The sequence below is a fragment of the Mus musculus genome, chromosome Y (genome assembly GCF_000001635.26).
Source record: "Mus musculus strain C57BL/6J chromosome Y, GRCm38.p6 C57BL/6J".
Classification (NCBI taxonomy): Eukaryota; Metazoa; Chordata; class Mammalia; order Rodentia; family Muridae; genus Mus; species Mus musculus.
The window spans coordinates 43,230,327-43,302,415 of record NC_000087.7 but is presented as its reverse complement, the minus strand read 5'-3'; positions in this window follow the sequence as shown (position 1 = coordinate 43,302,415).

Genomic DNA, 72,089 nt, shown 5'->3' with positions numbered 1-72,089 from the left:
ACTTCCCTTTTTAGGTCTAGTATGGTTTTGTTCATTTCCATCACCTGTTTGGATGTGTTTTCCTGTTTTTCTATAAGGACTTCTACCTGTTTGGTTGTGTTTTCCTGTTTTTCTTTAAGGACTTGTAACTCTTTAGCAGTGTTTTCCTTTTTTTCTTTAAGGACTTGTAACTCTTTAGCAGTGTTCTCCTGTATTTCTTTAAGTGAGTTGTTGAATTCCTTCTTTATGTCCTCTACCATCATCATGAGATATGCTTTTAAATCCAGGTCTACCTTTTCAGGTGTGTTAGGGTGTCCTGGATTGGGCGAAGTGGGCGTTCTGGGTTCTGATGATGGTGAGTGGTCCTGGCTTCTGTTAGTAGGATTCTTACGTTTACCTTTCGCCATCTGGCAATCTCTGGAGTTAGTTGTTATAGTTGTCTTTGTTAAAAGATTGTTCCTCTGTTGATTTTGTTACCCTCTATCAGCAGGCGTGGGAGACAAGCTCTCTTCTCTGAGTTTCAGTGGTCAGAGCAGTCTCTGTAGGCAAGCTCTCCTCTCTCAGGGAAGGTGTACAGTTATCTTGTGTTTGGACCTCCTCCTGGCTGAAGGTGAAGGCCCAAAACAGGATCTTTCCCAGAAGCTGTGTTGCTTTGGCCAGGAAGGTGGCCAGTTGTCTGGAGTCGAAGATGTCGCAGCCTCAGAAGCTCTGTGGCTCTTGCCGGGAAGGTGGCTGGTTGTCTGGAGCTGAGGATGGTGCCGCCCCAGAATCTCTGCGACTCTCTCGCCCGTCCCAGAAACGGCTGGCACTCTGTATTCCACACGGTCACCCATGCAGCCTGCCCTCCGCGGAGTCCCGGAGCCAAGAAGGCTCCCGCCGGCGCCTGTGCCACAAACCTCTCAGGCCAGGCAGACCCCCGTGCTCTCACCAGGAAGGTGTCCGGCTGTCTGGAGCTGAAGATGGCGCCGCCCAGAAGCTCTGCGACTCTCTCGCCCGTCCCAGAAACAGCTGGCACTCTGTATTCCACACGGTCACCCGTGCAGCCTGCCCTCCGAGGAGTCCCGGAGCCAAGAAGGCTCCCGCCGGCGCCTGTGCCACAAACCTCTCAGGCCAGGCAGACCCCGTGCTCTCACCAGGAAGGTGGCCGGCTCAGTCTATATCTTTTTATTGGGGAGTTGAGACCATTGAAATTAAAAGATATTAAGGAAAAGTAATTGTTGGTTCCTCTTATTTTTGTTGTTAAAGTTGGCATTCTGTTTTTGTGGCTGTCTTCTTTTAGGTTTGTTTAGGGATTACCTTCTTGTTTTTTCTAGGGAAAGTTTCCCATTCTTGTATTTTTTTTTCTGTTATTATCCTTTGAAGGGCTGGATTTGTGGAAAGGTAAAATGTGAATTTGGTTTTGTCACAGAATACTTTTTTTTCTCCATCTATGGTAATGGAGAGTTTGGCTGGGTATAGTAGCCGTGGCAGGAATTTGTGTTCTCTTAGTGTCTGTATAACATCTGTCCAGGCTTTCTGGCTTTCATTGTTTCTGGTGAAAAATCTGGTGTAATTCTGATTGACTTGCCTTTATAAGTTACTTGACCTTTTTCCCTTACTGCTTTTAGTATTCTCTCTTTAGTTAGTGCATTTGTTGTTCTGATTATTATGTGTCGGGAGGAATTTTTTTTCTGATCCAGTCTACTTGGAGTTCTGTATGCTTCTTGTATGTTCATGGGCATCTCTTTCTTTAGATTTGGGAAGTTTTCTTCAATAATTTTGTTGAAGATATTTGCTGGTCCTTTGAGTTGAAAATCTTCATTCTGATCCACCCCTATTATCCGTATGTTTGGTCTTCTCATTGTGTCCACGATTTCCTGGATATTTAGAGTTAGGATCTTTTTAGATTTTCCATTTTCTTTGATTGTTGTGTCGATGTTCTCTATGGGACCTTTTGCACCTGAGATTCTCTCTTCCATCTCTTGTATTCTGTTGCTGATGCTCAAATCTATGGTTCCTGTTTTCTTTCCTAGGGTTCTATCTCCAGTGTTGCCTCACTTTGAGTTTTCTTTATTGTGTCTACTTCCCTTTTTAGGTCAAGTATGGTTTTGTTCATTTCCATCACCTGTTTGGATGTGTTTTCCTCTTTTTCTGTAAGGACTTCTACCTGTTTGATTGCGATTTCCTGTTTTTCTTTAAGGACTTGTAACTCTTTAGCAGTGTTCTCCTGTATTTCTTTATGTGAGTTCTTAAAGTCCTTCTTGATGTCCTCTACCATCATCAAAAGATATGCCTGTAAATCTGGGTCTAGGATTTCAGGTGTGTTGGGGTGCCCTGGACTAGGCGAAGTGGGAGTGCTGGGTTCTGATGATGTTGAGTGGTCTTGGTTCCTGTTAGTAAGATTCCTACGTTTACCTTTCACCATTTGGTAATCTCTGGAGTTAGTTGTTATAGTTGACTCTGTTTAGAGATTGTTCTTCTGGTGATTCTGTTACCGTCTATCAGCAGACCTGGGAGACAGACTCTCTCCTCTGAGTTTCAGTGCTCAGAGCTCTCTCTGCTGGCAAGCTCTCCTCTTACGGGAAGGTGCACAGAATATCTTGTGTTTGGACTTCCTCCTGGCTTAAGAAGTGGTCCCAAAACAGGACCTTTTCCAGAAGCTGTGTTGCTTGGCAGGTCCCAGAAGCTGTCAGCTTCTGTGGTGCACAGTCTCACCTGTGCAGACTAAGTTCCTATGTTCGGCGGCGTCCCAGAACCAAGGTGGCACCCGCTGCTCCTGAGGCTGAGGCCTTCCGAACCAGGCAGATACCTGTCCTCTGGTTGGGAGGGTGGCTGGCTGTCTGCGGCCCGAAAAGGGTGCTGCCTCAGCGGTTCTGTGGCTCCGCCTGTCCCAGAAGCTCTCCAGTTCTGTGTTGCACCCTCTCACCTGTTCAGATTAATTTCCTAAGTTCGGCATAGTCCCTGAACCCCCGCTATTATAATTAAGGGTGCTGTAAAACTGAAGGTTTACTTATGGTATGGTAGAGATTTTTGGGATATATGCCCAGAAGTTGTATATATGAATATTCAGATAGACTTATTTCCAATTTTGTGAAGAAATGCCATAATATTTTCCAGATTTTGGAATCTGGAAAACACTTTTCAATCCCACTAGCAAAGATAAAGTTTTCTTTTTATCGACATTTGCTCTAGCAGCTATTTTCCCCTTACATTTTGGTCTCAACCATTCTCATTGGTTTAGGATGGAATCTCAGCGTGGTTTTGATTTGTGTTTCACTATAAATAAGGATGTTGAACATTTCTTTAGGTGCTTCTCAGGCTTTTGAGATTCCTAAATTGAGAATTTTGTTTAGCTCTAGAGCTCATTTTTTCGTTAGGGTGTTTGTTTTTCTGGAGTTTAGCTTCTTGAATTCTTTGTATATTTTGAAAATTAGCCCTCGATCAGATGTAGGGTTAGTAATGATCTTTTCTCCATTACTAGGTTGCCATTTTGTCCTATTGACAGTGTCCTTTGCCTTACAGAACCTTTTCAGTTTCAGCAGGTCCATTGTTAATTGACCAAGATATGCTTTCAGACAGGAACATGACATGACTGTCCTAAAAGAGGCTATGCTAGCAACTGACTGAGACAGATGCAGATATTACAGCCAACAATTGGTCTAATCCCAGGAACCCCTATGGAAGAGTTTGAGCAAAGACTGAAGGAACTGTGTGTGTGTGTGTGTGTGTGTGTGTGTGTGTGTGTGTGTGTTTGTTTGTAGAGGGATTTATACACTGTGGTTCAGCCCAGGTATTTAAAAATAGATGTCTATGGTCAGAAAGTCAAGGAATCTAATAGATCTCCTGTCCACAAGACTGAATTTCCCAGATGTTCTTCAGTGTATGTTGGACTCTCAAAGAAATATACTCTAAAACCTTCAAAAGAACAAGCATACCTGTGAGAATGAAGACAAGCAGGCAAAAACCAAAGGGGTCTTCTATGTGCTTTACATAGGCTAGCACAAGAATATGTGGCCCAGAGTTAGGATAGGTTTTTAGACCTCAAATGAGGCAATGAGCCAGAAATCACTTATATCCAGTGCTTTTCACTTTTAGTTAATTCAATATTCAATAAAGTTAACAACTAAGATTAGCAATCACAAAGGTAGAAGTCATAGAAGTAATATGCCTGGCAATCTATCTCCTATATAACAACCAAATAGACAAGTAATAAAATTCAGACATATAAGCTTTATTCAATAATAAAATATTGTGAAGACAAACAAGAGAATAGGTGTTGCAAAGTCTGTCTTACAGTTTAAACACAGTGTACACGTTTAAACAGGAGGTGGTATATTTATGCCCACCACTGACATGTTAACTCAGTGCCTGTTTTATGGTCAAAGTTGTCCATTTAGTGTGAAAATTTTACTCAGAAGTAATTACGCCTCTAGCTGTCACCATAGCTTCAGTCTTACTATGATTTCAATATATAATATTTTTAGTAGGCTAATATATTTAAACAGTTGGTCTTCAGCTAGAGACAGTGTTTGGGAAGGTTATGGAACAATTAGGAATGTTTTTTTTAACGAACATTTCACATATTGTTCTATAATGAATATTAGCAAAAAATCCAATATATCTAGAAAAGAAAGAAAAAGAAGCTCAAGTCTAAGTGGATCAAGGAACTCCATATAAAACCAGAGACACTGAAACTTATAGAGAAGAAAGTGGATTAAAACCATTAAGATATGGGCACAGGGAGAAAATTCTTGAACAGAAGAGCAATGGCTTGTGCTGTAAGATCAAGAATCCACAAACCGGACCTCAGAAAATTGCAAAGCTTCTGTAAGGCAAAAGATACCGCCAATAAGACAAAAAGACCACCAATAGATTGGGAAAGGATCTTTACCCATCCTAAATCATATATGAGCCTAATATCCAATATATATAAAGAACTCGGGAAGATGAATTCCAAAAAATCAAATAACCCTATTAAAAATGGGGTACAGACCTAAACAAATAATTCTCAACTGAGGAATACAGAATGTACGAGAAGCAAAAAGATGTTCAAAATCCTTAATCATCAGAGAGATACAAATCAAACAACCTTGAGATTCCATCCACCTCACACCAGTCAGAATGGCTAAGATCGAAAATTCAGGTGACAGAAGATGCTGGCGGGGATGTGGAGAAAGAGGAACACTCCTCCATTATTGGTGAGATTGCAAGCTGGTACAACCACTCTGGAAATCAGAGTGGTGGTTCCACAGAAAATTGAACACAGTAATACAGGAAGATCCAGTAATACCTCTCCTGGGCATATACCCAGAAGATGTTCCAACCTTTAATAAGGACACATGCTCCACTATGTTCATAGCAGCCTAATTTATAATAGCCAGAAGCTGGAATCTCTCACCTCCCAGGTCTCTGGTGCATTCTAGGGCATCCTTGAAACATCCTATTTCCTGAGTTTGCCTATTTCCACTATTTCTGCTGGTCCTCAAGACTTCAGTCTTTTTCCCTTATCCAATACCAGATCAGAATCCATCCCCCACTCTACCACTTTCCACTTTCCCTCCCATGTTCTTCTTTCCCTCCCAACTTGTGGTTGCTTTCTTCTCCCTCCCAATTAGGACTGAGGCGTCTTCACTTGGGTATTTCAGCTTGTTGAGCTCTTTGAGTTCTGTGGACTGTATCCTGTGTATTCTGTTTTTTTTTTTTTTGGTTTTTTTTTTTTTTTTTGATGTTTGTTTGGTTTGGTTTGGTTTGGGTTCGGGTTTTTGGCTAATATCCATTTGTTAGTGAATACATAACATGAATGTTCTTAAGTGTCTGAGTTACCTCACTAACCATGGTATTTTCTAGTTCCATATGTTTGCCTATTAATCTCAGGATATTCTCATTTTGTTTGTTTGTTTGTTTGTTTTTGTTGTTGTTGTTGTTGTTGTTGGTTTTGGTTTTTCTTTCTTTTCTTTTTATGTCCTCATTCTTAATAGCTAAGTATGATATGCTCTGGGTCCACAGGAAACCCAGATGAGCCCAAAAATTACAAACTCTACTGAAACTCACCAAAAAGTCTTATTTTCAAGTTCAACCTTGGTTCGCCCAACTACCATTCACTTCATGAATGCTGGCAAGTGACCCTGAATCCAAAAAACATTGGGTTTATATACAGTATAGGAATTGTGTAAATATTTACAGAAAAGGTGACTAGAAGGTGTAATAGTACTGAAGTGGGAGAGGGGTAATGAGTGTCTGTTCAAGGACTAACTTTATGGCCAGTTTTATCTGTCTGTGACCTGAAATCTGCTTACCTTTTACTTTTTCCATGGTGTCCCTTGAGCTTGCTTTTTCTCTAAGGTCTCAAGGATAGGTACTTGGAGTGCTTTCTAGCAGGAGTTTTGGTTTTTGCAGACACAGAGGCAGAGAGAATGTGTTCTCATTATGGGCCCTGTCATTGTAACTCTAGGGGAGTGAAAGACAGCCCAGTCTGCTGCAGGAGGATTCAGCACAGAAACCACCTGTTTGCTATTTGTACAGCCGCAGGGGAAGGGGGAAGGGGAATAGAAGGATGGGAGCCTCTGACTGTACAACACTGAAGTCTCTCTAGTACCTGTAATCTGAGGTTTTCAACATTCTCCCCTCTTTTTGGTGATGCTAGATGCCAATCTTGGACTCTTTATAGGCCTAAATCGTCTGTGCTAACTGGTTTGTACTGGGACCTTTTACTGGCTAGTTTTGTGTCAACTTGACACAGCTGGAGTTATCACAGAGAAAGGAGCTTCAGTTGAGGAAATGCCTCCATGAGATCCAACTGTAAGGCATTTTCTCAATTAGTGATCAAGGGGGAAAGGTCCCTTGTGGGTGGGACCATCTCAGGGCTGGTAGTCTTGGTTCTATGAGAAAGCAGGCTGAGCAAGCCAGGTGAGGCAAGCCAGTAAAGAACATCCCTCCATGGACTCTGCATCAGTTCCAGCTTCCTGACCTGCTTGAGTTCCAGTCCTGACTTCCTTGGTGATGAACAGCTGTATGGAAGTGCAAGCCAAATAAACCCATTCCTCCCCAACTTGCTTCTTGGTCATGATGTTTGTGCAGGAATAGAGACCCTGACTAAGACAGACCTCATCACCATCAGTTGAATAGTCCCTAATCTCTGCTTTATATACTGCAAAAGCTTTTGAATTATGCCTGGCCCAAATGTGAGCAGCAACAAAAAAACTTATAAGGGACCCTGTAATTGTGGAAATGAGAGTAGTTAACCATGGGGAATTATCAATTAGGGAATGATGCCAGCTTTTGGAGTTTTCTTGTTCTCTTTGGCACCTCTCTATGCTTTCTCTAACCTTAGCTAATGATTCTTTGATGCCAGAGTGATTTACATAAAACCAACATTCTTTGAATACATCAACACACAAGCCTCCCTGATGCAGGAACACAAAGTCTAACCCTTGTCTGTTCTGTTCAACTACCTCATCCAGGGAATCTACATTTTACTCTAGGTGTGCAATGGATTTTTCTAAGATTGTCTGTCCTGATCTGTATCTAATTTAAGGCTGTATAGTTATTCTCTTACAATGTTAGGGCTGCTATCCCAGTGCCTGCACCAGGTAGCTCTGCTCTCAAAATTATAGCCAACGTTAGGGAAATAGTTTCTCTCTTCTGTCTTTTGAGGTCTCCCCCAACATGCCCTATTAGATTCTTCAGCACTATTTTCTCTGAATAATAGGTTATGCATGGCACCAATGGGACTAGAATAGAGAACTCATTTGCAGTAGGGGAATTAAGAACCTCTCCATGCACACACAGAGTCAACCCTGTTGAACAGGCCCACCATGCCTGTTCGGGGGAAATAACCCATTTGGAATCCACCATGGGGGTATTTTGGTTACAAATATGTTGATGTGACAAGGGAACTTTTCCCAGGCAGGTCCCCTGTCCTGATATGGTCTGTATGGTTAAGGTTCTGCCTTCTTGGGACCATATGCATGCAGTGTCTCTCTCAGACTCATTATATTTAGACATAAATCCAACACCTTCATAAAAAGGGTGTCTGGCATAATGACACAGCCAGCATAAGATGGTCAGCTCTGGTTGGGAACTGGCCAAATTCTGAAAGGTTTTTAGCATCATTGACCAGAGCAGATCTACAGGGTCAGGGAGCCTGCTGGGGAAGGACTGGGAGGTCAACAAACACTGGTTTGAGAACAGACTTTGGCATAGGATTGTCAGGGCAAGACCTCTTGGTATAGGTTTAGTGTTTGCCAGAATTCGGTTTGGTCCTACAGTCACATTCAGGGGGTTTACTATTGGTTTTATCAGGAGCCTAATTGTGAAAATGAGTTTGAGGTTTTTCCCCCCAATAATATAAAATCGGAGGCCCCAAGGTTTCCCAGTATCCCAGCCCTTTTCCTGCTTTCCTAGGCTGGTGAACTTCAGTTGATCTTCAGATTCCTTCCCCTGTCAGGTGACTGTGATAAGATCTTCCTTTAATACCTTCCATCCCAATGTTTCACAACCCCAAAAGCATAATAGAATTGTTCTGGGTCCCCATATGTCACAGTTCTCTTTTCCCCAGACATATAAAAAAGTCTCCCTAAGTCTACATAGTGTATGAATGTTGTAAAGTCTGTTGGGTGTCAGGCCATGAGTTATCAGCCAGCCGGCACATATCAAACGTTAAATATGGAAACCATGACATCCCAAGTGGCTTTTCTTTATTAGCCAGTTGGGCCCAGTTACCCATTTCAGGATTCTCAATTGTCCTAGTCAAGTCATAAGGCTTCTGCGGGTTTTTGATCTCTGAATGGAGACATGGATTGGGAACAGCAGCACATGCAGTCAGTAAAAACAGCAATCTTAGGACCTAGTTAATTTTAACATGGAGGGATGAATAGAACTCCAGCTCTTTTAATATTATGAAAAGTGATCATTGCATAAAACAAGGATGAACCAGTTTTGTGATACCTAAGTTCTAGGATTGTCATAGACTTAATAAAAATGAAAATTTAGAACCAAATATGTGGAAACTAATGAGGGCAGGGGAAGGAGGGTTAAGGAGGATAGCCCACAACTGGCCAGAGTTCCTCCTATGCTCTGGGCAGCTGGACTTGGGAGGGCTGCTACCTCTCATGGCTTCTCTCCTGCCTTCCCATACCTGAATGTGTTCATTTTTTTCCTCCCCCTCCCATTTCCCACCCAGTTTTCTCTCTCTCTCTCTCTCTCTCTCTCTCTCTCTCTCTCTCTCTCTCTCTCTCTCTCTCTCTCTCTCTCTCTCTCTCTCTCTCTCTCTTTCTCTTTCTCTCCCTCTCTCTCTGCCTTGTGTGATTTCTTTCTTCTCCCTTGCAAGTGTGATTGAAGCATTCTCACTTGGACCCTTCTTGTTGTTAAGTTTCTTGAGTTCTGTGGATTGTATATTAGGAATTCTGTACTTCTTTGGCTAATATCTTCTTATTACAGTTCATTTTACTTTGAGATTTTATTTGTATAAAAATTGATAAAATGTTGAATAGATTCACAAAAAGAAATCTTAGTAATTTACTGTTTATTTACTATGTCATGGACGTTTTAATTATTATCATAGAGTATAAAATAAAATGTGAATGTGAGAAAGAAATTTAGAGAACGAATTGGAAGGTGAGGATGGAAGGTGTCAAAATTTGGGTTTTGTTGTTATGAAGAGACACTATGACCACAGTAATTCCTATAAAGCAAAAAACTTTGCTGGGGCTGACTTACAGTTTCAGAGGTTAATTTCATTATTGTCTTGCCAAGAAGTATGGTAGTTTTCAGGAAGATCTTTTGTTAGAGCCGGAGATGAAGCCAAGGGCTCCTAATCTTCATCCACAGGCAGCAAAAAGAGGCTGTCTACACACTGGCCAGACATGAGCATATATGATCTCAAAACCTGCCTCTAGTGACAGCCTTCCTTGATTGAGCAGCAGAGTAGAGCTGGCCCTAGATTTGGGGCTTTCTGATCAGCTGCCTGGTAGGCATGGGCATGGGAAACTTAGTCCTGCCTCTTGTTTGCTGTGCAGTGGTTTGGACAAAGGAGAGATCCCTTCCCTCCCTTTTACCCTCACCACCCTTGGCAGGAGAGCTGTCCCTGATGGGGTCATGAGCCCAGGAATAATGTCCCAATCACCTCTTGCAGCAGTTGGGAGAGTAGGCCATGCATCTCATCTGAGCAGCAGGGAGGGAGTTGGCCCTGGTTTGGGGGGTTAATGGTGAGCATGCTCAGAAGGAGTGAGAACTAGAGACCTGGCTCCATTCACAACATTTTGAAGCTTGAGGACCATTAGTACTGACTTCTCTAAAGCATGCCTGTCACTATGAGCTGGAGGAATAATCCCCTTTATTCAATCAGGCAAACGCAGAAAAATCAAAACACTACCCAATAGTTATGAAAGTTAAACATCTGTTGTACCACAGTCTATAAGCAGGGCATGCTGGCATCTTAGACAAATGAGATCAAAATGAAAATCACTGTGACCAAATGAGAAGCAGAGGAGAATAACCAGTACCCTAGTGGTGACATAAGTGGGTATTAGCCCAGACACTTAGAATACTCAAGATACAAGATACAATCTTCAAAACATATGACACTTAAGGAGATTGAAGACCAAAATGCTGACACTGTGCCCCTTCTTAGAATTGGGAACAAAACACCCATGGAAAGAGTTACAGAGACAACCTTTGGAGCTGAGACAAAAGGATGGACCATCTAGAGACTGCCATTCCTAGTGATCCATCCCATAATCAGCCTCCAAACACTGACACCATTGCATACACTGGCAAGATTTTGCTGGAAGGACCCAGATTTAGCTGTCTCTTGTGAGGCTATGCCATGGCCTAGCAAACACAGAAGTGGATGCTCACAGTCAGCTATTGGATGAATCACAGGGACCGAAATGGAGGAGGTAGAGAAGGTACCCAAGGAGCTTAAGGGGTCTGCAATCCCATAAGTGGAACAACAATATGAACTAAAGAAACCCCCCAGAGCTCATTTTTCTAGCAACTTATCAGAGCTCATGTTTCTAGCTGCAGTTGTATCAGAAGATGGACTAGTTGGCCATCATTGGAAAGAGAGGCCCATCAGTCTTGCAAACATTATATGCCTTAGTTCAGGGGTATGCCAGGGACAAGATATGGTGGTGTTGGGGTATGGTTGAGCTGGGTATTGGGGGACTTTTGGGATAGTATTGGAAATGTAAATGAAAAAATACCTAATTAAAAAAAAAAAAAGAGGAAACCATTGTCAGAACCACCAGTAAGAATTTTAAATAACTGCCCTAAAGTCTGGATTTAGGATTCCTTGAGAATCTTCCAAAACAAAAGGCAATGCAGAATCTTGCTGAAGTAATTGGAGAAACAAGAGAAAAGCAAAGGAGAATTCATCACATAAAAACAGACAGAAGAAGTAGGAATTAAAGACATATTTGGGCAAGATGAATAGTGAAGTAGAGATTAGAGCAAGCAGAAGGGACTGAGGAGAGAGCTCACTGCTTAGGCCCACTGATTGCTTTTGCACAGGACCAGGGTTCAATTTCTAACATCCACATGGTTGTTCACAACCACCTGCAATTCTATTTCTAGACGATCTGATGACGTCTTTGGACAACACACACACACACACAGACATATCATACATATACACTCACCCCCCTCTACCCCCCACACACACATCACACACATACACTCACCCACAGAGGAAAAAAATCTTTTAGAAAACAATTATACAAACAAAAAGGAGTCAAGTATAGTTTTACTCCCCTTTAATACCAGCACTCAGAAGCAGGCTAAACTCTGTAAGTTGAATGACTGCCCATCTGGTAGGTGTGTTTTCAGAATTTTATTTTTCTCTTCTTTTTCTTTTTCTTTTTTTTGTTTTTTGTTTTTTGTTTTTTGTTTTTTGTTTTTGTTTTTTTTTTTTTTTTTGGACTTTTGGACTATTTCAGTATTTGTTTAAAGAATCTAGAGTATTTTTTTCAGATTTATTTTTTCTAATGTTTTAGACTTCTTTTCGGGCTTTTTAGTATTTTAGAGTTTTCAGGTTTTTTTTTTTTCTTTTTTTGGGGGGGGGTGAGGGAGAAGAGTGAAGCCCTTTGGGTTATTTAGAGTTTTAGGGTTTTAATGGTTTTAAATTTGGGAGATTGTTTTGTCCTTACAGGTTTTTTTTCGTTTGTTTGTTTTGTTTTGTTTTGTTTTGGGGTAGGGGTGCGGTTTATTTTTATTTTATTTTATTTTATGTATTTATTTATGTGTTTATGTATTTATTTATGCATTTATTTATTTATTTATTTATTTATTTATTTATTTATTTATTTATTTAGGTTCTTGATTTTTCCTAGAAATTTAAGGTATTTTAGGGTTTTATGGCTTTTTAGGGTTTATAAATTATTTTAGGATAATTGTAGTTTTTTTTTTGTTGTTGTTGTTCTTGTTGTTTTGTTTTGTTTTGTTTTTGTTTTTGTTTTTTTTTTATACTTTTAGTGTTTTATAGGGTTTTAGGATTTTTTAAAGAGTTTAGTTTTTTGTGTCCTTGTGTGTGTGTGTGTGTGTGTGTGTGTGTTTTTTTTTTTTAAGGGTTTATGATTATTTTTATATCTCAGGATTTTAGTTAATGTTTCAGGGTTTTGTAGGTATTATCTTTTTTCTGGGGGGGGGTGGTTAGGATTCTTTTGAATGTCTCAGGATTTTAGTTAGGGTTTCAGGGTATTGTAGGGTTTTTTTTGTTGTTGCTTGTTTGTTTGTTTGTTTTAGTTTGTTTTGTATTTTTAAGCGGGTTTTCAAGGTTTTTTTTGGAGTTTCAGAGTTTTGTTGTGAGAGTTTTGATGTGATTTTAGAACTTTTTAAAGGAACATTTTTAGGGTTTTAGAGTTCTTTTGGGTCCTTTTACTGTTGTTGAGATTGTTTTAGAATTTTAGGGTATTTCTTTATTTTTCAGTTTTTTTTTTTAAGTTTAATTAAGGAATTTTTAAAAATTGTTTTAAGTTTTTTTTTTTTTAAGGTTTGTAAAATGATTTTCTTTTCCAGTGTTTTTGGCGATTTTTTAAGGCAGTAGATTTTGTAGTTGTTGGGGTGGTGGTTTTGTACCTTTTAATTTTCTTTTTTTTTTTTTATTGTCTCATTAACGATCTAGACTTGTAGAATTTTTGGATTTTTTTTAGGGTTTTATAATTTTTTTAGGGTCTTTTTAGTGTTCTTGTGTTTTCTTATATATAGAATTTTAAGGTTTTAAATAATGTTTATTAAGAATTAAAAAATAGCTTTTTTGGGTCATTTAGTGTTTGTTTAATAATTTTAGGGTGTTTTAGGGTTTTAGGTTTTGCTTTATTGTATTAGGTTTGTTTTTATTTTTATTTTTTTAATTATTTTACGGTTTTTAAATGATTTAAGGATTGTTCTCAGTGTATTTGGCGAGTTTATTTTATTATTATTATTATTATTATTATTATTATTATTATTATTATTTATGCCTTAGTGTGATTGTTGTTGTTCTTTGCTTGTTTGTTTGTTAGTTTGTTGTAATGATTTTATGTTTTTCTGGGTCTTTGTAGAGATCTTGAATTTTTTTTTTTGATTTTTTTTTGTTTGTTTTGTTTTTTTTTTTTTTCTTTTTCTTTAGGGTTTCAGGTTCTTTTAGTTTTATTTTTTACAAAAATTTTATTTATTTTTTCTTTTTTTAGGGTATTTGTTGTTTATTTAAAGCTTCAAGTTTATTTTCTTTTCTTTTCTCTTCTTTTTTATTTTTTTATTTTTTAGAGTTTTTAGGGTCTTTAAGGTTCTGTCTCTAAGAACATAGAAACTGAACCTATTGCTTTTAGATTATTCATAAATTGTATTCCATTCTGAAAACAAGAAACACTATAAAGTCATGTTTGTTCATTTGCGTGTATGTCCCCAGGAGCTATAGATTATTTGTGCCTAATGCAGAGCTCTAGAATATGTCCTGATCATACAGATTTAATTGTCACATCATGAAAGTTCAAGACATATACTATAAATCTATATCCATCTATCATAATTTATTCATCTTTCAAACAAACATAGTAGAAATGTCACAGAGGGCAGAATTTATTGATCATGATTTCGAAAAAGGACCTTCAAAAGTCATTAAATTAAGTATCTTATACTAGCCAAACTCTACCCATCTATCCAGTTCACTCTTGTAAGAACAATTACACCTGTGTTTTGGTTAAATCTTATTAAATTCTCCAGTAAAAAAAGGCATTTATTAGCCCCCTTCCAGCTTAGTGAAAAACTCCATTCACTCTCCTTCTAAAAGCAAAAGCATTTTTCTTTCACAGACTATGTTAATTTTACAACATTTGCCCCTGGATGGTTTCCATTTACACAGTTGTGTTTGCCATGATTCAATATTTCATCTCTATTCAGACAACTCCTCTCATATACCACAGGTTAATACACAAAGGCTCATTTGAGAGTCATGCCAAGAAAGCGGAATGAACTTGGGGGATACAGAAGAGGGAAAGACACAAGAGCAACAGAAGTATCATTAAGCTGGATACTACTCTAGAATACTGCATGCTATTCATGTATCCTAGGGATCCAGTAATTCATCTAGACTGGACCCTAGTTATCCATTGGAAGGATGTAGTCTGAAGCATAGCCTATTAACTGGCAGCTCCCATAGCTTTGAACCGATCCAATGATTTTTATTTTCCACACACCACCCAGTAGTATCCAAGCTACATTCCCTGTCACAGGCAAAAGCCCAGAAAAAGAAAAGAAAGCACTGTACTGTGTGCTAGGGTAGTGCTCATAGAAGGTATTGGCAATCTGCACTGAATCTATTGTCACAACTGCAAAGGTATGTTGCACAGGCAATCCAAGGATCACCATGCTTCCCATTTTATCTCTCCAGTCTATATATCCACTCCCAACACTACACACTATGCTCCTAATCCTAGGGATCATTTAGAGGTCTCATAAATACCACCATGTATACCCCCAAAGATGAGAGAAGTTTGAAGCACATCGATAGATTTTAAGTCTGACAATTGTTGATGTCATCAAAACAATTTTCTGAGCTGTGTTGTGCTTTTGTCAAACGATGGGGCTAGAATGGCCCTGCCAAGATCTAAAGCAGAAATAATAGTTTTTTATTTGTTTGTTTGTTTGTTTTTCTATTATTATATTGGAACATGTCATCATCAATTGCACTTCCTCAGTCTAAAATTACAAGTGATACTTATAGTTATTTGCTGCCATCTCTAAAGTCTGGGCAAGGCAACTCCTGTGATTCTCCAAGCCTTGCTTCTTACCAGTTCTGAGCTATATGCTGTCAGGATAATGTTCTAAACAGGGAACTCTATGGATATCCAGATTTCAATAGTTTTCCCTTCAAAAATATAGTAAAAAAAATTCCAAATGTACATTTATTTTCGTATTTCTGGTCAACATTTTCCTACTGAACTGACAAAAATATGTACTATTTTTATATCTTTATGCTAACATTATATTTTTGATTGATTCGTAGGGGACAGGTTTATTTGAAACAGTCCTACATTACTCATGCTGACCTCAAACTCACTATGTAGCTATGGACAGTCAAAGGCCATGATCCTCCTGCCTTCAACTGTCCATTGCTGGGATTACAGATTACAGTACCATAGCTATTAAAAGATTTTCTATGACTGATAAAAGAGGTGAGGATTTGACTTTAGGATTTGGGTATTTTTCTAATTGTAGTCATAGATTACATTGAATAGAGTCATTAGGTGGAAAGGTAACAGAGATTCTGGTCTTTCAGATTTCTACTCATTTGTAGATCAGTTAATACATTTAAATATCTGCTAAAAATGTCATGGCATACAGGAGAACAGTAGTTTAAGATCTTGCCTAGGGAGGTTTTTGATTTTTATAAGATTCAATAAATAGGAGTAGATTTATGAGTTTAACATGAATGACCATGTCTTATCTAATTTGCCAATGTTATACATAATAACACAAAACATGAATTTAAGTTTTTTAGAATTATTTTCCTTAAAACATATATATTTATGGCCAAATGAGCTAGAATTACTCATAACAAATATTTAATATTATAAAAAGCCTAAATTTTTGTTGAAAGAAAATGAAACTTATTCTGTTGAATTTATTGTAGTCTGTTATTTTGATAAGTGTTTCTGAGGTTTTTAGAGATTTAAAAACAAAATATTCAGTGTATTTTTTATGATAATTTCCAAGTAAGTTAGTATACTGAGAATAGGCTGCTAAGCCTAATCCCCACACTACAAAGAGGTTCTAGCTTTTGGACTGTAATTGACTACAGTGTTTTTTTGCCATGCTATGAAAGATTTAAAAAATGCCTTCATTTGGAGTATTTATTTATTTTTTTATCTGTAGTCCCTATCTCTTTCCTGAACTGACTCATAATAGCAGCTCCCTCCATGTTGTTCGCAGGCAGGAAATGATCTCCTCTTCTTTTCAAATTGAATACCCCAAACAATTAACCAACCAAATTAAAAAAAAAATGGTTAATATGATAATTGCCTCAGATCTTACTTGGAAACCATGTGATGACTACAATGATTGTTACATTAATGGGGAGATGATCTAAAATAGTTTGGTGATATTCTTCCACAGGAATATTCTGCCATGGTTGTTAGGAAATTTGTTTCCATACACTTTTTTTTTTTTTTTTTTTTTTTTTTTTTTACTAAATAGGGACTAAATTTAGGAATGTAAAAAATAATTTGCTGGTTTGAGTTGGTTTTCTAAAATTAACGACAGAGTCCAGATGACAACAGTAAGTAATCTTTCTCTATCTTTCAACTAGACCTGAGGCTGACATATTGTAAAAACTGGTAATCCTCTCTTCATCTCTCAGCAAATGTCTGCCTCTTGGAAATTTATGATCTGGTCTCCATTAAAATTCTTAGTGGTTTTCATTGGTATAGTATGTAACCATATCTCTCTGATTTAAATTCAGTAGGACTAGAAAAGAACCAAGGATAGTTAGATAATGAGACTTAATTTAGTTTCATGTGTCGAACACAAGGCTAGTTTCTCCATTCCTAATTGATACATAGGTATACGAGGTTAATTATAAAGTTATTTATTATACCAACCACTGGTTTTTCTTTTTCTTTATTGAATTTCTGTACACCCACATACAACTTCTGAAACATATTTTTATACTGCTCATATAATTTGTTGTTGATCATGTCCCTGTAAAGCAAAGTAATGAAAGCAGTCAAATTTATACAAATAGAAAAAGAATGCTCAAAATAAAAATTAAATTGTTCTTTTCATACTATAGAAAAAAAATAGCAGTACAAAATCATCTAATGGATAATAATTACAGATTTTTTTCCTAAGAGATTATCAGAGAAGTTTTATTTTATGTTTTAGATTTTCAAAATTAAAGTTTACAGACAGACAGACAGACAGACCGACAGACAGACAGACAGACAGACAGACAGACAGACAGACAGACAGACAGATAGATAGATAGATAGATAGATAGATAGATAGATAGATAGATAGATAGATAGATAGATAGATAGATAGATAATCTTGTTTAGAAATTTAATTGTATTTCAAAGTAGGGTTTTATTCTGTTCTACCAAATAGAAGGTCTAATTTTTTTTCCTATATTGACTCAGTTAAGACTTAGTGTAAAACATAATTCACTTAAAATATACAAATTGCCTGCATATGTAACTGATTCTTTTCCATAGTGTTAATCATAATAAACCATAAAGTACATTTCTAAAACTTTGTGCAAAACTTCTGTATTTCCACAACAAATGTATATCAAATTTTACAATCTCATTAACGTTTACTTAAAGTAGAAAATACCTTTATGTTACTCGCACCAAGCAAGTGAAAGATCTGTGTGACAAGAACTTCAAGTCTCTGAAGAAAGAAATTGAAAATCTCAGAAGATGGAAAGACCTCCCATTCTCATAGATTGGCACGATTAATTCAGTTAAAATGGTCATCTTGCCAAAAGCAATCTATAGATTCAGTGAAATCACAATCAAAATTAAAACTCAATTATTCATAAAGATAGAAAGAACAATTTACAAAATCATCTGGAATAAAAAAAAAAAAATCCAGGATACGGAAAAACTATTCTCAACAATAAAAGAACTTCAGGGGGAATCATCCTCGACCTCAAGCTGTAGAATAGAGCAATAGAGATAAAATTATATGCTAATGATACAAAGACAATGACTTCATTAAATACACAGGCAAATGGAAGGATATAATATATATCATCCTGTGTGGGGTAACACAATCCCAAAACTACAAACATGGTACACACTCATTGATAAATGGATATTATTCTAAAAATTCAGAATATCCAAAATGTAATTCACAGACCACATGAAGTCAAGCAGAAGGAAGATGAGAGTGTGTGTGTTTCAATCCCTCTTAGAGTGGGGAACAAAATACTCCTTGGAAAAAATATGGTGACAAAGTGCAGAGCCGAGACTGAAGGAATAACTATCCATTGTCTGCCCAACCTGTGGATCATCCCATATACAGACAACAAACCCAGTCACTATTGTGGATACCAACATGTGCTTGCTGACAGGAGCCAAATATGGCTATCCCCTGAGAAGCTCAGCCATTTCTTGGCAAGAAAAGAGGCTGATGCTCACAGACAACTATCAGACTGATCATGGCGTCCCCAGTAGACAAGTTACAGGAAGAACTGAAGGAGCTGAATGGGTTTGCAACCTTATAGGAAGAACAACAATATGAACCAACCAGGCTGTCCAGAGCACCCAGGGACTAAGCACCAACCCATGGTTCCAGCTGCTTATATAGCAGAGTATGACCTTGTCAGACATCAGTGGGAGGAGAGGTTCTTGGTCCTGTGAAGGCTTGATTCCCCAGTGTAGGCATGTACCAGGGTGGGGAGGGTAAAATGGGTGGATGGAGGAAGACCCTCGTAGAAACACAGAGAGGGAAAATGGAATAGGGTTTATCTGTGGCGAAACAAAGAAAGGACTAATATTTGAAATGTTAAGAAAGATAATATCTAGTAAAAATAAATAAATAAGTAGATACATAAATAAAAATAAAAATAGTTACAAAATACTACATATAAAAAGAATAATTCACTATGATGTCATACAATGTATTAACTAATATTTCCTAATATAGAAATTATGCTAATACTATATAGTTTAAAAAAATTATATATCCAAAAATGTACCTTCAAATTTTCCCAGAAGATTTTGTACTTAGAAATCTATAAAGAAATTAAAGTTTTAAAAAGTAAGAATGCAGATGTTAGAGTTTGATGGCTCAGCTTTTGACCTACAGACATGACAATGAGAGTTTGACCCACACCACTATACCCTCCAAGAAAACCATTACAATTAAAGATTAATCATACAGAATTATTGTTTGGAATATACATCATATGCAAAATATTAAGGCAGATTACTTGCTATACAATCAATTATACTTTCATTGAAATACTTACACTAAGAAGGAAATAATAAGTTTGAACATATTACAGCGTATCTCCAATTACTTCTTCAGAATTTGCATTCTAATTATCATTAGTTACTGGAGATTCTGTTCTTGGTTGGTAATACAACAAGATATATAAACATTTTTTTTTTTTGCAAATACTTTTCGCCTGACTGGACTTATATTTTAATGCTACACAAAGAAGCTCTGAATTCAATCTTCAACAATAAAAAAATAAATAAATAAAAAATAAAATTTAAATATAAAAAATATAGAAGACATGTTTCCTTAGGCCCCAGTAAATTTGTAAGGCTGAGTACATCATTTTCAAGGCCAGTCCAATCTGCACATGTGCTTTTAGATAATACTGAGATATATAGTTAGAGCTTACCTTCCTATACCAAAACAACACATACATAAACACAGCCTTCCCTGAATTATGTCTGAAGTACCAGCTCTTCTGAGGTTGAGAGGAGCCCCTGGATTTGGAATCAATTTGGGGCCTATATATGCAAATTTTGAAAATCTGGCCTTTCAAAACCAGGTAAAGGAAAATGAAGACTGGTCTTCAGTTTGTTTTTAATGAATTCCTGGTGGGCAGCAGCAGTACAGAAAAGGATCTAGTCTGATTCCACCACTAACTGACCCCCAGTTTACTCACAACTCACATCCCCAGGCCCCAAGAATACTTTTAGGGTCTCCAATTCCCTAGCCTTCCTGCTTTCTGCTAGGTGATAATCTGTTCAATCTCCTGCCCATAGCGAAAAAGTTCTCTGTTTTTCTTGGGTAAAGTGGATTGTGAACCCAGAAGCATTAACGGCAGGAGTCCAATGAGGGTCACATGCTCTCCTTTCTCTTTTAGTAACACCTCCATTCCTCCACCATCATCCCACTGGGACCCCCAGCTGAACCAGGATTAACCATCTTTCAACATTTCACTGACTCCCTCCACAGAGACTTCTCCCTACCATGCTTCCTCAAGAACTTTACTTCCTCAGGAACTCAGCTTCCTGGCCACCACAAAGCATACTGAGTAACAGGGTTTGGACAGCAGGAAAACAATCTTAGCCAAGCCCATTGCAGATTGGCCCTGTTTACACATTCCTACAAAGGGTGAGAGAGGATTTATCAGTCATCTGTCATCACAGTAGCAAAAAGGAGGTAGTATTATAGCTTCCACTACTACTAAGAGTTTTTCCATTTTTCAAATTTGCAGTGCTAACTTGAAAGTAAGAAAAAAAAATCAAAGAAGTCTCTCCTACTTTGTTTTAGTTGAAGGGACTGTCGTGTGTAATTCTAAATTGTTTTATTTATTACCTAACGTGTTTTTGCACATTTGTATTTTTACAACATTCATGTCTGGTGTTTATACAACATGCATGTCTGGTGCTCTTAGAAACTAGAATAGGATGGCAAAATCCCCTGGATCTTGAATTAAACATTGTTGTGAGCCATTATGTGTGTCCTAGGAACTAAACCTTGGTTCTGTCCAAGAGCAACAAGTGCTCTTAATGTCTAAGTCATCTTTCATTCCCTGCCCTGTGTGTGTGTTTTAAAGTATGTTGGATCATTTCTCTTGATAGATGTTTAATTTTACTATACAGTGGAGATAATAAAAATATGACACTTTTTAAATATTTTCTATTTCCAGAAAATAAATAAAAACACCATAATTTGAATAGATTGTGTAAATCGTAAAAGGAGTTTCAGCAAAAAACGATGTGTATACATTTCAGTATATGTGTGCATAAGGAGGTCAGAAATAGACAACTGTTTTATCCTTAATTAAATTCCCACTATTTTTTTTTTTTAACGAGACAGGGTTTCTCTGTATAGATCTGTTTGTCCTGGAACTCACCCTTTATACCAGGGTGGCCACAAACTCAGAGATTTCCCTGCTTTTTCCTCAAAACTGCAGTTATTAAGGCATGTGCCACCACTGTCTGACACAACTTAAAAGTTGAGACAGGATATCTCTGAATCTGCAGCTCAAACGCCACTAGCCTGGCTAGCCAGCCATCTGTATCCACCTACTCAGCACTGGCCTACAGAACGTACTTTTAACGTGGATTCTAGACCCCATCTTAATTCCATATAATTTCAAGGAAAGCAATTTACCAAAATAACCATCTCTGTAGACCCCTTGTGAGATTTGTTCTGCTGTAGTCACTACCATTATTATTTTATTTTTCTATTGCTCTAATCATGCCTAAGTTTAGGCTTCTAAATTGTTTAATGCTGGTTTTGCTTGTTTCCTTACAATAGAAAATTGGTTTTCTTGCTCAGTTTACATTATACAGTTAATTGGGTAAACAAACTTGTCAGACTCATATTTCATTTGTGAGACTTGTTGCTGTGTTTTTTTTGCTTGTTAGTTTTTTTTTTTTTTAATTTGTTGGTTTGGTTGAATTTTTTTGTTTGCTTGATTATTTGGTTGCTTTTTTTTAATTATGTTTTTTTTTGTTTTATTATTTGTTTTGTTTTGGTTTCATTTTTCCACAACTGAAGATGAAACTCATAACTGTTACTTGGTGATTTACCACTGACCTACATCTCCAGGTAAACATTAGTTCTAAATGTTGGGTGAAAAGTCATCTGTATGTGTTTTAAGGAAAACTATGATTTCTGTGAAACCTAAAATTATTCCCCTTTGCTATAGGGTCTATAGAGATGTAATGCCCTCTTCTGGCCTCTTCAAAAAAGTCAAATATCTCCAAAAACACAAGAGGTTTTATTATCAGCAAGCTGAGGATGAAGTCCCTCCACCATGCAGGGCAGGGGAGTTTGACCCTGAGCAGTGACAGTAGAGGGCTTTTAACACCTAGGTGAGGAATTGGGAGGAGTTGGGAGGAGAGTTGGGAGAAGTTGGGAAGAGTTGGGAGGTGTTAGGAGGAGAGTTCTTTTCTTCTGGGTGTCCTTGCTGAAATTTACAGGGCAGGAGTGGGGAGTGAGATTTTTCTGAATTTTTATCTTATTGTCCTTGGCACAGGAAGGGAGGCATCTCTGGTTGTAAAGTATAGAAACAAAAAGCCTTTTTGCTGGCTATAGAGAAAAAGAGGTTCTTTCTGGCTGTATTTTCAGAGATCAGGGAAAACAAGCTTCGGGAACATCTAGAGGCTTTACCTTCCTGGGAGAAACACTTTAAGTTGGGGTCACACATTCCCCACTCCTTCTAGTATAGAGTTCTTATCTTAGAAGTGGGAAAATTAAACCTCTGGCCCAGTTGTCAATAAGGCCAACATGAGTTTGCATCTTTAGGATTTGTAACATTGAGAGCCTCAGAAGCCTCTCAAATGAGACTAGAAAAACTCTAGTCAGTGGTAGCAGGGAGGGAGGAGGTTCCTCTGCAGTGTCTTCAGAGTGTGAGCAGGGCCAGGCTAGTGGACCTCGGTGTGGTCAGGATGGGTAACCAGGCACATGCTGGAGGAGCAGCTGGACTTGTATCTGGGATCAAGGTTCCTGGAACAATAGTGCCAGACCAGGACAGGATCCCCTACTTGACTTTTATGTGGCACTGTGGTCAGTTCCTGGTTCGTTCCTTTTTTTTTTTTTTTTTTTCAGCAATTTCAAGGTGTCCTTTCCAAACCAGTTCTAAGACCTTCAAGCGAGCTAGAAAGGGTTGGGAAAAAAGGAACATCAGGGTCACACATTCCCCCTGCTTTTGTTTAGGGGGGCAGTCCCCCAAGGTGAATTTCAAAGGGTGTAATTTTAAATTTTCCTGGGGTGTTCTGTACTTGGAACAAAGTAAAGGGAAGGAGAGTTGTCCAATCTTTTCTACAGTCTCGAAAGCCAATTTATTCAAGGTTTCTTTTAATGTTCTATTCATCTGCTCTTCCTGTCCTGAACTCTGGGTTCTATAAACACAATGTAACTTCTGATTGATCCCCAATTGTCTGGCTAACTCTTGACTTACTTGGGTAAAGAAGGAGGGGCCATTTTCTGAGGAAAGTACCTTAGGGATGCTGAATCTTGGAAAAATTTCCTCTAATATCTTCTTTGCCATGATATTGGACGTCTCTTTCTTAGTGGGGAAGGCATTTTCAACCTGAAAAAGTGTCTATAAAAACTGATAGATATTTATTACTGTACTTGGCTGATTTAACTTCAGTAAAATCTAATTTTCAGAATGCCTCTGGACAGTTACAGCTTAGCCACCTTCCAGGGGTGTTCTTGTTGTGTCCGGTATTGATGAGGACACAGGATTGGCATTTATTTGCACTATCTTGAGCAATGTCAGACATTTTTATAACATAGTAGTTTGAGCTCTTAACAGTTTCTTTGAGCTTCTTATTTCCCAAATGTGTGAGCCTGTGCAGACTGGCTACATATTGTTGCTCTTTTCTGGTGGGCAGGTAATAGCAACCATCCTGGGTCTTATCTACTTCCTGAGGAGTGTACCCACATATATCAGGTATTTTGCCAATTAGTTCCTGATCTTCTGAGTTTATTCAAAGCCTGTGTCTTTGAGTTTATAATGGTATTTAAGGTCTTTATTTTTCTCTTGAGCCACCTGTTTTTCAGCCAGGTAAGCCATCTGATTTCCTTTCCCTCTGGCATCAAGTCCTTTCTGGTGACCAGGACAATGTATGGTGGCTAGTTTTTTTTTCGTTTTTGTTGTTGTTGTTTTGTTTTGTTTGTTTTGTATTTGTTTTTTGTTGTTGTTTAGTTTTGTTTTATTTTGTTTTTTGTTTTTGTTTTGTTTTGTTTTGTGGTTTTTTTTCTTATTTATTTTCAAGTTTTGGCTTCTAATAAGCTCAAATTTTTTTTTTTTATTAATAACATCTTTCCCAGCAGAAGTGAGTAGCCCCGTTGCCTATAGATTGTACCACATATGTGAGTGGTGGTGAAAACTTACCTGCTGTCTGTGTAGATATTGTTGTTTTTCTCTTTTACCAGCTGCAAAGCTTGTGTGAGTGCAATTAGCTCTGCTCTCTGGGTTATTGTCCATTCAGGCAAGGTGCTGGTGCAGATCGTTTGTTTTCCATTGCCCAGTGCTGCCCCTGCCTTTTACTTACCTTTAACCAAAAACCTGCTATCATTCTTGCACCAGTTGGGGCTGTCTGGCCATGGCTGATCAGTGAGTTCTTTCTTAGTTCCTGTTTCTTCTGCCAGGATGCCCATACACTGGTGCTCTGGTAAAGATTTGTAAGCTTCTGACAGCAAGGTGGCAGAATTCAGGATAGCAGGGGGTACAAACTGCACTCTCTCAGTCAGTAAGAGTTTCTGATAATGGGTCATGTGAGACTTAGTCATCCAGTGATCAGGCGGTGGTCTACTGATGCTTTCTAAGGAACGGATCTACGACTATCATTCCTTGACCTAGAGCCAGTTTATCAGCATCTTTGAGAAGTAGGGCCAAAGCATCGATAGCTTTTAAGCAAAATGGCCATCCACTGGATACTGGGTCTAGTTTTTTTGTTTGTTTGTTTTTTTGTTTTTTGTTTTTTGTTTTTTTGTTTTTTGTTTTTTGTTTTTTGTTGTATGTTTTTTTGGTTTTTTTTGACCAGTATTCCACAGGTTGTTTTTATGGCCCCAGAGCTTATATCAGAACCCCACTTTCTTTTCCTGCTCATTCCTCTATATAGAGTGACAGACTTAGTCAGTTCTTACAGGGCTAGGGCTGGTGCACTAAGCAAGGCCTTTTTTTAATCTCTTTATAGGCCTACTGGTGTATTGGGGTCCATGAGATAGTCCCAGTCTCTTTAGTAAAGGGGTAGAGTGTGGCTGCCAGAGTGGCTTGGAATTTAGAGTCTACAAAACCCAGGCATTCCCACAAATTCTCTCACCTGCTTTAAGGTTATTGGGATGGGGATTTGAGTTACAGTCTTTTTCCAAGCTTCTGTCAGCCACCATTTCCTTTCCCTGAGACTATAACCCAAATAGGTTACTTCTGTCTGGCAATTCTGGGCTTTCTTAGCAGATGCCTTGTATCCCAACTCGCTCAATTCTGCCAGTAATTTTCAGTTCCCAGTCTGCACCATTTTTCGGTGGTGGCAGCAAGAAGCAGTTCATAAACATAATGAAGAAGAAAAACTTGGGGGATTTCTGACCTGAACAGTGCCAAGTCTGAGTGGAAGGCTTTAAAAAAGAGAGTAGGAGAGTTCTTGAATTTTTGAGGTAAATGTCTCAAAGTTAGTTTGTCCAGCCTATCCCTAAAATGGGTCTCTCCACTTGAAAGCAAAGATTAGCTGACTCATGGGATGTAGTTTTAGGCAGAAGAATTTGTCCTTCAGATGCAGGACTCTATAACAATGTCTGTCAGGGTTGAGAGAACTAAGTAGATTGTAGGAGTTAGGGACAGTAGGATGAATATCTTTCATTTACTTTTATTAAGTCTTGTACTGGAGATAAACATTAGTGCCTGGATTTTAACTGGTAGTAATGGAGTATTCCAGGTAGATTGACAAGGGACCAAAACACCTAGATATATGAGCCTTTGAATGTGAGGTCTGATGCCCTCTTGGGCTTCTCTGCTCATGGGGTATTGTTGTACCCCAATAGAAGTCACACCAGTTTTCAGCTTCACAATGATGTGGGGCACAATGTTTGCCTCTCCCATACCTTCCAACTCTGCCCAGGCGTGAAGAAAATCTCTCTAACAAGGTCATTGTAGAACTTTTCTTGATGTGGCTTGAGGCTCATATAATCTATTTACTTCTTCTAATTTTGAAACTAAAATTATATAGAGAGGGGCTTATCAAGAGATTGAAGTTCCTTCCAAAGAGAAGCTTATTTGGGATTTTAATGTGATAGTAAGTCTCTACCCAACAATGGCGTTGACATTCAAGAATGTTGAGGAAGGAATGAGTTACTTGGCTTCTTCTTAAATTAACTTTCTTATCAGTGGTCCAAGACTATGGTTTCTGATCAGTAGCCACAATTACTACGTTTTTTGTTTTTTTTTTTTTTTTTTTTGGTGGTTTTTTGTTGTTGTTGTTTTTGTTGTTATCCTTCAATTTCTCCAGTGGTTCTTTCAAGACTGAAATCTCTGCTCTAGTATCAATAATGAAATCTGTGGGTGTCCCCTCCACAGTTAGGATTGCCCCAGGCTTGGGGAGAGGTCTGAGCCCTGACTACTAGTCATCATCTTTTAGGGGAAAAACCTTGAGCTGTCTGGTATTTGTTTCTTTTTTGGGGCAGTCTCTTGCCCAGTGTTCCTTTTCTTTATAGTATGCACATTGGTCCTTATCTAGAGGTCGTGGAGGTCCTCTGGATTTCTGAGGTCTTCTTGGCCCTGTGTTACCCAGGTAGTCTGTCTGCCTACTTTGTTTACCTTTTCTATAAACTTCTTTATCACCTGTGAATACAGCCACAAACCTAGTTACATTTTAACAAGGCTTCTATCTCGTATATTTTCTCTTTACTCAGCCTCTCTCTTTTTTCTTTGTCTTTTTTCTTCTTCAGTATCAATCTCTTTTTAATATATTTTATTAGGTATTTTCCTCATTTACATTTCCATCACTATCCCAAAAGTCCCCCATACCCTCCCCCTCCACCACACCCCTACCCACTCATTACCACTTTTTGACCCTGGCGTTCCCCTGTACTGGGGCATAATTAGTGTGCATGCCCAATTGGGCTCTTTCCAGTGATGGCCTACTAGACAATCTTTTGATACATATGCAGCTACAGTCAAGAGCTTTGGGGTACTGGTTAGTTCATAATGTTGTTCCACCAATAGCATTGCAGATCCCTTTAGCTGCTTGGAAATTTTCTCTAGCTCCTCCATTGGGGGATCTGTGATCCACCCAATAGCTTACTGTGAGCATCCACTTCTTTGTTTGCTAGGCCCTGGCATAATCTCACAAGAGACAGCTATATCAGCGTCAATTCAGCGAAACCTTGCAAGTGTATGGAGTGGTGTCAGTGTTTGGAGACTGATTAGGTGATGGAACCATGCATATAGCAATCTCTAGATGGTCCATTCTTTTGTCTAAGCTCCAAACTTTGTCTCTGTAACTCCTTTCATGAATGTTTTGTTTCCAATTCTAAGAAGGGGCAAAGTGTCCGCACTTTGGTCTTCGTTCTTCTTGACTTTCGTGTGTTTGACAAATTGTATCTTATATCTTGGAGGTATTCTAGGTTTCAGGGCTAATATCCACTTATTAATGAGTACATATCATTAGCATTCTTTTGTGATTGAGTTACCTCACTCAGGATGATGCTCTCCAGGCCCAACCACTTGCCTATAAATTTCATAAACTTATTCTTTTTAATAGCTTTACTATTAGTAGTAGAACTCCATTGTGTAAATGTACCACAATTTTGTAACCATTTTCTATTGAGGGCATCTGGGTTCTTTCCAGCTTCTGGCTACTATAAATAAGGCTTCTATGAACATAGTGGAGCATGAGACTTACTAGTTGGAACAGCTTCTGGATATATGCCCAGAATTGTATTGTGGGATCCTCTGGTAGTACAATGTCCAATTTTCTGAAGAATCGCCAGACTGGTTTCCAGAGTTGATTTAAAGGCTTGCAATTCCACCAACAATGGAGGAGTTTTCTGCTTTCTCCACATCCTTGCCAGCATCTGCTGTCATCTGAATATTTGATCTTAGCCATTCTTACTGGTGTGAGATGGAATTTCAGGGTTGTTTTGATTTACATTTCACTGCTGATTAATGATGGTGAACATTGTTTCAGTTGCTTCTTAGCCATTCGGTATTCCTCAGGTGAGAATTCTTTCTTTAGCTCTGAGCCCCGGTTTTTAATGGGGTTATTTGATTTTCTGGAGTCCTCCTTCTTGAGTTCTTTATATATATTTGATATTAGTCCCCTATCTGCTTTAGGATAGTGAAAGATCCTTTCACAATCTGTTGGTGGCCTTTTTGTCTTATTGAAGGTGTCTTTGCCTTACAAAAGATTTGCAGCTTTTTGAGGTCCCATTTGTCAATTCTAAATCTTAAAATACAAGCCATTTGTCTTCTATTCAGGAATTTTCCCCTGTTCTCATATCTTTGAGGCTTTTCCCCACTTTCTCCTCTACAAGTTTCAGTGTCTCTGATTTTATGTGGAGCTCCTTGATCCACTTACATTTGACCTTAGTACAAGGAGATAGGAATGGATTGATTCACATTCTTCTACATGATAACCACCAATTGTGCCAGCACCTTTTGTTGAAAATGCAGTCTTTTTTTCCACTGGATGCTTTTAGCTTCCTTGTAGAATATCAGTGGACAATAGGTGTGTTGGTTCATTTCTGGGTCTTCAATTCTATTTCATTGTTCTACTTCTCTGTCACTATATCAGTACCATGCAGTTTTTTTCACAATTGCTCTGTAGTACAGATTTGGGTCAGGCATGGTGATTGCACCAGAGGTTCTTTTATCCATGAGAAGAGTTTTTCTATCCTAGGTTTTGTTTATTCCCAAAGTATTTGCAGATTGCCCTTTCTAATTCATTGAAGAATTGAGTTGGAATTTTAATGAGGATTTTATTGAATCTTTAGATTTCTTTTGGCAAGATGGCCATTTTTACAATGTTGATACTGACAATCCATGATAATGGACGTAATTTCCATCTTCTGAGATCTTCTTTAATTTCTTTATTCAGAGACTTGAAATTCTTATCATACAGACCTTTCACTTCCTTAGTTAGAGTCATGCCAAATTATTTTATATTATTTGTGACTATTGAGAAGAGTGATGCTTCTCTAATTTCATTCTCAGCCTGTTTATTCTTTGTGAAGAGAAAGGTCATTGACATGTTTGGTTATTTTTATACCCAGCTAAATCACCGACTTTGTTTTTCAAGTTTAGGTTTTCTCTGGTTGAATTTTTAGGTTCACTTATATATGCTATCATATCATCTGCAAAAAGTGATATTTTGAATTCTTCTTTTCCAATTTGTATCCCCTTGGTCTCCTTTTGTTGTCAAATTGCTCTGTCTAGGACTTCAAGAACAATGTTTAATAGGTATGGAGAAAGTGGGCAGCCTTGTCTAGTCACTGATTTTAGTGAGATGGCTTCCAGCTTCATACCATTGCATTTGATGTTGGGTATTGGTTTACTGTAAACTGCTTTTATCCTGTTTATGTATGGGCCTTGAATTCCTGATCCTTCCAAGACTTTTATCAAGAATAGGTTTTGGATATACTTAAATGATGTCTTTGCATATAATGAGATGATCATGTTTTTTTTTGTCTTTGAGGTTGTTTATATATTGGATTATGTTGATGGATTGCCATATATTAAACCATCCCTGTATCCCTGGTATAAAACCTACTTGGTAAGGATGAATGAAAATTTTAATATGTTTTTGGATATGATTAGGGATAATTTTACTGAGTATTTTTGTTTCGATATTCATAAGGGCCCTTTTTCTGAAGTTCTTTATCTTTGTTGGATCTTTCACTGGTTTAGGTATCAGAGTATTTGTGGCTTCATAGAATGAGTTGGGTAGAGTACCTTCTACTGCTATTTTGTGGAATTGTTTGTGCAGAACTGGAATTAGATATTCTTTGAAGGTCTGATAGAACTCTGCATTAAACCTATCTGTTCCTTTTTTTTTTTTTTTTTTTTTTTTTGGTTGGGAGACTATTAATGCCTACTTCTATTTCTTTAGGGTACATGAGACTGTTTAGATCATTAACTTGATCCTGTTTTAACTTTGGTACCTGTTATCTGTCTAGAAATTTGTCCATTTTGTACAGGTTATCCTGTTCTGTTGAGTATAGCTTGTTGTAGAAGGATCTGATGGTGTTTTGGTTTTCTTCAGGATCTGTTTTTATGTCTCCCTTTTCAATTCTGATTTTGTTAATTAGGATGCTGTCTCTGTGACTTAAGGGATGCTAGGTAAGGGTTTATCTATCTTTTTGATTCTCTCAAAGAACCAAATCCTCTTTGGTTGATTATTTGAAGAGTTCTTCATGTTTCCACTTCGTTAATTTTACCACTGAGTTTGATTATTTCCTTCCATCTACTCATCTTGAGTGAATTTGCTTTCTTTATTCTGGAGATTTTTCCTGTGTTTTCAAGCTGCTTGTATGTGCTCTCTCTGGTTTCTTTTTGGAGGCACTCAAATCTATGAGTTTCCCTCTTAGTAATGATTTCATAAGTTAGGGTATATTGTGGCTTTATTTTCATTAAACACTAAAATGTCTTTAATTTCTTTCTTTATTCCTTCCTTGACCAAGGTATCACTGACAAGACTTTTGTTCATTTTCAACGTGAATGTTGGCTTTCCATTATTTATGTTGTTATTGAAGATCAATCAGCCTAGTCCTTGGTGGTCTGATAGCATGCTTTGGACAATTGCAATATTTTTTATCAGTTGAGGCCTGTTTTGTGACCAATTATATGATCAATTTTGGAAAAGGCACCATGATGTGCTGAGAAGAAGTTATATACTTTTGTTTCAGGATAAAACGTTCTGTAGATATCTTTTAAGTCCATTTGTTTAATAACTTCTGTTAGTTTCACTGTGTCCCTGTTTAGTTTCTGTTTCCAAGATATGTCCATTGATAAAAGTGGTTTGTTGAAGCCTCCCACTATTATTGTGTGAGCTGCAATGTGTGCTTTGAGCTTTCTTTAATGAATGGGACTGCCCTTGCATTTGGAGCATAGATATTCAGAATTGAGAGATCCTCTTGGGAGATTTTAACTTTGGTGAGTATGAAGTGTCCTTCTTTGTCGTTTTTGATAACTTTAGGTTGGAAATCAATTTTAATAGATATTTGAATGGTTACTCCAGCTGATTTCTTCAGACCATTTGCTTGGAAAATTATTTTCCAGCCTTTCACTCTGAGACAGTGTCTGTCTTTTTCCCTGATATGGGTTTCCTGTAAGCAGAGACTATTGGGTCCTGTTTTTTTAGCCAGTCTGTCAGTCTATGTCTTTTTATTGGGGAACTGAATCCATTGATATTAAGAGATATTCAGGAAAAGTAATTGTTGCTTCCTATTATTTTTGTTGTTAGAGTTTACATTATGTTATTGTGGCTGTCTTCTTTTTGGTTTGTTGAGGGATTACTTTCTTGCTTTTTCTAGGGCATGGTTTCTGTCCTTGTATTATTATTTTTTTCTGTTATTATCCTTTGAAAGGCTGGGTTCACGGAAAGTTAATGTGTGAATTTATTTTTTATCGTGAAATAATTTGATTTCTCCATCTATTGTAATTGAGGATTTGGCTGTGTATAATAGCCTGGGCTGGCATTTGTGTTCTCTTAGTGTCTGTATAACATCTGTCCAGGATCTTCTGTCTTTCATAGTCTCTGGTGAAAAGTCTGGTGTAATTCTGATAGGCCTGCCTTTATATGTTACCTGTCCCTTTTCCCTTACTACTTTTAAAAGTATATCTCTATTTAGTGCATTTCTTCTTCTGATTATTATGTGTCAGGAGGAATTTATTTTCTGGTCCAGTCTATATGGAATTCTGTAGGCTTCTTTTATGTTCATGGGCATGTCTTTCTTTAGGTTTGACAAGTTTTATTCTATAATTTTTTTGAAGATATTTGCTGGCCCTTTAAGTTGAAAATCTTCGTTCTCATCTACTCCTATTACCCGTAGGTTAGGACTTCACATTGTGTCCTGGATTTTTTGGATGTTTGAGATAGGATCTTTTGCATTTTGTATTTTATTTAATTGCTGTTCCAATGTTCTCTATGGAATATTCTGCACCTGACATTCTCTCTTCCATCTCTTGTATTCTGGTGCTGATGCTCATATCTATGGTTTCAGATTCTTGCCTAGGTATTCTATCTCCAGTGTTGCCTTACTTTGGGGTTTCTTTATTGTGTCTACTTCACTTTTTAGGTCTTGGATGGTTTTATTCAATTCCATCACCTGTTTGGTCGTGTTTTCCTTTAATTCTTTAAGGGTTTTTTTTTGTGCTTCCTCTTAAGGTCTTCTACATATTTAGCAGTGTTCTCCTGTATTTCTTTAAGTGAGTTATTAAAGTCATTCTTGATGTCCTCTACCATCAACCTGAGATATGCTTTTAAATATGGGACTACCTTTTCAGGTGTTTTGGCGTTTCCAGGACTGGGTGAGGTGGGAGTGCTGTAATTCTGATGACGTTGAGTGGTCTTGGTTTCTATTAGTAAGATTCTTATGTTTGCCTTCCATCATCTTGTAATCTCTGGAGTTAGTTGTTATAATTGTCTCTGGTTATATCTTGTTCCTCAGTGATTATGTTAGCCTTTATCAGCAGACCTGGGAGACTTGTTTTCTCCTGAGTTTCAGTGTTCAGAGTACTCTCTGCAGCCAAGATCTACTCTTGCAGAGAAGGGGCCCAGATATCTGGTGTTCAAACCTTCCTCCAGGCAGATGTTGTGATCCACTCACTAGAGGTACTAAGATCCCATGGAGAGTCCTGTGGGGACCTTTGGGTTGTCCACAGACTCTGTGCAGAAGGTGCACAGTGCTGTCCTGGAATGGAAGGCACTTGTGACCCTGGTCAGACCGCTTTCTCTGCTTCCCTAATTAATGCAGTCTCAGGTCCTGCATGATAGGATTGGAGCAGAAGTTGTTTTCCACTCACCAAAGGTCTTAAGATCTCGTGGATGATTCTGTGAGGACCTTGAGGCTGTCCTCAGACTCTGCCCAAATGTTGCCCAGGTGCTGGCACAGACCAGATGGACTTGTGACCATTGTCAGGCCAGTTTTTCTGCTTCCCTAATTAATGCAGTCTCAGATCCTGTGAGATTGGATTGGAGCAGAGGTTGTGTTACATTCACCAGAAGTCTTATGATCCTATTGAGGGTCTTTTGGGGACCTTAGGGGTGTCTCAGACACTGAGCTCAATGTGCCCTGATACTGGCTTGTCAGTCTCTCTCTTATGGTACACTTTCTCTGCCTCCTTAAACAGATGTTGTAAAGATAATGTTTTCAGACTCTCTAGATGCTGTAACCTTTTCCTAATATCAGAAGAAGATTGCCCTATAGAAGCCATGACACCTGTCACCTGCTGGCATGCTGAAGGAGGGTCAAAGGTAGTTTAACACTTCTATACTGTTAAGAGGTACTCTAAAAACACTGCTGAGGGCTCCTTTTTCACTTGTACGATCTCTCTTACCTTGGCCAAATTGGTGGGGCTCCTGCCAGCTCCTTTCAGTCCTATATCAGAGCCCAGCAGAAAATTGTCAATTGCTCCATATGGTCAGTCCTGTCAGGACATGTCAGAGGGAAGGCTGCATCTATTTCTTTCAGAGTTTTATTGGTAGTCAATTGGCCCCCAGCATGCTTTTTCTTTCAGAATCCTCTCAGAATCCTCTCAGAATCCTCTCCTTCTCCTCTGTGGTGAAAGAACCTGTAAAAATTTATGACAGTCATCCGAAGTAGGCTGAAGAGAGAATATGAGAGATTCCCTTAGATTAGCAAGGCTAGAGGGGTTTTCACAAAGGAGGGTGTGATTTGCTTTCCAGTTATTGAGATCAGAGAAGGAAAAAGGCCATTACTGAAGGGGCTGCAGTTTTCTGGGGTCCGCTGGATGAGGGTCATAAGTACATAAAGGCAGTGCGATGGTTGAGTCTGGTCCCTCTGGGCTTTGAGCTCTATGGTCTTGGGCTTTAGCAACTGGTCCCTCCCCAAATATCTAGTGGCACCCTGTTGAGAGTTCTTGGGGGGACCAGTTGGGAATATGCGGGTGGGGTGCTGTGCCATTTTGGAGGTTCTTCTAACTCTGGATAGATCTTGGGAGAAACCGAGGGCTGCAGTTCAACCGGTGCCAGTTTTAACTTTTTTTTAACCCTCTGTATGGCAGAGGGCCAGAACTGGGGAGCCTGGATTATTCTTTTGAACCCAAGTCTTTAAACAGGATGGGAGAGGGGGGGTCCTGTGCTTATTTTTTCTAGATGAGAATGTTGGGCACTCAATCTGGCTAAGACCCTGGTCCCCTCTGTAAAACAACTTTAAGAGCTGTAAACAGAACCAAACCAAGGGTGCCCTCTAGTGGCCAACTAACATCAGAGCTGGCCATTCTGTAGAGCAGAAAGTTCTCTAAAATCTATTTCAGACATCCACCAAGAAAATGTGAGTCTTAGTCTTAATTTCAGTCGTGTGCAACAAGGGTCAGTCCAAGGGACATGCTAATAGTCGGTCCCATCATCAGAGTTACATACAGGGGAAAAACCAATATATACACACAAAAAGATTACAATAACCAAGACCAGGCCACATTCAGATGGCCGAGAGAGGACACACTCAGTTGGCACCCAGTAACAGAAACAGACAGCCGAGTGAGCACGCTCTCACTTGGCACACTGATAGGAGATCTCCAGGTATCCCTGGAACTCCCTCAGAACACCTGGGATGTCCCACAGGGTGACAGCTGGTTTCTCCGGACATGTCTGTCAGTAACCCTTTTCCATATGAAAAAGGGAGTTCTTGCTCTCACGAGCATTTACAACTGCAAACTGAGAATAGAGAATTCAAACAGAGCTGGCACAAAAAGATAGAGACAAAGATAGAGGAAAGTTATAGAAAAAGATAGAGACAAAGATACAGACAAAGATAGAATCCTACCTCCAAGCAGGGTCTCTGAGAATTGGGGTAGGCCACAAATCCTGGTGGAGAAGCCCTCTAATGTAAGACCTCAGAAGCTGGGCCTCCTCTTGTTAGGAGCAGGTGTGGCGGCAGTCCTAAAGGCGCCAGGGACTGTAGCTAAGTCGTATGACTTGCACCTGACTTCCTCATATAAGACACAAACATCTTGAGTGCTGCGCAGGTGTACCAGGATACAGGTGAATCCAATTTGGTGGAGATTTGCCCCTGCTGCCCTGATTAGCTGAAGCTGCGTGCCTGGTGAGGTGGCGTGACCTGCTGTGCGTGGATGGGAACTGAGAGTATAAAAGAGTGAGAGGCCCGGGTTAGAGGGAGGATTATTATTCGAGAGAGGATTGTTATTATTGGGAGATATAAAAACAAGGGAGATATAAAAACAAGGGAGATATAAACAAGGGAGATATAGAGAAAGAAGAAATAGGACTGAATAAACGTGTGCAGAAGGATCCTGTAGCAGCGTCGTTCTTGCTGGCGAGTTGGAGGCGCGCTCGACAGTTGGTGCCGAAACCCGGGACAAGAAACATCTTCAGGCACGAGCGAAGACCCCCTGCTACAGGGAGGATTCAGAACTGCATCACGGGGAAGGAGTGGTTAATAAAAGTTCCTGTAAAACAGACTGTTGAGAAGGATCCGGCGTGGATTCAGAACTCTTCAGCTGGGGAACGGTACTGATGAAGAGAAAGAAGAAAGATGAAGACTGAATAAACTGCTGTTAGAAGGACTGGTGGCCGTGTCGTTCTTGCTGGTCGAGAGCAGACGCGACAATTGGTGGCCCGTACGGGGAACCGACTCCCCCACTGAGTTCAGAACTTTCAGCAGTCAGTGGTTGCTGGCAGGGTAAGTTCAGGGTGAGTGAAACTTGTGACCCCAGGAGTTTGGGAAGGACCTCGGATAAAATAGAGGTGAGCATAAAGTTGCCAGGAAGTAGGCACAAAGTAACCCAGGAGTTTGGGAAGGACCTCGGATAAAATAGAGGCGAATATAAAGTTGCCAGGAAGTAGGCTTTGGGACAAGTTAAGGTTCCTGGTTTGGGGACAAGTTAAGGAACTATGATAACCTCAGTGTAGTGATCAATAGATCCTCGCTGTGTAGTTATGCTTTTTTCTCCCATTGACCCTTTGTGGGTAGGTCTGATAGTTTTGGTCTTGTTTGTTCTGATATATGGACTCTGTTACTGTTTGAAACTGTGTGTAGAGGCAGTCAAGACAGGTCAGAAAATCCTTACAGAGCAACAAGAAAGTATGTCGGAAGAGGAAAAGGGCTTAAAAAGAAAAAGGAAAAAGAAAGGAGACACAGTGTTATCAGGTGGACAGAAAGGACAGGACAACAGAGCTGAGGCGGAGGAGGAAGGTGAATTAGCTTCTGCTCCCCCTCCCTATGCCTCCTCGGCAGCCATCTATGGGCAGACCTTCTGTCCGGAGGTCTGGAAAGAGGATAGATTCTCCTTGCTGGGATGTCCTATTTTCACTGATCAAGCTGAATTTGCATGGGATAGAGATATGTTGCTTGATCAAGGTCGATTTGCACAACAACAGACAGGATATCCAGTGCAGGTGTTTAAGCAGGTGAATCGGATTGCCATAAGGGCACGGAAATCATTGCCCAACAGAGGGGAAGCTAGTGAAAACTTGACTTTCATATTGACTTCCCAGATGAACACACAGGTGATTGAGGTTATGGTCTCATCACCACGAGGTATTGTGTCCATCTCCACTGGGGATCGACCGGATCAGGTGTTGACTTGGGCGAGAAGGTCTGTTTGTGTGTTTCCACAGGACCAGACGGAACCTCTTTGGGTGCTGGAGAGATTGGTGAGACGCTGCAAGAATGAGGCTCCTGATCCAGTTGCCCCTGTGGATGTGGTGGATATTCCCACAACCACAAACAATGGAGCCGAGATGAGAGATCCTTTCGGTATTCCAGAAGCCGATACCAGCTCGACATGACATTCAAATTTTTCCACGCTTTTTGATCCCTGAATTCCCCTTAAAGAGATAGCCTCTCTGGCTATCTATCCCTTGCTTCAGAGAAGATGAGTGGGGATGAGAGCCCTGGGATGTATGCTTGTTATAGTGTATGTGTGTTGTGTGTTTGGCACATGTGTTAGGTGCAGAGTGTGCGGGTCCTGCACTTTCGCCATGGTAGCGTAGGCTTTTGCTGCAGTGGAGGCAGGACAATCTCCTCAGATTCGGTTTGCCGCTCTAAAAGAAATTATGCTGTGTTATGCCGTGGGTTGCGAGGCTAAGCACTGCACAGAGGATAGCTTGCTGTTGGCATCCTGTGGAAGGCATGTCTGATTGCATGAAGGTTCAGTGTCCTAGTTCCCTTCCCCCAGGAAAAATGACACGGGAGCTGGCCAAGACCTCTCTGGGTGATGAGCCTAAGGGATGGTTTTGTGTAGGGCCCCTATGCTTGCACACTGGGGATCAGACCTCTACCTTCACCCATGAGGCTTGCTTGCAGCAATTAAGATCTGGCCATAAGTTAATTAACATCCTGGCCTTTTGATGCACCTGCCACAAGCAAAACACAATCTCCCCAGGTGTGGCTTGGCATAATAGAGAGGTAGTCAGTGATAAGACTCCCTGGGCATGTCACCAACCTAAGACAGGGATCAAACCAATGCTGTTTGTCACCCAAGGACGGGTAAGGGGCATGGCTGCGGGGGGCTATCTACAGACATTCTCTCTGCCAGAAAATAAAAAAGGGGGAGATGTTAGGAGCAGGTGTGGCGGCAGTCCTAAAGGCGCCAGGGACTGTAGCTAAGTCGTATGACTTGCACCTGACTTCCTCATATAAGACACAAACATCTTGAGTGCTGCGCAGGTGTACCAGGATACAGGTGAATCCAATTTGGTGGAGATTTGCCCCTGCTGCCCTGATTAGCTGAAGCTGCGTGCCTGGTGAGGTGGCGTGACCTGCTGTGCATGGATGGGAACTGAGAGTATAAAAGAGTGAGAGGCCCGGGTTAGAGGGAGGATTATTATTCGAGAGAGGATTGTTATTATTGGGAGATATAAAAACAAGGGAGATATAAAAACAAGGGAGATATAAAAACAAGGGAGATATAAACAAGGGAGATATAGAGAAAGAAGAAATAGGACTGAATAAACGTGTGCAGAAGGATCCTGTAGCAGCGTCGTTCTTGCTGGCGAGTTGGGGGCGCGCTCGACATCCTCTCAAGACACAGGATGAGCTGGCCAGCACCCCTGTGACCCAAGAGAAAACCACAACTGATGCAAAATGCAAGAGGTATTATTACTAGCTAGCTGAGGACAAAGTCCCTCTGCCTAGCAGGGCAGGGGAGTTTGACACGGAGCTGTGACAGTAAGGGGCTTTTAACAACTAGCTGAGGAATTGGGAGGAGTTGGAGGAGAGTTGGGAGGAGTTGGGAAATGTTGGAAGGAGAGTTCTTCTCTTCCTGGTGTTCTTGGTGAAATTTACAAGACAGGAGTTGGGAGTGAGTTCTTTCTGAATGTTTATCTCCGTGTCCTTGGAAAAAGAAGGCAGGCATCTCTGGTTGTAAAGTATAGAAACAAAAAGCTTTTTTTGCTGGCTATAGAGAACAAAGAGCTTCTTCCTAGCTGTATTTTCAGAGATCAGGGAAAACAAACTTGGGGAATGTCTAGGGAATGTCTACCTTACTGGGAGATATACTTTAAGTTGGAGTCTCACAGTAGGACATTTTTTCTACACCACACAAAAGTTTACACAGAAAATTATTTCAATTATTTATAATAAATATATAATATTTGTTTGAACCAAATGTCATATCCATATAAAACTTTATACAATTCATACATTAAACAATTCATACATTTACACCCCACAGCACTTCTTCATAACTGTACTACCTTTGCTGAGATCCTTCTTCTTCCCAAATGGTCCCTCTCTTATTTTTATAATGGTTCTCCTTTTCTTTGTATGTATATCTGGGATAATCTCATGCAGGTGGTTGTATTGTACTAGTTGCTATCTTTGTGTGATCACAAGGTCTAAAGGACCAAAATCTGGTCTTGATCTACACATATAAGAGCATCTGACCCTGAATTGCTCTTTTTCCTGAATCTACTTCTCCAGTTAAGGGATCACAAACACCACTTTTGAAGTACTCTATCAAAATAGGAAAAAAATGAAAATATTACACCATATCTTCATCTGTTTTTACCTGAGATGATATATTCTCATCTTTGTCAAATGATGGGCTCTGTACTGTATGGGCAACAGAAAATGGAAACATAATATGCTATATTAGTAAAAGGGAATAAAGTATTAATGATTTGAATTTCTCAGGAAATACTGCCCATGTGAATTTTAGAAACAGGTTTTAGAAATGACATAATTACATTCATGAATTCCGGTATAGGAATAGATGAGAAGTAAGGTTTCCAAATTTTAGGGCCATTGAATATTTTTACCAAAATTAGAGAAAAAAACTTCCCTAACTTAAAGAAAGATATGCTCATGAATATACAAGAAGCCTACAGAACGCCAAATAATTTGGACCAGAAAAAAAAAATCTGCCATCATATAATAGTCAAAACACCAAATGCACAAAACAAAGAAAGAATATTAAAAGCATTAAGGGAAAAATGGTCAAGTAATACATAAAGCAAGAGCTATCAGGATAACACATAACTTCTCCACTGAGACTATGAAAGCAGATGTCATACAGAATGTAAGAAAGCAGAAATGTCAGCCAAGACTACTATATGAAGCAAAACTCTTTAAACATAGCTTGAGAAAACAAGGTATACTGTGACAAAACCATATTTACACAATGTCAACCAAAGCATCCAGCACTTCAAACAATAATAAAGGGACAATTTTAATATAAAGAGGAAAATTACACTCGAGAAAAAGCAAGAAATTAAACTTGAAGGAAACCTAAAAGAAGATAGCTACATGAACAAAATTCCAACTCTAATAACAAAAATAACAAGAAGCAACAAGGACTTTTCCTTACTATCTCTTAATATCAGTGGACTCAGTTCACCAGTAAAAAGGCATAGAAGAACAAAATGGATGTGTAAGCAATATTCAGCATACCAGAAACAAACACCAAGGACAATGTCAGACATTACCTTAGACTAAAATGCTGGAAAAAAACTTTCCAAGCAAATGATGCCAAGAAATAAATTGTAGCAGCCATTCTAATATCAAATAAAATCGACTTTCAACCCAAAGTTATTAAAAAAGGCAAGGAGGGAAACTTCATATTCATTAAAGTTAATATTTACCAAGATGGACTCCCGAATCTAAACATTTATACTCCAAATGCAATGACATCACATTCATAAAAGAAACTTTAGTAAAGCTCAAAACACACATTGTACCACACACAATAATATTGGAAGACTTCAACACCCTCCCTCATTAATGGACAGATCCTGTAAACTAAAACTAAAAAGATACACAGTGAAACTCACAGAATTTATGAAGCAAATACATTTAGTTGATATCTATAGAACATTTTATCCTAAAAAAAAAGGAATGTCCCTACTTCTCAGCACCTCACGATGCCTTCTCCAAAATTGACCATACACTCAGTCACAAAACATGCCTCAACAGATATAAAATTGTTGAAATAATTTCATACTTCCTATTAGATCACCACAGACTAAGGCTGATCTTCAACAATAATATAAATAATTGAAAACCCACATACACGTGGAATGTGTACAACAATCTAGTCAGTGACAAAACAGTCAAGGAAGAAATAAAGAACTAAATTATAAACTTTTTAGAATTTAATGAAAATGTAGCAACAACATACTGCAAGTTATGGGACACAATGAAAATAGCCCTAAGAGGGACACTCATAGCTCTCTCTGAATACCTCTAAAAAGAAACTGGAGAGAGGATATAGGAGTAGGTTGACAACCCACCTTAACACTATAGAAAAAAAGGAAGCAAATTCACCCAAAAAGAGTTGAAGTCAGGAAATAATCAAACTCAGTGCTAAAATCAACCAAGTGGAAACAAAGGAACAATACAAAAAAAAATCAAACAAACTGGGAGCTTGTTCTTTGAGAAAATCAACAAGATAGATAAACCATTAGACAGACTAAATACAGAACACAAGAACAGTATCTAATTTAGCAAAACCAGAAATGAAAAGGGAGAAATAAAAACAGAAATTTAGTAAATTTGAAATATCATCAGATCCTACTATACAAGGCTGTACTCAACAAAATGGAAAATCTGGATAAAATGGACACTTATATAGACAGATATCATGTACCAAATTCAAATCAGGATCAGATAAACCCTATAATTACTTCTACCACTGTGAGGAGCCGGCCTCAAGGTCGCCATTACAAGATGGCGCTGACAACATCATTGTCACCATTGCTCATGGTGAGTGCACTCAGGCGTCATGGTATCTTTCCATTACCTGAGCCATGCCTCTCCCATGGCGTCATCAGGCTGATGGTGGGCATTAAATTCCGGTGGTGCACATCCCCCACCTTACTTCTAACCATACTTCGCAGCCTATATAAGGGAGGGGATTTCTGCTCTCTGTGTCTCCTGTCTTGAAGCTGTTCATCTATCTCTCAAAATGTATTAAAGCTTTACTGCAGAAAGATCCCAGTGTCCTGCATGCATTCTTGCTGGCCAGATGGTAGCGTGGGTCATATGGTGCCAGAAACCCAGAATCAACTTACCTGGCATTGAGGAGAACCCCTGGAGATGGGGTGGATTCAGAACTGCAGGAAAAAGGTAAGTTTCGTGAACCTCTTATACCTTTTAATTTCGGTCTTAATCTAGATGCACCCTGGGAAGGGGCAGTAGAAGCTCTAATGTTGTTTGCCCTGGCCCTCATTCTGTTTCTTATCCTGTCCATCAAGGCTGGTGCTTAAATTTGAGGTCCATTGGGGCTGGTGCTGAGAAATGAGGTGTTGTCAGTCCGACATAGATAAGTGGCGGCACTGATGTATCTTCTAAGCCTTCCATAGATAAGGGAGCAGATTGCTCTCTTTACTTTCACTTTGCTTAAGGAGTACTATAAGTCGGGTGTAGATCAGCTGCAGGCACTCACTCTATCATGGGCTCCTCACAGTCAGTGATCACCACATTACAGGCAGTGCTAAAGCAACGCAACCTGCAGGTCGCCTCCCATATGCTGCAGAACTTTGTTAAGGAGGTGGATCGCATTTCTCCCTGGTATGCCTATTCGGGGACACTAACTGTAGCCTTATGGAATAAGCTAGGAAGGGACCTTGACCGTAAGCATGAAGAGGGAGACTTATGCATTGGCACCAAGGCAGTTTGGAAGCTGATAAAAAACTGTCAGGAGGATGAAACCTGCCGACTAGCCAATGTGGAGGGACAGGGAATACTAGAAGAGGTTCAGTACAGTATGTCAGAAACCTAACAGAATGAGAGAATGGGAGCTCAAAAAAAAAAAAAAGCATGTCTAAGAAAAAGGGCCCTCCCTGGGATTCAGAAGGAAGGGGAGAGAGAAAAGAGGGCAGTAAAACTGATCCCTCTACTAAGAAAAAGCCTCACATGTAATTCAATATTACCTTGAAGCTTGGAGTGCTTGGGGACAACCCAAATTTCTTAGAACAGATAATGGACTGGCCTACACCTCTCAAAAATTTCAAAAGTTCTGTCTCCAGATGAATGTAATTTTTTTAACTGGTTTGCCATACAGGGGCAAGGCATTGTGGGACATGCCCACCACACTCTTAAAACTTACCTTATCCAACAGAAAGGGTGAGTCGATGAGGCTCTGCCCTTAACAGTGAGAGTGGCCATCTACATGGTACTCTTTACTCTTAATTTTTTGAATATTGATGAACAAGGCCACACTGCGGCTCATCGTCACTGTTCAGAACCAAACAGGTCTAGAGAAATGATCAAATGGAAAGATGTCTTAACTGGAAAATGGAGAGGCCTGGATCCTATTTTAATAAGATCCAGGGGAGTTATTTGTGTCTTTCCACAGGAAGAAGACAAAACTCTTTGGGTTTCAGATTGCCTCACCTGAAGGATCTCCCCTTCAGAAGATGTGGACAAAAGAGTGAATACTGAAACAACGATGGGTACTGACCCTTCTACTGGAGATCCTGGTTCCTAGTGTATCGGGGGAATTGTGTTGGGGTATTATGTCCACCTTTCCCCTGCCCATGCCTGTCATGCACAGTGCACAAGTTTTTCACATTTCTTTATTACTGATAAGGAGCTGGGACTTGCCTTTTTACCATTAGATGGGCAAATTCAGGCTCTGATGGAAAAAAAGTACTTTTTCCTCAAAGGAAGCCTGTGCTTTGTAATGATCTCTGACTTGAAAGACTTATGCCAGTGTATATCCTTATATAACCAATCAGCGGCCTGGCTGAAAGCTGCTGTTGGGGAACCCACTCTGAAATAATAGCTAATGCCTTGATAATCCAAGGCTGGAGGCCTAGTCATAAATCCAGGAAAGTTCTGCCCCAGCAACCCAGAATGGCACCCTTTTGTAAAGGAAGATCCTCGGAGGACTCCATGCTTCCTTGGACTTGGTGCCAGACCAGAAAACCCTCTTGGGTGGATGAAGGATTTTTTTTTCCTTTTCCCCATACATAAGTGTAGAGATTAATGAAATCCTTTCTGGACATGATGCTAACCCTTTTGGTCAATGGTTACTTTGTTGGGTTAATGAGAGCTGTACAGATCTTTCACCTATGGCCATGATTGGAGGTGGATATAGTGAAAAGGGCCAAATGGGTTTTGAGTGCTGGTTTGGGGTCATTCGATTGGTCCTCCTCTAATACTAAATATAAAGAATTTAAAAGGGTGAATTATACTGTCATCCCGGTTTGTGTTTGACCCCCTTTCTGTGAGTGGTAAGTAATAAAAGTTTAAATAGTAATCAATTAGAGTTAGATTGCTTGCTTAATGAAAGTTTCTATACCCTTTGTTGGGATGCTACTAAGTATCCCTTTGCTTTGTATACTCATGTGCCTATATTTGTTCCAGTTCCTGTGGAAGCCTCTAGAATTTAAGGTTATTTAGAGAAAAGAGATATTTTGGAATCTCTGCTATTATAGTTGGCTTGGTAGCAACAGCAGCAGTAGCTGCCTCTGTCACTGTTTCGGCCCTTGCCTTGTTTGCTACGGTTCAGACAACACAAACCCTAAAATAACCTTTTGGCAAGAGTGACATTGGCCCTGAACAGGCAGGCCATGGCCAACTCCCAGATACAGAGAGACCTCATGTTGGTAAACCAACGAAAGATCTGGTCCAAGAGCAGGTGTATATTCTGTGGCAAATGGCTTAGCTGGGTTGCAAACATAAGCTGTCTAGCGTCTGTATCACCTTAGGACAATTTGAGAATTTTACAAGAGCATCTAACCTGTCAAAAGTTTTGTCTCGTTATTTGTTAAAGAATTGGACCATAGAATTTGAACAGACATTCCGGGAGCTGAGGATCACCATCTTATAAGTCAATTCGACATGTCTTGTCGTGTCATTGATGGAAGGATTTTCTACGTGAATTTCTGCAGCATTCTCCTACTTCAAGCAATGAGTGGGGGTGGGTTTGTTTGGAGTGGCTGTGTACAGTGGAGTACTGCTCCTACTATGGATGATCTGCAAACTTAAAGCCAAAAAAGGTGGGGCAGGATGGTAGTAACCCAGGCTCTTGTTGCTTTGGAGCATGGTGTCTCCCCCGATATATGAATATCGATGATGCCCAAGCAATAAGGTTGCTGGCCATCCAGCTCCACAAAACCCTGAGGTGAGTCTTGCTGCATGGGGTGGAGCGGGTGTGCTTTAACAGCCCAGGAGAGTTGTGAGGCTAAGCACTGCACTGGAATGACTTTGTGGTCTAATTTGACTTTCTTCCTGGGAGATATGTCATCTTTCAAGAAGGTTGAGTGTCCTAGTGTCCTTCCCCCAGGAAAGACGACATGGGAGCTGACCAAAACCCCTCTGGGTTACGAGCCTGGAAGGAGGTTTTGTGTAAGGACCCTATGCTTGCACACTTGGGATTTGACCTCTATATCCACTCTCAATACTGGGTGGCCTGTTGCTTCTAACATAAAAGAAAAGGGTGAGATGTGAGCAGCCATCCTCACGGTCACCATTACAAGATGGCACTCACAACTCCATTGTCATCATTGCACGTAGTGAGTGTGCACAGGCGTCAGTGTATCTTTCCATTACCTGAGGCCTGCCCCTCCTATGGCGTCATCTGGCTGATGGTGGGCAGCCAATTCCGGTGGTGCACATCTCCAACAATACTTCTAACCATACTTCACAGCCTATATAAGGGAGGGGTTTTCTGCTCTCTGGGTCTCCTGTCCTGAAGCTGATCATCTATCTCTCGAGATGTATTAAAGCTTTACTGCAGACGGATCCAAGTGTCCTGTGGGTGTTCTTGCTGGCAAGAATGTAGTGTGGGTCATAACACCCCTAAAGAACTAGAAGCAATCGTTAATAGTCTCCCAACCAAATATAAGCCCAGGATCTGATGGGTTTAGTTCAGAATTCTATCAGATATTCATGGAGACCTAATACCAATACTCCTCAAACTATTATGCAAATTTAAAAGAGAAGGAACACTATTTTATATGTTCTATGAAGCAGATTACAACTATACTCAAACCATACAAAGACCTAATGAAGAAAGGACTCTTTATACCAATTTCCATTATGAATATCGGTGCAAAAATACTAAATAAAATCCTTTCAAAACGAGTCCGAGTATACATCAAAAAGATAATCCATCATGATCTAGTTGGCCTCCTTCTTTTGATGCAGGGAGAGTTTAATATCAAAAATCCATCAATGAAATACAATACAGAAAAAAAAAACAAAGAAACAACAAAACTCAACTACAAAAACCACATGATCATCTGATTAGATGCTGAGCAAATAGTTGGATAAATACAATGCCCATTCATAATAAGTCCAGGAAAGATCAGGATTTCAAGGCATACACCTAAACATAAAAAAAAGCAAAGAAAGCCCAGGACTTAACTTTAATCTAAATGGTCAGAAACAGGAAGGAATCCCACTAAAATCTGGGACTGGACAAGGCTGCCCACTATCTCCCTGCCTATTCAATAGAGTACTTGAAATCCTAGCCTGAGCAATTATACAAAAAAACGAGAACAGATGAATACAAATTGGAAAGGAAGAAGTCAAAATGTCTCTATTTCCAGAAGATATGATAGCATGTATCTATGACCCCAAAAATTTCAACAGAGAACACCTAATCCTGATACACATGTGTTTTGCAAATTTTATCTTATATCTCAGGTATACTAAGTTTCTGGGCTAATATCCACTTATCAGTGTGTAAATATCATTTGAGTTCTTTTATGATTCTGTTACCTCACTCAGGATGATGCCCTCCAGGTCCATCCATTTGCCTAAGAATTTCATAAATTCATTTTTTAATAGCTGAGTAGTACTCCATTGTGTAAATGTACCACATTTTTTGTACCCATTCCAATGTTGAGGGACATCTGAGTTCTTTCCAGCCTCTGGCTATTATAAATAAGGCTGCTATGAACATAATGGAGCATGTGTCCTTCTTACCGGATGGGACATCTTCTGGATATATGCCCAGGAGAGGTATTGTGGGATCCTCCGGTAGTACCATGTCCAATTTTCTGAGGAACCGCCAGACTGTTACAGAGACAAAGTTTGGAGCTGAGACAAAAGGATCGACCATCTAGAGACTGCCATGTCCATCCATCCCATAATTAGCCTGCAAACGATGACACCATTGCATACACTAGCAAGATTTTGCTGAAAAGACCCAGATATAGCTGTCTCTTGTGAGACAAGGCTGGGGCCTAGCAAATACATAAGTAGATGCTCACAGTCAGCTATTGGATGGAGCACAGGGCCCCCAATGGAAGAGCTAGAGAAAGTATCCAAAGAGCTAAAGAGATCTGCAACCCTGTAGGTCCAATAACATTAGGAACTAACAAGTACCCCGAAGCTCTTGACTCTAGCTGCATATGTATCAAAAGATGGCCTAGCCGGCCATCACTGGAAATAGAGGCCCAATGGAATTTCAAACTTTATATGCCACAGTACAGGGGAATGCCAGGGACAAAAAAATGGGAATGCATGGGTAGGGAAGTGGGGTGGCGGGTGTGGGGGACTTTCTAAATGTGCATTCTAAATGTAATTGAGGAAAATATGTAATAATAAAAAATATTAACAAAATAAATAAATAAGGCTGGTATGAACATCATAGAGAATGAATCCTTATTACACATCGGAACATCTTCTGAGTATTTGCCCAGGAGAGGTGTTGCTGGTCTTCTGGTAGTACTATGTCAATTTTCTGAAGAACCACCATACTGGTCCAGGTCTCTGCCGAGTGTATTCTGCAAAGGCCCCATACATCCGGTCACTTTCATGGCCAGAGGAAAGGGGATCCGCCTGGTGCAGATGTGCTTTGCCTGAGCATCGACAACAGACATCTTGGTTCTGGGACCCGGCCAGGTGTATCCTGCACAGGTGACAGTACGGACTACAGAATCCAAAAGCTTCTGGGAGAGGCTAGAGCCACAGAGCTTCTAAGGCAGCCCCCTTTTCAGGCCCCAGACAGCTGGCCACTGTCCCGGCCAGAGGAAAGGTGTCTGCCCTGTGCGGGAGTGCTTTGACTAAGCATCAACAGCAGATATCTTGGTTCCAGGACCCAGTCAAGAGCATTCTGCACAGGCCCCAGATATCTGGCCACTTTCCCAGCCAGAGGAAAGGGGTCTGCCCAGTGCATGAGTGCTTTGCATGAGCATCAGCTGCAGACATCTTGGTTCCAGGACACCTCTGAGAGTATTCTGGACATGTGAGAGTGTAGAATACAGAAGCTAACACCTTCTGGGAAAGGCCAAAGCAACTCAGCTTCAGGACAGGTCCTGTTTTGGGCCTTCGTCTTCGGCCAGGAGGGAGGTCTTAAGGCCATATATCTGTGCACCTTTCCCGTGAGAGGAGAGCTTGACTGCAGAGAGTGCTCTGACCACTGAAACTCAGAGGAGAGATCTAGTCTCCCATGTCTGCTGATAGAGGCTAACAGAATCATCTGAAGAACAAGCTGTAACCAAAGACAACTATAACAACTAGCTCCAGAGATTTCTAGATGGAGAAAGCCAAATGTAAGAATTGTACTAACAGAAATCAAGACCACTCACCATCATCAGAACACAGCACTCCCACCCTACCTAGTCCTGGGAACCCCAACACAACCGAAAAGCTAGACCCGGATTTAAAAGCATATCTCATGAAGATGGTAGAGGACATCAAGCAGGACTTTAATAATTCACTTAAAGTAATACAGGAGAACACTGCTAAAGAGTTACAAGTCCTTAAAGAAAAACAGGAAAACACAACCAAACAGGTAGAAGTCCTTAAAGAAAAACAGGAAAACACATCCGAACAGGTGATGTAAATGAACAAAACCATACTAGACCTAAAAAGGGAAGTAGATACAATAAAGAAAACCCAAAGTGAGGCAACGCTGGAGATAGAAACCATAGGAAAGATATCTGGAACCATAGATGCAAGCATCAGCAACAGAATACAAGAGATGGAAGAGAGAATATCATGTGTAGAAGATTCCATAGAGAACATCAGCACAACAATCAAAGAAAATGCAAAATGCAAAAGGATCCTAACTCAAAACATCAAGGAAATACAAACCTACAGATAATAGGAGTTGATGAGAATGAAGATTTTCAACTTAAAGAGGCAGCAAATATCTTCAAAATAATTATAGAAGAAAACTTTTCAAACCTAAAGAAAGAGATGCCCATGAATATAAAAGAAGCCTACAGACCTCCAAATAGACTGGACCCGAAAAGAAATTCCTCCCAAACATAATAATCAGAACAACACATTCACTAAAAAAAGATAGAACATTAAAAGCAGTAAGGGAGAAGGGTCAAGTAACATATAAAGGCAGGCCTATCAGAATTACACCAGACTTTTCACCAGAGACTAGGAAAGCCAGAAGAGCCTGAACAGATGTTATACAGACACTAAGAGAACTAAAATGCCAGCCCAGGCTACGATACCTGGCCAAAATCTCAATAACCATACGTGGAGAAAATGATGTATTCTATTTCTCCTTCCCTGTGTAATTTGTTGACAACTTTATGAAGTATTATAACTATCCTAAATTTTAACATTTTTTCTTTCATATTATTAATCAGTAGTTTGAAATACGTACTTATTATGGCACTACCCAATGCAGATAGAAAATATTCATAATTATTATTTTTAAACAATATTGTGTATTTATGTTTAGGTAGGCATGAAATTATTAAGACAAAGTATTCTGTCCTCGTTCTAATATCAGTTCCAGGTAACAGTAAAATAGTTCCTATGATCTAGAAGTAAACACAGAAAATAGACAACAGGAATACATTACTTTAAACCTAGATGATATATATGTACACAGTATATTTCAAATGAGTCACTAATCTTGTTGTCAGGGGTCACAGATGTGTAATCTGCTTGATTACTTTCTCTGCTAGTAGCATAAACAGAACTTTCTGCCACTATATAACAGCAAGCCCTAAGAATTAAATTTCAAGATTGGTTATAATTTTATTTATTCATGTTCTATTACTCGAGTATGTGGTTTCTTCAGAAAGTGTTGTAGTATCAATTTTTGGACTCTAAACAAGAGTAATGCAACTTAACTGTAATATTTTAAATAAACTTCGTAAATTGTGGCATTCCATAAGGGAATAACAAACATTATCCTATCCTCATGCTTACCTAAACTTGTAATCTCTAATGTTTCTTCCTCCTATTATGTTGCATGTGCTCTGTCTTTCCCTCCTTCCATAAAGGCTTCATCTTTTCTTCCATGCCATGTGCCACTTTGGGGTTCCTTATCTCCACAGATACTCCAAGTTAAACATAAAATCTAAAAGTTGAAGCTAGACCAAATGTGATTACAGACACGTAGCATTTCTCTTTATAGGCCTAACTTAACGCATTTACTATATAGTATTTTCAAGTTCCATATACTCTCTAGCAAATTTAGTTACAACTGATTGCATCTCCTAGATAATTTGAAAACAAAAGCAACAAAAATGACTGAGCAAGTATCACTAGATAACCATGCTATCTTTTCTACACTCAAGTGTGATATAGGTGAGTCACCAGTTAGTTCTATTTTTAGATATTTTAAACAAATTCAACACTGATTTTATCCTGGATGTACCAACTTAAGCACCCACCAGCAGTAGAGCTGTACTTTATTCCCACATCGCTAATGCTTCTTGACTTTTGTTTTCCTGATTGTACTCATTCTTCAAGGGATGAGCTTGAATTTAAGTTTAGAGAAAAAAAGAGCACCAGAAAAATTTTTTGTGGGAGCCATAGCTAGTGTTGAAAGATATAAGGAGTAATGTAATAAATGGAATTGTTTCCTCGAGGTGAGAATCCACCAAGCTAATCCTGCAACTTGTGCAAAGAAATGTCCTAAGGATTTGTCTATTTATAGCAGAAACACAACATATAAAATTTATAAAAAAAAGTATTCAAGGAAGCAGGCAGGTTCTATCTTAAGAAGGCAAAAGAACTTGGCAACATCCACCATGTAGTTCTTTCATCAGATTAATGAAGGATACAGAAGTAAAAGAGCCATGGAGTCTTCCTACGTGGTTATGGAAAGCCAATGAGGGCATCCAGGTTGCAGCGAATTCCCTGAATAGATGCCTAGAGAGGCTTTTTGTGAAGGTATGAAAGGGAAGCCTATATTGTGATATAGCACTCAGGATGTAAGAAGGTCCACAGCTGTGGGATATCTCTCAAAGAAAGCTACAATCAAAGAATGGAACCAGCCCAAGGCAGAGAAATATATTGTAGTCATGAAACTAGATAGGAAGAGTTTTTTAAGCCACAATGTACATAAATTTAGTATTTGGGGTTTGTCTAGCTAGACTTGATCTTGATTTGTTCCAGTATTTCCTGTTTATGTTTCTTTTCCTCTTATATTGAATGAGAATGTATATTCATATCAGTGTACTTAGAAAGTAAACAATGCTTTGAATTTGATTTTATATGGTGTTACAATTAAGAAATTGTAATCTATTCTAAAAGATAAAATATGATTGTAGTTGTATATGGAATTTTATCTCATGTTAAGCATGATTCTGCCCTGGAAATTCATATACTTTATTTGCAGTTGTATATTGTATATTGGATACTTTGCTAGCCATAACTATTGCTTTCCTTTGGAAATTAACATAATATAAGGAGATATGATTGTATGTCTTATTGACAAGAGGTACACTTATGATGGCTAGTCTTGGTTGTAACCCTGATAATATTAGGAATTCACTAAAACTCTGGGAATTTGGTGCACCTGTGAGGAATTTTTTTTTCCTGGTCTGATTATGTGAGATAGGAAGACCAACCCCAAATGTAGAACGTTTGTTCTGTTGTAAAAACAACTCTACAATATAAATTTCATTGATGTTAGATTTTTCATAAAAGTGTGTAGCTAGGACTAAATTCTAGTAGTTTCAATCAAGATAGTTTTTATGATCTTACACTGTTTCTGTCTTTTATTACAGTGTTTTCTGAACACTGAGGTAGAGATTTGATGGTGACCTCCCTTGTAGGACTGAATGTTAGAAGTTCCCTCTGGCTTTGCATATTGTCTGGCTGCAAGTCTCTGTATTTGTTTCCATCTGCTGCATGAGGATACTTCTGTGATGATGAATGAGCAATATACAGATCTGTGAGTATAGCAAAATGTCAACAGGAGTCATTTAACTGCTATACTCCTTTAGTAGAATAGTAGTATTTGGTCTTTCTCTAGATCCCTGGCATTTCTAGTTTCAGGTTCTTGGCCATTCAAGCATTGTTGAGTATGGATTCCGCTTAATGATATCTGTGATTGTATATGCTTGGCACAGCGAATGGCACTGTTAGGAGATGTGGTCTTGGAGTAGGTGTGTCACTATAGGTGTGGGCTTAATACCTTCATCTTAGCTGTGAGGAAGTTAGTCTTCCACTAGCAGCCTTACAGACGAAGATGTAGAACTCTCAGCTGTGCCAAATATATGCCTGCTTGGATGCTGCCATGTCCCACCTTGATGATAATGGACTGAACATCTGAACCTGTAAGCTAGCTCCAATTAAATGTTGTCCTTTATAAGGCTTGCCTTGGTCATAGTGCCTGTTCACTGCAGTAAAACCCTAACTAAGACAGCATCTTTAGAGCCTCTTTGTCTAAGAAAGTTAACTTTGGGTATTTTGTTTGTTTGCTTTCCTATCATACAGGTTCTTTGTGTATATTATGTTTTCTGGTTTGGGGTTTTGATTAGATAGATTATGTGAATGTGTGTTTCTGTATCAATATAAGATTTTTTGTTTTGTTTTGTTTTGTTTTTTTATTTTGTGTGTGTGTGTGTGTGTGTGTGTGTGTGTGTGTGTGTGTGTGTGTGTGTGCATTTGTTTATTTTCTTTGGTTGTTTTGTCCTATTCAGTTAGTTTGGTTTATTTCATTGGTATTCTTTAGATAACTATTTGTTTCCTAAAAAGTGACAGACAGTAGGAATCTGGATTAGAGGAGAAGTGGGAAGGAACCTGAAGGAGTACCTGTTAGGGGAAACTGTAATCAGAAAATACATCTCAAATATAGCTTCCCCTCCCTCCTCTTCCTGAAGTCCTTCCCAGTAGCTCACCTTCCCCAATGCATTCCTCCTCTCTTTCTCTTCAGAAAAGCAGAGAACTCCCATGGATATAAAACTGCCTTGTCATATCAAATTAAACACTAGGAACATCCTCTCCTATTAAAGGTAGAAGGGGCAGCTCAATCAGTTGAAAATGTCTCAAAGGCAGGCAACAGAGACAGGGAGAGACTGTTCTCACATTGTTAAGGGTTCCACATGAATCCCAAGCTACATAAATTTTACATATGTGCCAAGGGCCAAGGTCATTCTCATGAATGCTACCTTGTTGTCTCAGTGTCTGTGTGGCCCCAAAACTCAGGTAAGTTGATTCTGTGAATTTTCTTGTGGTTTCCTTGACCTCCTTGACTCCAGTAAACCTTCTTCCTTTTTCACAGATCCCCTAAAGTCAAATGAAATTTTGGTTGTGGTTCTTGCATATGCCTCCATCAATTGCTAGTTGAAGTCTTTCTCATGACAGTTAGGCTAGACTCCTATTTGCCAGTATAGCAGAACATTGTTAACAATATCAAGGATGTGCTCTATTTCTTGGCATATGTCTCAAGCTGGTCCAGTCATTGGTTGGCCATTCCCTCAATATTTGTTCTAACTTTACCCCTGCACATCTTGTAGGCAGGAGAAATTGGATGATGAAATTTTTATAGTAGGACTGGTGTCCCATTCCCTCCATTGAAAATCTTGCCTGGCTACAGGAGACGGACATTTCAGGCTTCATATTACCCATTGCAAAGAGGGTTAGTTACTGTTACCCTCAATTCACTGTCTTAGAGTCTGAGGAATTTCTATTTCTGTAGGTTTCTAGCTCATTCCAGAGATGAATTCCCCCAATCCAGTTGTCTCTTCCAGTACTCCCTCCCTCAATTCTTTCCCCTCATGATCCTTCTGGTTTGCATCCAAACACCAACTCTTGTCCAGTGCTAGTCCCATGTCCAATGAAAATGCCTAGTCTATATTCCAATCTCAGTGAGATATCATTTTTGGCATCTTTGGATTACAACATGGTTATCCTTTATAATCAGTACCAACTTATATGTGAATATGTACAATGTTTGCCTATGTGGGTCTAGGTTACCTCACTCATGGTGATATTATCTTGTGCCATTTATTTTTTTTTGTACAAATTTCAAATTGTCTTTGTTTTTAATAGCTGTGAAGTATTCCACTGTGAAAGTGTACCACATTTTCTTTTTTCTTTTTTTGATTGAGGGATATCTAGGTTGTTTGCAGTTTCTGGCTATTATTAATAATGTCTCTATGAACATAATTGAGTAAGTACTCTTATGGTGGTAGGATGGAGTTTCCTTTTGGTATGTACCTAGGAGTGTTATAGCTGTGTTTTTTTGTTTTTGTTTGTTTTTTGTTTTGTTTTGTTTTGTTTTGTTTTGTTTTGTTTTTTTGTTTTGTTTTTTGTTTTTTTGTTTTTGTTTTTGTTTTTTTTTAATACAATTACTCCCAATTTTCTGAGACGCCACCAAATTTATTTCCAAAGTTGTTGTACAAGTTTACATTTGTACCAGCAATGAAGGAGTCTTCCATTACTTCCACAACCTCAACATAATGTGCTGTCCTTCCTGGACTTTTTTGATAACTTTGTTTTGGAAGTCGATTTTGTTTGATATTAGAATGGCTACTCCAGGTTTTTTCTTCATACCATTTGCTTGGAAAATTGTTTTCTAGCCTTTTACTCTGATGTGTTTTCTGTCTTTGTCCCTGAGGCAGAATGTGCTGTCATTTAAGTCTTAGATATTAGCCATTCTGATGTTTGTAAGATAAAATCTCAGGATCATATCATTTTGCATTTACCTTATGACTAAGGATAATGAACATTTCTTTAAGTGCTTCTCAGCCATTAGATTCCTCTATCAAGAATTCTTTGCTTAGCACTGTTCCCCATTTTTAATGTATTATTTGCTTTGTTGATGTTTAATTTGTTGAGTTCATTATATATTTTGGATATCAACATTCTGTCAGATATAAGTTTGGTTAAGCCATTCTGTAAGCTGACATATTGTTCTATTGGCAGTGCCCCATGCCTTACAAAATATTTTCAGTTTAATGAGGTTTCATTTATAAATTGTTGATCTTAGTGGCTGAACTACTAGAGTTCTGTTTAGGAAGTCATCCTCTGTGCCAAAGATTTCAAGGTTATTCTCCACTTCCTCTTTTATCGGATTTAGTATATCAGGGTTTCTTGATCAGATCGTTGATCCATTTGGACTTGAATTTTGTGCAGGGTAATAGATATGGATCTACTTGTAGTATTCCACAAGCAGATATCCATTACTACCAGCATCATTTGTTGAAAATGTTTCATCTATTCCACTGTAGAGTTTTGGCGTCTTGTTAAAATCAAGTGTTCATAGGTACGGATTCACTTCTGTGTCTTCACGTCAATTTATTGATCAACCTATCTGTATTTATGCCAATACCATGCAGTCTTTACCGCTTCTTCTCTGTAGTACAGCTTAAAACTGGGGATAGGGAATTGGGGGAAGCCAACAGAAAGTTCCAGATTCCAAGAAACAAGAGAATCACAGGACCCTGCGGGGATGACATTAGGTGCAATCTCCAACAAAGGGGAGAAAGTACCTGTAGAAACCATATCCAGAGGTTAGGAATTGGGTCTGGTTGACAGATGGGTCCCCTACCATTTTCAAAAATTTTGACCCAGAATTGTTCATGTTGAGAGGAAATACAGGGACAAAGAGTAGAGCAGAGTCTGAAGGAAAAGCCATCCAGAGACTGCCCCACATGGGGATATATCCCATATGCAGCCACCAAGCCCAGGCACTATTGCTGATGGCAACAAATGCTTGCTGAGAGGAGCCTGATATAGATGTTTCCTGAGAGGCTTTGCCAAATCCTTACTGATACAGATGTGGATGCTTGCAGTTATCCATCAGAATGAGCTTTGGGACCCCAATGTAGAAGTTAGGGGAAGGACTGAAGGAGCAGAAGAGGTTTGCAATATCATAGAAAAAATAACAATATCAACCTACCAGACTCCTCAGAGCTCCCAGGAACTAAAGCTCCAACCAAATAAAACACATGAAGGGACCTATGGCTCCAGGTGCACATGTAGCAGAGGATGGCCTTATCTGGCATCAATAGGAAGAGAGACTGTTTATAGGAAGTATACTGTTTATTTTCAGTTAATCTTGCATCATGTCACTTATGTATACTACTGTATCTGAATAGCAATAGTTTGACTTTTTCCTTTTCAATTTGCATACCTTGATCTTCTTCTTTTCCTTATTGTTGATGCTAAAACTTCAGGTGCTATACAGAATAGATATAGAGAATATATACTTTTACCATATTATTGCTTTTTAGGGAATATTTTTTTTTCTCTCCATTTAATTTGATATTGGGTGTCAGCTTTCAATGTATTGGCTTTATTATGTTCAAGCATGTGACATGTATCCCTAATCTCTTTAAGAATTTTTCATCAAGGATTGTTGGATTTTGTTAGAGTCTTCTTCAACATTGACTATGATAATCTTGTGGCATTTTTTCTTTTTAGTTTGCTTACATGGTAGATTACAGTGAAAGAGTTTGGTATGTTGATCCATCCCTGAATATGTAAAATGAACTCTACTTCATCATAGGGGTGATATTTTTCATATATCTTTGAATTCTGTTTACAAGTATTTTATTGAGTATTTTTAAATCGATGTTTATAAGGGCAATTGGTCCGAAATTCTCTTTTTTGTTGAGTCTTTGTGTGACTTAAGTCTCACATTGACTGTATTTCCATAAAGTAAATTTTGTCAATTTTCCTTCTGTTTTTATCTAGTGAAATAATTTGTGTATCAGTATTAGCACTTTTTTGAAAGTATGGTATAATCCTGCTCTGAAACCATCTGACCTTGTCTGGTTTTGTTTGGGAGATATTAAAATATAGGTTATATTTCCTTTGGCTATAGGACTGTTCAAGTTGATCTTGATTCAGCTTTACCAAATTGTATCTATTGAGAAAATTGTCCTTTTTATTTTTTCTATTTTGGTTTTCCATGTTTCTGGAGTACAGGTTTTGAAATGAAACCCAATGATCTCGGTGTCTGTTGTTATGTCTTCCTCTTCATTTCTAATTTTGTTAATTTGTATGCTTTCGCTCTCTTTCTTTTAGTTAGTTTTGAAAAAAGGTTTGTCCATCCTGATGATTTCCTCAAAGAACCAAATATTTGTTGCCTGATTCTTTGTCTTGATCTCTTTCATTTTTTTTATTGATTTTAGTTTTGAGTTTGATTATTTCCTGCTGTCGATTTATCTTTGGTGGCTGTGCTTCTATTTGAACCAGAGCTTTCTGACATGCTGTTAATTGGTGAGTATGAGATCTCTACAATTTTTTATGAAAACACTCGTAACTATGAACCTTCATCTTAGCTCTGTTTTCATTGTTCCCCACTTACTTGGAATTTTGTGCAATTCATTGAATTCTAGAAAATCTTTAATTCCTCTTTCCTTTTTAAATTTCCTTCTAATTGCCCTGATGGTTGAAAGCTGATGGCTTTTGGAAGCTTAAAACTTTCTGGCTTATTTTGTGGTTAAATTTGCCCACCTTTGATGATTAATACCTGTGGTTTAATAGTGGAGTATTGAGTTAGGACACAGTGCCTTCCCTGCTCAGTGCTAAAAGTTCTTTAACATTGTGTAGCCAGAGAAATTCACATTCACAAGAAAAAGTACTCGCTTCAAAAGAAGGCTTTAGATTTTATTTCTAGGAGAGTGAGAAAAGGGGGAACCTATTTTCTATTGTATTCAATTCTCACACTTTCTCAGAATACATGATCATATGGTATTCCAAGCTTCTATTTTATACCTTTACTTTTGTACACAACATTACTACAAGTCAATAAATCAAATAAGAAATGTCAGGAAGAATGTTTACCTGGAAGTCCATTGTGATTGGCTATTAATTATATATTCATTAGCTGCTAGTAACTCCACAAGTTCATACAAGTTTTAACTAAATTTTATGTCAAGGGTGTCAATCATCTGCCTAGTGTCTCATATATTTTGAAGTTTTATACAGATAAATTTGGTCAATATTTTATCTTTTGTCTTTGAACGTCCTAGAAATTGTTCATTCTAAGTTTGTGAAAATACTTATCAGATAATGCATTCACATCTATCATAGAAGGAATAGTTTCTCTGATTATAAATTTGCTCTAAGCCTGCATTTTATCCTAATGCAATTAGTCTGTGACACAAGAAGTCTTACAGAACTTCAACTGCAGCTTTTCAATAAAGAGGTCAAAATTACTTATGTACATATAGTAATTCTATAAAATTATATAAAGTAGTAAGAAATCATTAATTTATTTACATAGCATTACTACAAGAGTGTACATGTTTGTTGATCTGCATCCAATAGGATGGGCTATATGCCAGGGAAAATTATACTCTAGAATACTTAGAGGAAAGATCGATGCCTCAAATGAAATGTAAGAAGGCCTTGCAATTCAGAGATCCATCACATCTGTCCAAAATGTTGGACTATCTTCAGAAAGTCACTCATTACATTTTCTCTCTCCTAGCGACTTTTTTAATTCTTTATTGTTTCTATTTCCAATTTCAGTTCTTAAACAGTTTATTCAATTACTTCACCTTTTTCATTGTGCATGCCTCTAATTCTTTAAGGGACTTCTGCAGTTCTTCTTTAAAGACATCTACCATCTCCATAAAATTGGATTTAAGATCATTTTCTTGTGCTTCACCTATGATGGAACAGCCAGAGTGTTCTACAGTAAGGCATCTGTGGCTAAGTGCTGTCAGGTTTCCCAAATTGTTGTAAAGTGTGTTCTTAGATTGTACTCTAGCTACTTGTATTTTGAGATTATTATAGGTTTATATATTTATTTCTACATATGTAATTGTCAGATGCATGGATTTTTGTTTTGTTTTGTTGATGTTTTTATCCCCTTGGTCTCTGTTTCCTCCAGGTTTTCTGGTCTTAATGCCTTGGGGTTCTAGTGACCAGGAAGTCTTCAGGTCCAGGAGGGAGTCTTTGCTGAGAGTTTTGTGACTCCTCTGTCTTCTGAGGTTTTGGGTGTCAACATTACCTCTGGGTTCCCTAGATAGGGCCTCCAAAAAAAAAAAAGCAGAGATCTTCAGCTCAATTTGTGAGAAGGTATATGGAGTCAGGTCATGGGTTGCACTTTATAGTTGTTCAAAATACTTGAAGGGGAGTTGGTGAGCCTAGAGCCTAGAGTGGAATGTTACCTGGGGTGCCTGAAGTTGGTCTAGACTTTTTGTTTATAATTTCAGCAAACATCCATGTTAATCAAAGGGTGTGTATTAATTATTGTGTTAAAAAAACGCCACAGAACATGAAAAGTACATGATGAGAACTTATAACTTTGTCCTGTTACTACCTCTGGCCCAACATGGTCCATATCAGCCTATTCAACTTTTTTGATATTGCTCATGTAACATAAGAACCTGTATAGTGCTGACCCTCTGTCTAATAAGACCCAATATTTTATTAATTATGCATGAGCCTATAATGAGTATTAGAAGTAGGATTAATAACGGCCCCATCAATGCTGACAATAAGGTAGCCTTTCATGAGGTTTTTGTGAACCATTCTTTGAACCATCTTTCATTCGCCTCTCATTGTCACTTTTGTTTCTTTAGCCTCTCTCTGAGTTTGGCCATGGAGTCCCTTATCACCCCTGAATGATCTATATAGAAGCAGCATTTTTTCTATAAGGGCTGCACAAAGACTTTCTTCTTTGAGGAATTGCTGCAGTCTCTGACCTGCAGAGACAAGAACAACAGGGACACCAAGATAGCTTCATGCAACTTCCTTCTTGATTTAGGACAAGGGCTATTCTTATACATTCCTGGCACATGACCTCATCTCACTCCAAACCACCTAATCTAATCAGAAACACACACACACACACACACACACACACACACACACACACACACACACACACACACACACACACATACACACACACACACACACACACACACACACACAGACAGACACACACACAATGCATGAACCGGGCAAGAGCTCAGGTCAGTCACAGATAGGCTGACAGATCCCGATCACTAGGAATAACCTAACTTGGTAGGCAGCTTACATATGCAGTTTCATTGAGCACATTCGGGCAAGGCAGTAAATGTGTGGGGTTCACAGGGCCTGGCAATGTTTCAGAGCGCCATCTTGCCCATGTGGCCATACCTGGTTCCTGCATCTCCCCCTTTTTGTTGTATTAGTTGAACTGTGATCAGCATCTGTCTTAGGTCACCCCCATCCATTCCAAATCCTTACCCATCAATGTAGTGACAACTCACTTTCCCCATACTGTCTTTGGTTGATATGTGCATGTGAGGCTCTATCCTGTCCTTGCTTTCTGAACCAGCATGTTGAGCCAGTATTGGGGAGATGTTCCTGCTTCCAAGACTGCCATAGTCTTTACTAAGTTGTTTATCATCCCTGTACAACCTTCACATACATGCCATTCACCAAAGCATTCTTCCACACAACAAACAGCAGGAATGCCCAAAAGGCCATCCCTCCTAAATTTTTTACGAATTCCACAGTTACCAGGATGATCTCCAGCCGATAATTTGCAGTTGCAAAGTAAACACGGATGTTGTTCACAGCAATAATCGATGCTTGCAGTTCCTTCTTTGTGTTGAGATCATTACTCCAATTTCCTAGCAGCATCGCACCAATTGCATGCAACAGTTTTGCAGCTCTGTAAAAATTCTGATACTGAACAGATTTTACAAACATTCCTGACTTATGAGTAATGCAGGAATCAAACACTAACTGCTCCAAAATATTCACCTGTTCCTGCAACCAATCCACTCTTTGGTTAACCATAAGGACAGCTTTCAAATTTGTATTAATTTGCTCTTGTATGGCAAAATCACTGGCAGTATTAGAGGATACATCATTGGGAACTGAAACAGTTCCAACTGAATTAGTATACAACTGCCTCCACCCTAAGTGGCATTGGCAGAGGGAGTGCTTTCACTATTCCCCATAACATTCTTTCTTGTGATGATACCACTTGCAGGTGCATCAGGATCAGGCAGAGGGTCTTCAGGTGTATCATCTTCGTCCACTTTGCATTCTCTCCATGGCCTTGTCAGTCTGCCTGTAACAAAGACTGGGTTCTCCTAATCCTTTGGAAACACACAGACAGCTACTCGGAACCATACCAACATCTGATGTGAACCTTTCCATTTTGCCATGAGGACAACGTTCCATACTATAGACAGAACCACACCCTGCTGAGGGGTACAATGCTGGTCTGCAGCTGATTTTCCATTCTTATCCAAATTATTCTTATAAGAATAAAGAGGCTTACATTTAATTTTTCCCTAGGGGATTTAAAATGCAATCCTATTCCCACTTTTTGTTTTAAAATGTGTCTTTGATGTGGCATTGGCTCTTTCTACAATTCCTTGTCTTTGGTGGTTATAGGGTAATCCATGGATAACTTTTATACCTAATGCATTAATAAAAAAATGTAAAATCTCTGGGAGGCATCAGCAGGTCCATTATTAGTTTTTATCTGTCTAGGCATCCTCCATGCTACAAACAACTGAAGGCAATGAGATATATCATTAGGGGCTTTTTCCCCTGTTTGGGCGGTAGCAAATATAATGCCTGAATATTTATCAATTCTCACATGAACGTATTTAAGATTTCCATCTTAACATGTGGGTAATATCCAAGTGCCAAATATGAAGAGGCTTAATACCTTTGTAATGAACTCCAATGGGCCTTTGTGACAACAAGGACACACAATGTGCACATTTTAACACAATCTCTCGAGCCTGTTCTCTGATAATCCTAAATTTTTGTTTCAAGGTGCCTGCATTAACCCGAAAGTTTCTATGGTAATCTGCAGCAAGCTGTACTGGAGAGGCACTCATAAAAACAAGCAGGTAATGAGTACATTCATCTGCAACAGAATTTCCCCTGGCTATATGCCTGGGCAATCCTGAATGAGATAAAAAATGTACAATGCAAAAAGGTTGTTTTCATTGCCAATTTTTTTTTTTTTTTTGCAAGGAGGAGAGTAAGGTACATACAATGGAAGTGGCTTTAATTACCCCAAAGGTTTCTAACTGCTGCACTGCCTGGACTACATACTGACTACCTGAAACTAGATTAAAAGCTTCCTCAACCTCTTGAAACAATTGAAGGATAGCATATAATTCAACAGCATGTACAGATTGATAGGGAAATACCTGAGCTTGGGGTTGATTTCCTTCAACATCCACCATGCCCACAGTGCCTTTGGATCAATCAGTAAATACATTAACATTACATGGGATTGCCTCAGTCCAGGCAATTCTGGGTTATATTATAGGATTTCTCATGACAAACTGAAGCCAAGGACTGGTGGGATAATGATTCTGGAACTGCCCAGTCATGCTGGTGCAAACATTGGCCCAATCATTATTAGTGGACACAAGTACCTCAATCTATTTCGGAGTATAATGGCATGATTATTACATCCAGTTGATAACCAAAAGCTCCTAGCTCAACCTTTATCACTTAAGAATTAGCTGGGCTATGCTTTTAGGGTAACATGGCAGTACCTTGGCTGGGGGAGTGATATAAATATACCCAACATAAAGACACTTTTTGCTAAAATAGTCCCATGGGAGACTAATCAGTAGCAATAACACAAAAAATTATAGGCAAGGTGGGATCAAACATATCAACTTGAGCCTTGGCTAAACCTTGGTCCACCTTTTGCAAACAAGCTCTGGCTAAGGGTCTTAAGTGGCCAGGAGATTGTAAATAGGAATCTACTTTTAAAATATCGAATAAAGGGTGTAATGCTGCATTGGCAAGATTACAATAGGGCCAAATCCAATTGATATCTCCTAACAATTTCTGAAAATCATTCAAGGTATGCAATTTATCCATCCTAATTCCAGTTTTAGTGGCTCGACAACAGTATGTCTCAATTTAGTGCCTAAATAGTGTTTTACTTCTGTCTTTTGAACGTTTTCTGGGGCTATCACCAAATTCACTTCTCCAACTGTTTAGTTAGGGTCCCAAAACTTCTTCTACTTCCACATTAAATGATCAACAAATCAAAATATCATCCATATCGTGGTATAAATATACTCTAGGATACTGTTGTAGGATAGGTCGCAATGCCTTATCTACATAAAGCTGGCACAGAGTAGGGTTATTTGCCATATCTTGGGGTAGAACCCCCACTCATATCGCAAATGAGGGGCAGAATGATTAATTGATGGCAAAGTAGAGGCAAATTTATCATCAGTCGGATGCAGAGGAATGGTGAAAAAGCAATCTATCAAAATTATCACTATTGAGGTCCAATTTATTTGTAACGATGAAGTCATTCGTAACCCTAATTGCACTGACCCCATGATTTCCATCTGGGTAATGACTGCATGTAAATCATGGAGTAACCTCCATTTTCCTGATTTCTTTTTTATAATAGAAATAGGTGTATTCCATGGTGAAATAGATTCTCTAATATGTCTGCATCAAATTGTTCTTTAACCAACATGTGGGCAGCTTCCAGGTTTCCCTTGGGCAGAGACCACTGAGACACCAACACAGTCTGATTCAATTTCATTTTAATAGATATTTGCTCAGTGGACACCAGGAAAAACCCAATACCTTCCTGCCACTTTGACCTCTAGGAGAGATAGGTGAGAGTCACCCACCCTCCTTTTTGCCAAGACTTTTACCCTTCTGATTGTTAATCCCAACCATGATACCTTGAATCTGCAAACTATGTCTTTTCTGAAATCATTTTTACACCCATCTTGGTCATAACATCTCTTCCCCATAATGACATGGGGATTTGAAGAACATATGGCTGAAAACTATCCCTATGTCCTGCCTCAGCACTGCAGCTGGAGTCTTGTGCAAATCCAAGACTTCGAAGAGTTTGAGCCGTGGTCTAAAGGGGCCAAATTTTTGGCCAATCTGCTTCTTTTATGATGCTTTGCTCATCCCCTGATTCCAGTAAGCCCTATATAGAGACTCCCTGAACTTCAAGTTTATACATAGGGTGATCCTCCGTAGTCATAGAAAACCACACCCCAATGTCTCCAGTGGAGCTGAAGCCCCTATTACCCCTTCTCTGTCCCCTTGATGGGAAGCTAGCATGGTGACTAGGCAAAGGCAAAATTTGAGCAATTCTTTCTCCAGAGGAAATGGCAGACACCCCTGTGGGGGAGGAAAACATGATCTTAATGTCTCCCTCATAGTCAGGATGAATGACAACAGGATGGATAATTAATCCCTTAATGGCTGCTGAACTATGTCCTAATTAGAGGCCAACAGTGTTTTTTAGGCAAAGGAAGCTTAAAGTCTGAAGCAATCATCTGCCCACCCATATCTGGGGTTAATACGAGTCTGGTGGTGGCACAGATGTCCAGCCCTGCACTTTCTGTTGTGTCTTTGCCGGGACACCCATAGACTATTGGGGAATGTGTTGAAGGTTCGCCCATGGTGTGGGAGTCTGCTGCATGGCCCCATAAAATTGTGGGCCCAGAGGCTGCCACCATCCCCACAAAATCTGTTTTTTGGCCTAGTGCCTGTTGAGTGAGACGTTAGGGGATGACCATCTACATCCCACTTGGATTGACATTCTCAGGCCCAATGATTTCCTTTGCAACTGCAGGGACATATCTTGGGCTGCAGCATGCCTGTCTGAATCTCCAGTCTTCCTTTACTAAGACAGTCTCCCTTGAAATGTCCTGGCTGCCAGCAAGAGCAGCATCTCCAGTTGATTCCCCTCTGCCATCCACCCTAATGAGGAGTTTGCCTTTGAGCCTGAACTATGGCCCTGCTAAGCCCTGGTTTTTCAGTGGAGTGTCCACCACATCTTGGCAAACCTTTGGCCATACATCCAGCAGATTGCTCTTATAAGGGCATATGGTGTCTCTGCAGGGTTTCTTGGCCTGCTCATAGGCTAATTGCTTGATCAATGGCATCGCAGCATCAACATTCAGAAATATTCTCCTGTCTGTTTCCACTAGTTGTGCTAGGAAGTCTGCAAACTTCTCATTGTGTGCCTGTATCACCTTCGACAAGCTGGTCTCGAGGTCTCCAGTGCCTGATAGCATCTTCCAAGCTGTAAGAGCACAGCTATTAATCTACTAATAAACTTGTATAGGGTAACCTGTTTGATTGTTAGCAAAATTCCCTTACCCCATTAACATGTCTATATTCCAGGCTGCATTGGGGAGTCCAGTGGTAGCATTAGCCGCAGCCTGCTCAAGGGCATGATCAATATAAGCAGCCTTACATGTTAAATAACCTCCTCCCAAAAGAACAGCCTTGCAGAGGTTCTTTCAATCAAAAGGAATCATACAGTACTGCTGTAGGGACTCAACTTGAGTTATGGTCAACACAGCCTGGACCCCATAATTCAAAAAGTTCCTTCAATCTTTATACAGCCTTCCAATGCAAGGTATCATGATACCGTTGTCCCTGTAGATACTGAAATAGTGGGAAGGTAACTACAACAGAGGGCACATTTTCCAGAGTTCTGCATGAATTTATTCCTTTTGTCTCCCTCATCTTTATATGGGGGATGAAAAGGCAACATAGGGGCTGAGGGTTTGGGCAGTCTAATGTGCCTCAAACACAAGAGGTACATCCAACTACAAATGTCATTGCTGCTATCGGTTCTGTCACTGTCACTTGTAGACCCTTCATAGCTAGAATCCTTCTTCTCTTTCTTATCTTTCGTTTGTTGTTTAAGCTGTTTAGGTTTTCTGCTGCTAACCTGAAAAGCAATCTCCTTAGCCTCCTCAAATGCCACTGCTCCATCCTCTATTTCAGCTGTGTACTTTCCACTGGTGTCCCTCAAGCATGCCCTGACCAAGTTCCAGTTGGCTAACATCCCTAACACGTAGAGGACTTTTCATATTGGTAGCTTGGAGATCCCTTCCCAAACACTCTCAGCACAGTTGATTAATATACACTTTCTCTAAAAACCATGGGGCTTCCTTGGAGGGGGTGTCTTGAAATTAGTCCACTGTCTCTGATTTCATGTTAATATTGCTTGTTTTAAGAAGCTGGGTCAACGGCATTTTTACTTTCACTTTAGATGAAGTTGAACCCATATTGTATAAATTCCCTCCATCTCTCTATCTGAGATCCTTAATGCATTATCCCTCCCCCCCCTCCCTGGGAACATGACAGACCTGTGCTTTCTTTACTTACCCTTGCTTACCATCATGATGTGTTCCCTGTACGGGCCACCACTTGCCAAAGAGACAAGACGACAGGGACTCCAGACAGGTTCACAAAGCTTCCTTCTTTACTTGAGGCAGGTGCTATTCTTATACACTCGTGGCAACTGACTTCATCTCGCTCCACACAACCTCATCCAATTAGAATCACACATGCTCCATGCATGAATTGAGCACGAGCTCAGAGTGGTCACAGATAGGGTGACAGATCTGGATCATGAGGAATAATATAACTTGGCAGTCAGCTTATGAATGCAGTTGCACTGTGCATGTTTGGGCAAGGCATTAAACATGTGGGGTTCACGGGACCTGGCAATGGGCCAGGGCATCATCTTGGCCCATGCAGCTGCACGTGCTTTCCACAGGAACAATAAATCTAAGTCTCTTACTCTCTAAGACTATTGCAGAGAGTGTAATCCAATATTCTTCTAGATGACTGATTGACATGTCTGCTGTTATCGCTGTCTGCAATCATTCTAGACCTAGCTTCAGTTGTTGGGGTCCAGTTACAAGGGCAGTAGTCCCCATACGGACACCAGCTGGTAGCCTGATCCCCAAAACCATTGTGAGGATGAGAGAAATAGCTTCTTTCTTTTTCCTGGTATTTTTGAAGTGATAAGTGTCCAGAATTTCGCTATTAGGTTGGTAGTAAATCCTAGGTGTGGGGAGCCGTGAGCAGTTGCCATTATGAGCCTCCGCTGTGCCTAACTGGTAAACAAGTAATGTGCGCAGATGCAAGAGTAAATTCGTGACAAGTCACTGCCCATCCCGGGGAGTAGTAGTGGGGTGATGAGTGAGCAGCTAATCAGGAGCTGACACGTCACATGGAGGGGTATATAAGCAGCATCATTTTCCTTGTTTGTTGTTCTTCTTTCACCTGTGCAATCAATGCTCTCCCAATAAATGTGTGCAGAAGGATCCTGTTGCAGCGTCGTTCTTCCTGGCCAGTTGAGAACCTGCAAGAAATGGTGCCGAAACCCAGGACGAGAAACATCTTCGGGCACGAGGGAAGATCACCTGCTACAGGGAGGATTCAGAACTACATCGCAGGGAAGGAGTGGTTGATAAAGGTTCCCGTAAAACAGACTGTTGAGAAGGATCCGGCATGGATTCAGAACTCTTCAGCTGGGGAACGGTGGTAATGAAGTGTTCCCGCAACACAAACTGTTGAGAAGGATTCAACTGTGTGGATTCAGAACTCTTCAGTTGGGGAACAGAGGTACCCGTAATTAAAAGAAAATTAATGTGAGTCTCTGAGAGGTATGGTTTCTTAGGCAGTAGGTCCAGTAATTTTCATTGGGGTTGTGTTGCTTGCTTTCTTTCTTAGCCTTGATATTATGCTATTGCCTTAATTTTTCATCACACTGGACACGAGTGTATCTGCTGGGGGTAGCTCAGCAGACACATAAGATCATACAGCAAGTGTAGATAAACTTGTGGATCGACCTTGGGGCTAAGAACCTCACGTAGATAAGTGAGTACCTCAAGGACACTTTATCCAGGACAAGAAATGTGAGCTAGCTGTTAAGGAAGGGCAATGACTTTTGCAGGAGCACCAGGGAAGCATATCAGAAACAGAGAGAAATGAAAAAGAAGGCACAGATAGAAAAATAAGTAAAATAAATAAATAAATAAATAAATAAATAAATAAATAAATAAATAAATAAATAAATAATTTATTTTGGAGCTCTCCTAGGAACAGAATAAAAACGGGAGACGTCCTGCTCTGGCTCCTATGGAGATATTTTTAGCTTTGGAAAACTTTATCTGCTGAATGTCCATCCTTTAACTTGTTTGAAAAGCAGCCTCAATTTGCACAGCAGAAAGTGTTAAAAGCACTGTGGCTGGGCCTTAGGTTCAGCTGAAAAAGCCCTGCTGAGTGCTAATTGCAAATGGAGCTCTTAAAGGGGCTGGCAGCCGCATATAGACGGACCTTCTGTTCGGGGATTTGGAGAGAGATTAGATTCTCCTTGCTGGGATGTCCTATTTCCACTGATCAAGCTGAATTTGCATGGAATAGAGATATGCTGCTTGATCAAGGTTGATTTGCACAAATAGAGTATATCCAGTGCAGGTATTTGAGCAGGTGAATCAGATTGCCATAAGGGTATGGAAATCATTGCCCACCGGTGTTGACAGTGTTGTAGAACTCCAGAGGGACAATGAGGCACTGAATCAGGTGAGAGAGGAACACTCTCAATTAGTTTGGTAGAGAGGGTCTGTTTGTGTTTCCTCAGGACCATCGACAACAGCTGCAAGTCCCAGAGAGGCTGACCAGAGAAATTCAGGGCAGGTGGAGCTGTGAGGACGTGGATGTTCCTGTGGCTGGAGGTTCTCCCGCTAGTGAAAACTGAAGAGCTCTGTGTTCCTGAAAATTATGCCATTGACGAATTAGGGTGTTTCCTCAATTCTTTACATCTAACGCCAGATTTTAAGCCTTAGTGGAACTCGAATAGCATCCATCATTGTTGCAATTTTACCTCTGCTTTTTCTTACTTTAAGGAATGGGTAGGGGTAATTTTGTTTGCTGCTTCCATCTGCTGTGGGCTTGTGTCCATGCTCTGGTTGGTCTGCAAGCTCAAAACCCAAAACAACCAAGACAGTGGCAAGGTCGTTATCATTCAAGCACTTGCAGCCATTGAACAAGGGGCCTCCCCTGAAATTTGGCTATCCATGCATAAAAATTAATTGACATCTGAATTTTCTGCTCTTGCGCTCCTCGGTTCTGTGGAAAATGAGAGAGACTCAACAATTAAAGCTCGCCTTAGGCCATACTCAGCTCTTGCGCCCCTAGAGGCTAGATTCATTGCATAGGTATGAGTGAGTAGGTCGTTGACTCTTATGGATTGTTGGGCTAAGCACCGCACAGGAGTCGCTCAGAGTTTTGGGCACTACTAGAAGACAAGTAGATTTGCTTGAGGGTTGAGTGTCCAAGTGTCCCTCCCTTAGGAAAAAAACGGCACGGGAGCAGGTCAGGTTTGCTCTGGGTAAAAGCCTGTGAGCTTTAGAGCTAATCCTGTACATGGAGCCTAATTCTGCACACTAGGGAATCAACGTCTATCTTCATCCATTAAAGAGTGGCTTGCATTTTAATAAAATAAAAACGGGAAGATTTCTTGCATGTGCTCAACTGGCCAGGAAGAACAACGCTGCAAAAGGATCCTTCTGCACACGTTTATTGGGAGAGCATTGATTGCACAGGTGAAAGAAGAACAACGAACAAGGAAAATGATGCTGCTTATATACCCCTCCATGTGATGTGTCAGCTCCTGATTAGCTGCTCACTCATCACCCCACTATTACGTCCCAGGATGAGCAGTGACTTGTCACGAATTTACTCTTGCATCTGCGCACATTACTTGTTTACCAGTTAGGCACAGCGGAGGCTCATGATGGCAATTGCTCACAGCTCCCCACACCTAGGGACTAATTGTGTTACTGCACAACAATCTCTTGACTGGACAAAGACAGCTGTAGCAACACATGGGGCCAATCTGGAGCTACAACCCCCCAATAATGTTTACCAGGTCATAGAAACTGGAATAGTCCAGGTATGATTGCAGATGTGTCTATGAGAAGTAGGCATATCTCCTATATATTTCCCTAACCCTGAAATTTCGGCTAACATGAACCTATTTTTATACTACACCCAGGGTCTAGGGCTTGCAACTGAAGTCACAGCAATTGATCCATCTAGTGCTTCTCCTTCATAGTAAGTGGGCCCAGCTGTTTGTGATATTGGTTGCTGAGAAAGAGTCAGAAAATCTCCCCAACAACCATATCCTGGCTAATCTGGAGTTGCTACACCTGCACCAGATTCTTTCCTTATACCCCTCCCATACCCATATCTTTAGAATAGACATTTTTTTTTTTTTTTAGATCTGGAAATCCCCGACTCCCCACCTTCTCCTTTCCCCGTGATGGCATATAAAATCTGGAAACTCTTTCCCCTCGTGGTCGACTCCTCTACCCCTACATGGTATCTGAGTTGTCCCCAGAGCTCTGACTTTCCCTGTATAAAGCCTCATGTGGTTTACATCAGTCTTGGTCTATCGTGAATTCTTGGGTGTCTGATATTGTCCAGAGGCCTGAGCAAGGGGCTCTTCTCAGAGTCTTTCATTTTAGGGTTTGCCTTGGATCAGCGTGACCACCCATATCGCCAAAAACCCACTTGGAGGTGAAATTTTTTGTCTAAAATTATTTCTTTGAGCTGGCGAGTTTTAGTCCTGAAACTGGCATTAGCTACGTTTTGTGAGAAACAGTGACTTTGCCTTGGGGTTAGGCACTGAGTGTGAACAGCAGACATGCTAGAATCAAAGGCTGCTGCTTGCTCTGAGGGACACCGTGAGCGAGGGCGATGACTCCAGGATTCCGTCTGGAGCAGATATTGCACTTTCCCGACCTTCTGCATTTCTAAGTTGATTTTGCTTGTACGTTAGAAGATGGGCATTTGTCAGAGTGTATTTGTTTTTTGAGTCTGTTTTCAGGTATTTGTCAGTGGCTGTGTGTGTTTTGTGTCTGTTTTCCATGATATTGGATGGACTGTAATGCCTTCCCCCCCTCCCCCAAGTTTGACTTTAGGCCACTGGACTGAAGTTAGATCAAGGCCCATAATTATTCAGTAGAAATTAAGAAGGAACCTACACAGACTTTCTTGAGCCTCTGAATGCCCTACTTTTAATGTAAAATGGTCACTAAAGAGGACTTTTGTTTTGAAGCTTATCTTTGAAGTTAAAGCCATTGTTTTTCAGAGCGGACCTGGGTCCTACTCGGATCAACAGCCTTTCAGAATCCACCACCATAAATCAAACCATGGATTCCCCCATGCCTCTCAGAGCTCTCCCCCTGCTGTTTCCATGCACATGGGTGGGTCAGCACAGTGCCCTCGCTTTCTGCCCTAAGAAGCAGTAAGCACAGTGGTGATGGTGGCAGCAGTGGTGATAGTGCAGACCCTGCCTGAACCAATGCGATTTCTGGCCTGGCGGCGAAAAGGCATACAGGCCTACTCCTCAAGCCACTCCCACTTCCCAGGTCCCTGCACCCGGCTCTAAGTTTGCTAAAGGCACAGTCTGAGGACCGAGTACCTGCAGCTGGGTCCCGGAGCTGACAAGCCCAGAGTCCCCCAGCAGATGAAGCTCCTGACACCACTTTTGCCTTTTCCTTTACTAGCTGTGGGCAACCCACACACAGACAGGCAGTCTCTGCAGACCCTCCAATATTGGCCTTTCTCATCGGCTGATCTGTACAATTGGAATGCTGCATTCCCTCTTGACCGGCCAGATTAGAACTACAACATGGCTCAAGGTAGGCTGAGGTTGACAGTTTACCGGCCAGGATCTAGTCTTGAAGGGAGCGATGAGACGCCCCACCAATTTGTCTAAGGTAAGAGAAGTGATGCAGGGCCCTACAGAGCCCCCATCTGTTTTTCTAGAAAGTTTGATAGAAGCATATAGATACTATACTCCTTTTAAACTTACCTCTGATGGTCAACAAGTCGCGGTCGCTATGGCTTTTGAAGATTACATGCCATGGCTTTACAAGATTTAGTTAAGGAGGCAGAAAAGGTATATCAAAAGAGAAAAACAGAGGAAGAGAAGAGTGAGAGAGAAAAGTGAGAAGAAGAGAGGGAGAATAAGAGGGAAAGAAGACAGGAGAGGAATTTAAGCAGAATCATGGCCCCAGTAGTAGGGGAACGTAAAGAAAGAAACAAGCCAGAAAATAGACAGACTGGTTCTAATTTTTTTGTTTTTGTTTTTCCAGATGAATTTAAGAACTGCTCTTTCCAAATCTTTGAAGATTTATGTTACAGTTTTGTTGAGGATTGTGTGTGTTTTTTTTTATAGATTACTTTTGGATGGATTGTCATTTTTACTATGTTAATTCTACAAATGCAAAACATGGGAGATCTCTGTGTTTTCTCAAGTCTTCTTCCATATCTTTCTTGAGAGACATAAAAATTTTTTTCATACATATTTCACAGTACACTAATCAGAATGCCCAAGATCAAAAATTCATCAGATGGAAAAGAGTAGAGAAAGAAAAACACTTCTCCATAATGTTGTTTGGATTTCAAAGTGGTAGATCCACTCTGGAAATCCATCTGGAGGTTCCAAGAAATATATCTACCTGAAAACCCAGAAAACCACTCTTGGTCATATACCCAAAAGATACCCCACTATGCCACAAGGGTATGTGCTCTATTATGTTCATAGAAGTCTTATTTATAATAACAAGACAGTGCAAACAACCCAGATGTCCCACAATGAAAGAATATATACAGAAAATGTGTTC